This window comes from Falco rusticolus, chromosome 8 (assembly GCF_015220075.1).
Source record: "Falco rusticolus isolate bFalRus1 chromosome 8, bFalRus1.pri, whole genome shotgun sequence".
NCBI classification, from domain to species: Eukaryota; Metazoa; Chordata; class Aves; order Falconiformes; family Falconidae; genus Falco; species Falco rusticolus.
In genome coordinates, this window is record NC_051194.1 from 62,911,578 (window position 1) to 62,983,666 (window position 72,089).

A 72,089-nucleotide genomic window follows, 5' to 3' on the forward strand; every position below is an offset into this window, starting at 1 on the left:
ACCTAATTGTGGTAGCCTGTCAACAAGAAACAAAGAGGAATAATAAATGTCTGTATTCTCTTATATAAAACATACCTCTTGCCGTTTTAAGGGGCAATTTCTCAATTGCAGCTGAAATCTAAAATTATCAAGTTTGATCAATGGTCTAGGTAGATGAAAAATCTGGCCGACCCATTAAATAGGAAAGTTAATAAGAAGAGAGAACCGTCTCACAGTTCATGAAATAGTACAGCAAAGTACAATTTTTCAAGTCCGAGTAATTATGTTGGCTATCACACCATTACTGATGTAATGTGAAGCTAATAAGCCAAGTAATTAGAATGCACTAGGTCAGAGTTTTCACCTTAATATGTGAAGGGTAAATGACAATGAGGCATTATAATATTTAGCATATGGCTAAAACAGTACAAAAGCAATAGAACCAAAAGGTTACTTTTTAGAGGGAAAATGTTCATCGAGTTGAAAGTTGTTTGTATTGACTTACATGCTGGGCCTAATGAAGGTCATTATGGGGATTTAATTGTGTTACAGATGTGCCGGAGAGGTCTGGCAGGCCGAGTTTCTCCTCCGTGAATGACTTGCTGCATTCTGCTGCTACCATCCAAGTTCTTCACAGGCTGGATTGCCTTTCTCGCTTACAAGCCACTTACAAATTGAATGCAGCACTACAAAAGATTGTCTAACACAAAAGACCCAAATTAGTCAATACCTCAGAAAAAGAAGTGGGATATTTCTGAAAAGCAGGGGGGAAATACTTCCTTTGCTGGTGTTTCTGTTCGCAACATTGCCAGACCAAATTCTGTTGGTTTATGTTCATGCTGTCAGACTGTTGAGCTGTTTTTGAAAGAAAGCTGAGTACAGGTTTCCAAGTTCATCAGTTTAGCTGAAAATAGTTAGATGCACCCCCCAGCACCAAGGTTACTCAGTCTCAGCTGTTTGCAGACACAAACTACCAGAGCACCATTCTCCTGTGAACATACAGTTTAAAAGATGCTTTGCTTTCAATCCTTGAGGAGGCAGAACGACAAATTCCAAACAAATATGTAAAATGGAGAGAGAGGAAAAAAAAAGAAGGTTATTAAAAGAACAAGCTGGGAAGTAGTCTCAATTTTGCAATGATAACTCATGCAAGATATAACCTATCCGACACTGCCACGTGGTACAGTGAGGGGGCTCACAGAGCCAATGAAGCCCTTTACTGAGTTTGTTATGGGGCATGACGACATCTCACGTTTGAGCGTGACACACGGGACTGCCAAGTGTGATGAAATAGAAAGTGCCATGTGAAAGAGAGCTGAAATCTTTGCCTGACTCTGCCTTGCAGTGAAGCATCTCTATTTGATCCACTTCGGGCATAATAATATTAAAAAAAAAAAAAAAAAAAAAAAAAGGCAGATTATGGAATCAGTCTGCAGCATATGTGTGGAGGAATGCACAGAGTGAATGAAAGAAGGAAAGAAGTCAGTGGGAGAAGTAATTTGAATTCTTCTAGCAAAGCCACACACAAAAAAGACTGCCTCCCAGAAGGTCTTGAATTAAAAAGGTGCCTTTGAGGTTTCAGGCTTTCTTCAGCCTGCATGTTCAGCCAATATGAAACGCTAAAAACATTAAGAGCTTTGAGGAATGCACTTTCCTATGCTTTGCTGTGCAGTTGTTCTTTGAAGGGTGGGCATGTAAAGTCCTGAAAAAATCACTTCAGAAACTGAAAGGGAAAATTACTCTGATGGGACAGAGCTTACAGCACACCTGATCAACTCTGAAAACGCATGCATCGACACACGTGCATGGTAAGGGTCTCTCTCTGAAGACCTGATCCTGATGAGAATGGGAGTGAAAGTCAGCCTTCATCCCACGCCCACGTTACAGAGGGTGGTGTATAAAAGGTCCGTTTAGCGAATGGGCTTATCCTTTGCGAGGAAATAATTTTAACAAAAGTCCAGTCATAAAAGCAATAACGTTTTAGATGGAAATTGGAGCATGCCCAGCAAACAAATAGTAATTATTTTATTAGTAATTTATTTTATAAGTAACTATAGTCATATTAACAACTCCAACTTCTCTAAGGACCTGAAGCAAATGTAACCGTGAAGTGGACATTTACATTGTGCATCAAACATAACGTCAATATGAACTATTCTAACCTTAACAAGTTTCATAGACTGAAATTCTCCTATTCAAATTTTAGCTAGATCAGTCACATCAGGTAGAAAACCATGGATGGAAATGGAGACTAGGTCTTGACATCAACCTCAGCCATACTGCTCCTACATAGCTATTCTGTAGAGAGCATCTAGGGAATGGGGCCTGGCCTGGCTCCCACAGCCTCTATTACATGGAATTTCTAGAAGCAGGAGTGGGTGCTGGAGGGTGTGAGAACTCACAGCTTTCCAAACCTGAAAGGAAAAGTGTTTAAGGAAAAGGACCAGTCTTCTCATGGCAGCAGCACTACCATCCTCGACACCTTTTTGCTCACAGCCTGCCCGAGAGGAGTGGTTTGCTGAGCAGCACAAGCACACATAAGGAATGAGGATGGTGAAGGGCAGCCCCCAGCCCACCCAGAGATCTGGAAGTCGGGCAGCAGTGGTGGAGCAGTGGGGCTTGCAGAAAGTCTGTGCCTCACTGGTAATCTGCAAAGGGAACACACCACAGTCCCAAACAAACTCCTCAGCGATCTTCTTTGGGAGCCACTCACTCCTTTACTTCCAGCCACGGACAGGCATGTGGGAAGCTGCCCACCAAAGCAGGTCTTCTTGGCACCTGCAGCTTTTGCTTCTACTTGTTTAGATCCTGCTAAGTAAAATGTCAATGAAGTGAATATAAACGAGCATAAAAGTAACTTACCATTGCCAGACTCTACTCTCAAATCATACTTCCTCGATAATTGCTTGACTGATGTATCTAAGCATATATCTTTCATATCCATACTAATTAATGAGTTGGCACCTCCAGAGATTCAGAAATATGCCTTTTCCTTCCCTGGAAATGATGTGTAAGACTCCAGAGTATTTCCACGTAAAATTCCATCTAATATTTATATTTCATTAAAACATACTTTTTTACTTTGGTAGCTATTCTTTAACTCCCACAGGTCTTAACTACGTTCACAAAAGGGCATGAATAATTCATAACATCGTTTATGCAGTTAATGTCACTATTGTTTTTTCTGTTGCGCACACTGTCCACCGGCAGAGCGTGGTTTTGTGGCGTGTCTGCTCTGGCGCCCGCCTCGCGTCCCCGAGGAGCAGCGCATGGCCTGCCAGAAAGAGAGTGGGAGATCCAGGGAGGAGTTGTTGCGCTGCTTTTGCTCATCATTTCAGGACATAACAGCGACTTGGGCTTTTGAATGATGATCATTCAGCTTCTCTCTTCCTGTTGCATCTCTAAAGAACTCCCTGATAAGATGCTCACACATCAATTTTCTATTTTCTTTCACTCGACGAGCTGCTTCAAGACAACAAAGGACTGAGCAGTGCTCAGATTTAATCTGTTCATCTGCTCCTTGCCCCCCCACCACCCCATGCCCCATGTATATCAGGCGGGAAAGTGACACACAAGGTGATACCAAAGCTGTTTTAAACCTTGCCCTTCTAGTCCAGAGTTAAGTTAATTTTCATCAAATTACAAGTCTGTCACAGATGCAGGTGTGAATGTCACCAGAAGACATGCATTGTCAGTTTTTATTTCATCATGCACTGAAATCAGGAGGCAATTATTCATGTTTAATATCTGAACTTTAAATAGTTCTAAAGATGTTGAAGTAGGTGTCCACTTAAATAAAAAAAGTGGAAATAAAGTTTAAAATTCCAGTAAGTTTCAGAGGATAAGAAGGGGGGAAATATCACTTTAATAAAGACCTGCCATAAAATGGAAAAGTAATTTTTTGTTTTAAATCTCTTTAGGTTTTCAGCAGAGCTCACCTCTGCTTGGTTCTTTCATAGAATTATGATCAGTGAGTGCCTAAACCACAGAGAAGATTGCTGCGTAAATCATGGAGCTATATGTTGTCTTAAAACAATAAATGATCATCAGTGCCCAATTTTATTTTAATTTTCAAGAAGGAGGTGGGCAACGTATTACTGCAAAAGGAATAGGTAGATCTTCTTTGTTTATTTCACAGTGTGCAAAGAGACAGAGAAATAGTTTTAAAAAACGTGAATATTGCAAATCTCCCATGGAAAAAAATCAGATCTACTAATATTGCTTTGGGGCAGGGGGTTGTTTGGGTTTTTTTGAAGCGAGTCTAACAGGTTTCTTTTCCGACTGAATGTAGCAGGGATGGAGCTCTAGAGGAGCAGGAGGCTCAGTGCCCTGCACTTGAAGGCACGCTTTGCTGATGCTTCTCTGAACCCCTGGAGGCTGCCACAGCAGAGCCGAAATCTCCCAGGACAAGCCTTCCAGCAGGCATTTCAAAGTTTCTTTTTCAAGTCCTAATGAAAACCCAGAAGAACAGAAGCTGCAGCAAAATGAAGAGCTGTCTAAAGCATTACCAGTATTGATTCTGCGATGTTGTGGTCTGGTTCCAGCCAGTCCTTGCTGTCGGGAGCAGGGACTCCGCCAGCCTTTAAGGTGCTGCCGCTTTAGCTCTGGGACCTGGATAAATGGCGAGGGCACAAAGCAGGTCAGCGTGGAGCTGGCTCCCTCCCTGTTCTGCAAATCACTAAAGTAAATGTTCCTGCGCTAAGAAAAAAGTGTCAAAACCCAGAGTCAATGGAGAAAAGTCTTATTACCGCCACTAATTTTTATTTAAAATTTTATTAGCGCAGCTCAGATGAAAGCTAGAAGCTTGACATATGCAGGCCATAAACCCCTGATGGCTGATCATCAGCCAAGCCTTAACCATGACTTTCAAACTGACAGGTGGGGAGAGGCTTACAAAACTTGACCTGTCTTAAGCACATCAGCATGTGACACCAGACCCAGATTAATAAATACTCTTTGCTGCGAACACATGCAAAGGGGCTGTTCAAGTATGAGAAGTTGCCATATGGCACAGCCACTACAGCTGTGGTGTTGCAAGGAATGATGGATTGTGTGCTCTAGCAGTTAAATGGTGTCATCTGTTATTTAGATGAGAGTGGGAGAGACCAACGCAGAAGCTGGGTAACACAGCCTCTCGAAGGTTTGAAATAATACACCAGGATCTGGAAATAAGCGGCTGACGAACTCATCCTTTGCTGTGACACTGCAGGGCTGCGCGGTCTGTTCGAGGCACGGTGTGGTGTGGGACGGCAGTCCCCAGAACCCGGGGGGAGGAATGCTGCATGGCACGGAGCACCTGCCTCGGCGGGAGTGGTGGGACACGGCAGCCGTGCCCCTCCTGACACAAGGACGGGGACAGGCTGGCAGGAATAGATGCTGCTAACCTGTCTGGTGCGGGTGAAGGAGCGCCATCTCCATCCCAGTGAAATGATGCCTGGAGATAGCTTGGAGTATTTCAGGGCTGGAGTCAGTTTTGGCAATGCCATATTACCATAGGGGATTCCAAATTCCTCACCTCAGCGAGCTGGAGGACAGAGAGGACCATAACGTCATTGTAGATTGACCAAGGAAATAGGTCACCAAACGCTCCTTGCTGCACAGAGCACTTTACAGCCAGAGCTCCGGCGCTGCTGACGAGCACCTTGTGGCCGGAGGGGGGGACCTGTCACTGCTCACACACGGGGGAGGATTGATTCCCACCACGTTCCTGAGGCAGCTGAGAAAGGAGATCTCGGAGAAGAGATGCAGCACCCAGCTCGGCACGGGGTAACGGACGTGCTGGGGCGGTTCCCTGGCCACGGTCACAAGCTGGCTGCTGACCACAGGCGGGCGAGCGAGCAGCTTAAGGGGTGGCCAAGAGACAGCTTTTGTGGCCCCTTGCCTGCAGCAGCCTGGCACCCGCGTGCAGCAGCTGAAGGCAAGCAGAGGGCACGGCGCGCCCCTTGCTGCCATGTGGCCTTCGCCAGCCCGGCCATCCACGCTGGGCTCATCTTCTGCCCTGTGTGTCGGGTTAGTACTTCAGCTGGAAGATGTGTCTTGCGGCGTGTGTGCCAAATAATCCTGCCGCTGAGACTACTGAGGTGCTCTGGACTGTTTCTGCTGGAGAGCAGGGCTTTGGTGGAGTTCCTCGGAGCAGTCTTCACTCTGCCTGCCCGAGAAACTGCTCGCCAAAGCAAAATTGCTGGGTTTAGCTGTGAGGTGCCAAGACAAGTTAGTGAATTGCTGTGCATCGGCAGATAAATGGGCTTTAAGAAGAAAGGAGGAACCTGCACTACTGACTGCATTTTAATAGTTCACTACTGTCTTTTTGGTTTAGGCCACACAAACTCCATGAAATGCCCCAGCACCATGTGTTCAAATATCACTCCCTGATCAAAGCACAGATTTTTGGCATTTTTATCCTCGCAGAACGCTCTTCCCTGAATAAGCTGTTTTGTAGCATGAGTAAGAGCGAGCAGCAGAATCTGACTCTCTGCTTGATTTCCCTTGACCAGAATACACAAGAGAAACAAATGGAAAACAACATAGAGCAAAAGACCTGTAAAAATAGATCCTACTTAGTATGGGGAGCATTCATGTGAAATTACAGAGAGCGAGAAACTGAACTAGCAGTATTGTCAGGTAGAATGGTTCTGTAATTGAAGAAAAATGTTAGTGAAATAAGTACAAAATAAAGGGTCAGCAAATAGAAAAAACAGGCAACAATATCATAGGTAATGTGAGAAGAAGAGAGGGTGTCTCCTGCATGTCAGGAGATATTTCCTGCTGCGGGATCTGTTCAGCTGAGGATGTTTATCGATAGCTGCCAAAGTACGGGACAAAATAAACCGGTTTGAGGGAAGGGTTTCCGGGTGACATCCTATCTCTGCAAAGAGGCAGGCGAAGTCCCAGGACATCAACCAAAGCCACGTTCAGGCAGGGCAGCAAGCCCAGGTTTGTGGGGCAGCAAGGATCTGCCGATGCACAAATGCACTAAGCAGCAGCAGCAGCAAACCTTCATGAGGCAGGAAAAAGGTACAGCAGACCCAGTCGCTGGAAGCAGCAGTTTCTTTGGAAATAGCTACAGCCATGCAAACACAAAAACCCCGGAGACATGGCCAAACCCATCGGGATGTGTTAATCAGCAGTGTAGGAAGCTGGAAAGGCTTTGAGGGGGCAGCTGGATTTCCCAGCCTCTATTTGATACATTGCCAGAGGAATAACTCGACAGTGATGAGGCTTTTTGACAGGTTATCCCCATCACCTATGTGCCACTGCCTCTGCGCAGGGACACGCTGCCTGGCAGAGGCTGGACAGCTGTGACGTTTGTCGGGGTGGACGGGGTGACCTCTAACTGCAGCGATGGCAGAGGCAACGCGAGTGTGCACAGCATGTTTGCGTGGGTAATCCCATTGCCATTCCCAGGCATCAGAGCTACCTCCAGAGTTTATGCCTTCAGCAGGAATATATGGGTGCTAGCAGAATGTGAGCAATTAAAGACTTCACCCCCTTTCCCCAGCTTTGCTGCTCTGATTTTCATTTATCTCCTTCTGACATGCTCTGAAGGCTCCTGCTTGGTGGAGAGTGCAGATTTGGGACTATTAGTCACAGCCATTAGAGGTTAGATTTGTCCTCCAGTCAGTAATAAGAGCAAACACTTCCTTTTAGCTGTAAAAAACAGTGTCAACTGATCCATTTGCAGGCAAACAGCGAGGAAAGGGCTGGCACAAGTCAGTCTGAGGGCTGTAATTGCCCGAGACGTTTTGTTTGTGTTCCCCCCCTGCCCACCCCCCAGCTTTCTCCAGATTTTCCTATTTCCGTTTGTGTTGTGGAAGGCCCAAAACACAGCAGGGGCAACCGAGCAACCACTGGCTTTCATGGCAAAGCTGCTCAACAGAAGTGCTGTCAAATTGCAAAGGGAAAAGTAGGGCATATTCCCCTTCATCTTTTATAGTTATAAGCTGAATTATGAATAAGAACGATGAGTAAAACAACTGTGATTTTTAAATCATTCCTAACAGCAATAGGATTTATTTTCCTCCTTTCATGTGGATGAATTTTGATTCTGATAACCTGATAAGAGCAGAACTTGACGCTTGCTCTTGGTTCTCGCTGGCTTTGCAGAGGGAGGAGGGGGAAGGAGAGGAGTGGGCTGGAGCAGGGTCCTGCACCAGTCTTTGAAAACAGCCTTTCACGTCACAGCAGCTCTTTCAAGCATCCAGAAGATGTCCTGTGCAAAGTCATGATGCAATTAAAACCCTATGAAGCTCTTTTGTGAAATTTCACCCATCTCAGATAGACAACAGCTAAAATGTTCACCTGGGAGATTCACATTTAAGTTTCCTTTTAGAAGAAAAATGGAGACTTGAGTAGAGTGGGGCAGATTCCTTCGTGCCCCGCCAACATCTGAACCACCAATTATCCTCTTCTTTTTCTGATCAGAAATTTTGTCTCAGATCCAAGAAAAAACATCCTTCAAAACTAATGTGTGTGTTCCCACAAGAATTTCTGGTGGTGATGAATTAACATTTTCCAAAAACACCCAGCCACTTCTGCATATTCTGAATTAAGTGGTTGTGTTCTGATCAGGGCAAGCGGTTTACAGTGTTTGTGATGTACAGATCAACATTTTCTTCTTATCTATTTTCTTACTGATTTCACCCATTCATTTCTTATTTTGTGTCAGAAGGAAAGAAAAAAAAAAAAAAAGGGAGGTGTACTCAGTTTCTGCATTTTCAGATTATTCCAAGCAATGCCTGATCTAAGCAGCACAAGTGTTCAGTGCCGGGGGGCTAGGGGGAGACCCCACGGTGGGTGTGCTGGGGCTGGCCGCTGCTTGGGCTCTGTGCCTGCCTTTGCATGGGGGGCTGGGGGGCTCACTTCCATTGTCCTGGGGGGGGTTCAACTAAGCAGTGATGGTGCAAAAGATGTGCTAAGAGTTATTTCTAGATAGCAGTGACATGATTTTAAAAAAGGTGGAATTGTGGCAGAATTGAAATGTAGTCTTTAAACCTCTCAATGGTCCTCAAAGTAAATACGTGAAATAGGATGTTATGGTCTACATTTTTCTCTAGACTAAATGCTACAAAGTCCGTCATAAATGTACTTTGTGAAATTTATTTCTTTTGTTAATGAAGAGGCACATACTTGGATTCACTGTGTGTTTTATCAGAAGATCAGAATAGCTCTGAACAGCTGTTGGTGTGGAATACATTGGGGTTTGCCAAACCTTCTCTTAGCTAGTGGGGGATGCTGGAACAAATGAATCAGTCTTCACTGAAGATCTCAAAAATATTTGTAACTTCATCGGGATAAGAACCTGTCTCTATAATGCTCTCTTCTTTATAAGCATTAGTATAAATATACTACATTTTTGTATACTAATTTAGTTCCTGTAATACTCGGAGATAATAAGCAAGGACATATTTGGCCAATAAAGGTCAATCCCTTCACCAAAGAACTCGCATCTTAGAAAGATAAAGGACGGCTGAAAGATAAGGAAGAAAATTTTATTAATCTTCCTGCAAATACAATCATTCATTAGTATTACTATTTTCAGCAGTTATTATGCATGCCAGGCAAAACTTCTTAAAGTATGGAGACATCTTTTTTCCTGGAATTTTTTATTCAGAATATTCTGTTCAATTTTACAGGAAAATCACGATGTCTTGAATAGTTATTTGTTTGGCAAGTATTAGTTATTTTCTTTAGTACAGAGATTTAGCCGGTATCCATCCAGAGCATTCTCATTCGTAAGAGTAAGAAACCACTACTCATTATTTTGTTGTTGCATAAAATGTACTGCTATCTGCAGTCATGAGTTAAATACAAATTATTTATTGTTAAATAATAGAAGATGTGTTAAATTAGAAATGGAGCTTTAGAGATGCATGTTAAATGTCAAAGGATTTGTCTAAATAATATAAATTTTGAAATTATGCAACTTAAAATTGTTGGCTTTCTAACAAAAGGTGTCAGCTTTGGCTACAGGGATTGTAATCGCCTAATACTGAAATGAAATAACTTCGTGTGAAAAGCTTGTAGGAAGATTTTCAGGCAGTGTCATATAGTAGGAAAAACTTTTTGCTTTCACTCTAAAAGTTCCTTCTCAGGTCCCAGAGAGACCATGCCTCACTAATATTTCCTTTAATTTCCACCTCAACCTTCCAAACCTCACATTAGCAACGACTGAAAACTAGTGAGAAACCAAAGCTTTTTGACACTGTAGTTCATGGACCTGCAGGGGACTGCTGCAGCCCCCGAGCCATCATGGGCGGGTTAATATCTTCACTAGTGGCATCAAGGTCTTGCAAACGGAAGGAGGAGCAGATGCAGCCGATGGGGGAATCGTTTGTAATAGGCAGCGCAGAAGACGTGGTGAGGACTTGAGTTTGGAAGAAAATGAGCCTAGCACCCCACAGCACCAGGCTTGGTTGCCCATCACCTCCTGTTGTACGCAACTTCATCCACACACCGCTCCCTGGGTCCCCTTTCAGCCTGAGTTGTCCACGCCTGGGGTAATTCACATGCTTGCCCATTTTTGCCAGAAGGAGAATAACCAAATGGAATATTTGCTCTTTCTGTGCCTTTCAGACTTCAGGGTTTAAAACTTTTAGACATCTGCTTGGTGTAGGTGCTAAAACAAAGGCCTAGAAACAGCACCAGGACCATAGTAAGTAGAAGAAGCTACAAGTTCGCCTGTTTGGGCAGGCTCTGTTGACAAATCTCTAGTTTTACACCTAAGAAGAGCAACTGCCATTCCCCACACCTAAGACTGTTAAGCACAAGCTACTCAAGCTGGTGGCAGCGTGTCTATCGTATGTCCTCATGGTCCTGCCTCTGATGGAGGTGGGCCCTGTACTCCTGCCCTTGACGAGTCCGGTTTCGGATCAAGCTTAAGCTATGGGGAATTGTGGTAATCAGGTATATAAAATAAGGGGCGTTGAACAAAGAAAAGGCAGAAGCCTGTGCACACAGGGATGTACCCAGGAACTGTTTTCAGTGTGACTCAGAATAGGTCATCGCTGGAGTCAATAAATAAATAGGAAATGAGAAAACCGTACGCCACGTAATGGCTTCAGCGTTCAAGGCTGGGTTGTTCAAGTCGCTGTTCTCAGGATCATTAAAGATCAAAAGTAAACTTATTCATGTCATTCTATCTTCTTTAGTCTATCACTTTCATATTTAAACAGTGACTCCCATATATGTGTTTGTGTTTACTAGAAACGGAGGTGACTAGCAGAAATCTGATAGTCTTTTTTATTATTATGGCTTCTTGAAGTTTAAACTTCTAAATCACATGCAAAAAATATTAAAATAATACTATCAAAGGCTCTGTCTTTCGGAGATTCAGTTCATAAATATGCACTTTGATGGAGGAAATGCAGACCCTTTTATGCGGCATGAATGTCATCAAGGAGATATTCTCATGCTAATTATTACAGACAATTCATGGCTGAACAGCTCTCAGATAATGTAAGGAATGGTGGGGGCTTATTTCCACTTTCTTCTATTCTTCTGCTAAAGCTCCTGTTAACCACTTTTTCACTAGCTACGCTATTTCATTTGCGACCTGCCATCTCCGGAGAGAGGGTCTGTAGTTTGGAAACAGCTGCTGGGGGTGGTGGGAGGCCCTGAGGGCCCTGGGCAGCCCCAGGTGGGACCTGCAGGGCCCCCCCCCCCACCGGGCTAGGAGCCCCATTTCAGCCCAGGCCAGGGCTCCCAGCCCTTCCCCAGTTGCCCTGAGGGTGCAGGGCTTCCTGCAACAGCCCCCCATGTGCTGCTCCCTGGGCAGTGGTGGGGGTACCTACGGTGTCTGTCTTTGTATTTAGACCAGGTAGTGATGTTAGAGTAATCCATCTCGCTCTGTGGTGATACCCACCAGAAGCAACAGCTACTGTCGGTAAGACCACGAAATACCAGTTTTTGGCAGGAAGTGGACATGAGAAATGCATATGCATGATGAAACTGGAGAATTAGATTGTGATGACCCAACTTATTTTTGTGACCTTTCCTATTGGCATCTTTACATCATTAGGGAGAGGAACTCCCAGCAGCCTGCAAACAAACTGAGAAAAGCATCAGGCCCCCGCTGAACCATGGCTTTGTGCTTGTAGCAGTGGTTGTGAGCGTCTCAAGCTGGAAGAGATGTAGAAAATAAACAAGTGAGGAAAAACAGCTTAAGGCAGAGCAAGTTTAATATGTTTTTCCTTTTACATAGGGGCAGGCAGGGGAAGTGTGTGCCAAATTTAAAGTTGACTGCCGATGGCTGTTACTTATGTAAGTAACGCTGGCGTGCCAGCCCAGTGCACACGGCTGGCTGACCTTGGCAGCCGCATGGCGCTGTTATTCTCCCACAAATCCAGGATTCTTTGGCATTTTCTGCAGCGCTCTGAACAGAGGCAGGCTTGTCAGTTGGTAGAGTAGGTTCTTCCTATTTTTTGGCCTTTTCTTTAAAGAAGCAAGAGGGAAACTCATGCCGGTTTCTGTGTCTGTTTCAAGGGATGTTAAAGCAGGGGGGAATCTTTCAGTTTGGTGGACTGAGAGCGTGGTTGTGGAGCTGGATATAGAAAATGCTGTGTAGAAAAGCAATTGCTTGAAATGGATGCTGGAATAAATAAATTTAGGTAGTGAAGGGGAGATGACTGAGTCTGAGCATCCTGTGCTGTGCTGTTCCCATTTCCTCTCGGTGGTCACAGACTCCGCTGTCTGTGCCATTTTGCTGTCAGTACAGATCCTAAACAGGACTCAAGGAAGAGCTGAAATGTGCATAAGTGTGAACCAGAAAATGCCAGGTTTCCAGGTCAGAAAACCTGGAGAAAAATAAATGGAGGAGGAAAAAATATCTGTCCCCTTTTGTCGACAGAAGGGCATCTGCAATAACTGGCAGCTGCACCAGGGATTAATTATAGCAGCACAACAGTGAATGGCAGTGAGTCTGTCAGGGTTTTACCACCCTGGGTCTGAAGCACTACAAAGCCGGTAGGCTCCCAGTTTTTGGATCGGATCACAGTTGGGTTTCAGGGCGTGTCCCAGTCTAGGAAACCTGCACCCCAGAACACAGGTGTCCCCCTGCAGCCCTTACAGAGGACCTGGGCTCTCTGAAGCTGTCCAGAGGCAAGAGGTGCCCAGCTGTGCTCCAGATTTGTTCTCCATTTCATAGAAATATAGAACTATAGAGTGGTTTGGGTTGGAAGGGACCTTAAAGACCACCTAGTCCCACCCCCCTGCCCTGGGCAGGGAGACCTTCCGCTAGAGCAGGGTGCTCCCAGCCCCGTCCAGCCTGGCCTTGAACCCTCCCAGGGACGGGGCACCCACAGCTGCTCTGGGCAGCCTGTGCCAGCGCCTCGCCGCCCTCACTGTGAAGAACTTCTTCCTGGTATCTAATCTAAATCTGCCTTCTTGGATGAATCCCAAATCAGAAAATAAGTAAGGTAACCTGAAAAGTTCAGGTGGAGGTTTGGCAGATGGATTTCATGAGCTTCTTGCAAGCCAACTTGGAAAAATACAGGCGGCAGTGCTGGGGTGGCTGGGTCCCAGCGGGGGGTCTAGCAGGGCAAGGTGATACGATGATTTTTTTCTTGACACCCAGAGCAGCTGGGTGACACCTTCCCCCCTGCACTGGCAGGCTGTCAGTCGGGCTTTCAGCTATTGCTACTAGAAGACCATTTAAGCACTCATTCCCTTTAGCCTGAATACAAATGACTTTCAGCTAAATCGTTAGTTAAGTCTGAGTCTAAGCCTCTAATACCGAGTATTTGTTCATTACTATTTTATCTGGTTTCTGCTTTATACATCCAAATGGAGAATGAACTACAAGTTTTCCCACTCTTGCTCTTTCCTTTTGCTGCCAGGGTCCTTGAGCGTGGTGTGGCCGAGTCGCAGGCATACAGGGTACAAGAGGGGGTGGGGGTGGATATATGTACATGTATATGTATATATAAATTCTAACAGCCTCCCTGGGACAGGGGAGGAATGCTACTTGATGTTCCAATTTATGTCACTGCAGGTACACTTCAGGCACGAACAAGATTTTTTTTTTATTTAAAGCAAGTCGATTTCATTTAAATGCAGATAAAAATCGCTCTATGCTATACCTTTCATCTTTGTTCAAGAAATATGCATTTTTAACCACCCCTCTTTCTGTGTCAAATAGTGACTCAAGTGTCTAAATCTGCATGGATGAATTTTTAATTTGCAGTGTGATCCTGCTATTGTTGCAGGTTCATCCATCCCTTAGGCACCTTGGATGTACCCACGTGAAGGATCAGACTTGCCTTTTGTAAGTCGGTCTGGCAGGCTCTTAGTCTGTCGTACTGTTGTAGTGGATATAGGTGGGGCTTTCCAAACACAAATGCTCTATAACCCAAGTTGGTCCCCTCAGTTTTCTCATCACATTCGAACCTTTCAGCTGTCAGCCCTTCCTTGTCATAAGAAAATCTCTAACAGAGAGCACACGTGAGACATGAATCAGGCTTATTTGATTTTGTTACTCATATGAATACTTAGGGGGTTGGGTTTGGTTTTACGTTTTCCCAGTTTTCTGCTGGTGGAATGGGCTCCGATTTTACTTTTTCACCCAGCTGTAAAGCAAGTGCTAGGAGAATGTGGCAACCTGGGATAGTAAAGCAGAATTGTATGTCCAGGTCCTTCCTTACTGCGATCCTGCCAGCAGGTCCCCGGGGAGAGATCTTCCAGCAGCACTCTGGAGCAGCAGGAGCTTGCTGAGACCACCGGCAGCACTAGGGCTGCGGGGCTTGATCTTGCCATCTGAATGAAAGCGGCTAAGGGAGAGCACGCAAACGGACTTGCTCAAAATGAGAAGTAATTCTCTGCCTTGGTACAACAATCATAAAGGGGTGCCACATGAGAAAACAGCATAATCTTCCTTCCTTTTAAACTAAAACTTTTTAATTTTACTTTTTTTTTTTTTTAAAAGAATTATATATTATGCTTTTCTTTCAGCACTCTATAAGCCTCTACTTCTTTTGTATCTTAATAAGGAAAGCAAAGCTGAACTGAAGTTTTTAATATATTAAATCAGAAACCTAGACTGGAATGAAAGATAAGAATCCAATAACACCAAAAAGACACATAGAATAGTGTCGGTTATAAATGATTTATGCACCAGGATTAGGAGGTTAAAAGGCAAAAACTTTAATGTTCGCTCATGCAAGAATGTCAAATCACTGGCCTAAATAAGGAATTTGATGGTAATAAGATTTTAGAAGTGGACATTTTCAGGTAGTGCTATCTGCCATAATAAATAGAGGTCATAAAACTTTGATCTAAGTATATTCCTGGGATGTTTATGGCTAAGGTGGTCACTCATCTGAACTCTGAAAATTTATTTCATAACCTGTTTTAATAAACACCTATTAATACATGGCATATTTATACACCTCAGTAAGACTATGCTTCCTGGAGTTGCTTTCCTTATCTGTATCTCTGCAGTCCTTGTCTCATGGCAAACGGTGCCAGTCTTCTGAAGGATTTGCTGCAGGGATAAACCTCATTTACTTTCCACCTTGGCTAGGGTGAAAAGCGTGCAGTTGTCTTGAAAGTTTGATGAGAGAGGAATTTCTAAGTGCTAACGAAGGACACCCCTCCCTGAGTTATTTGAGGTGGAACTTTTCATTCAGGATAGCACATGGGATATAGCAGGAAAGCAACGTTATTTAACTCACCAGAAAATTAAGTTTTCCCACTGCTAGCATGTGTTTACATTTATTTTGAACGCTGAAGAGCTGAACAACATCAAGCTCTAAGATAGATCAAAAATAATACTGAGGATCCTGCCCTTCCCACAAAATCTTCTTTCTGAATCAGAAGATTTGAGACAAGAATAAAACTGTTATAGCAAGCAGGGCATGGCAGGTACTTCAGACCACTGCTTGAAGTCCCTTGCTACCATTTCTAAAAATCGGGTCAGACCATCTATCTAAAGGGAGCCACTGTGTAATTTTCACTTGAGCCTCTCAGAAAAATGGCTGGAGCTCGGTGCTCTCGTTTTGGGGAAAGGTGGCATGACGCAGCCGCAGCGTAGGAGCTGTCGCAGCGGTGCCAGCCTCGCATCTCTGCATCGTCTCTTCGCAGACCAAAATGCGCGCGGTGCTGCGCGGTGCTGCGCGGCAGGACTCGGGTGCTGCCGGAGGGGCCTTCGGGCTCGGGCTGCGCTGACGTTGCTGGGGCCGAGCCGGGGGGGCGGGGAAGGAGCCAGGGCTCGGGCAAGGCGGGTTTTGGGGGAAAGGAGCAAAGGCACGGAGCGGCCGCGTCTCAGTCATTCTGGTGTGTCTGACAAATTAGCTGGTACCGGGTTTTGCGTGGGGCACCAGTGACATCTCCCGGCGCCTGGCCAGAGTTGCAGCCGCCCCACGGCCTCCCGGGGCTCGCTCCCGCCGCTGCCCCACGCCCCCGCCGCGCTCCTTAGTCCCGGCAATTACACACTCGACGGGATTTCTTTCAGTCCCAAGAGCTCACAGTACCTGCCGCCCCCGGGAGCGCCGCCGCAGGTGCCGGCCGCTGCGCAGCATCCCCGCCCGCAGAATCCCCGCCCGCGGCATCCCGGTGCGCGGCATCCCTGTGCGCAGCATCCCGCCCGCAGCATCCCGCCCACAGCACCCCGTCCGCATCCCCGCGTGCAGCATCCCACCCGCAGCATCCCCGTGCACAGCATCCCGCCCGCAGCATCCCTGACCCGCCGCCGGGTACCAAGCGCACCCCGGCAGCCACACCACACCGTGCCCAGCACCCGGGTCTTTAACACTCCTCCTGTTTCCTAGGCTGTTTGCTGCCTACATGAGCAGCCGCTCTAGCATCTTTCCCCACTACCAGCAGCAAAGGTTCAGGTGGGCTGTAGTGTCATGCAGACAGTGCTCTAATTAAAATGCTTCTCACTGGCATGTACAGAAAGTTAAGAGAAAGAGAGACAGACATACTGATGTCTGTTTGAAAAATGTTCAAAGCTCAACGTTTTTACAAAAAGCTCAGGAAACTCTTCCACAAGTACAGTCTAGTTAGTCATTAGATTGGTAGTTTATTTATTTTCAGAGAGAGAGAGAGGAGGAAGGGGGGAGAGCGTGGGAGACACGTAGGAGTTGAAAAAGCACTTGTGTTATTCACCATGCAGCCAGGAGCCGAAAATAAAGAGGCAATTAGAAGGTCAGAACCAATAATAATACGCTGGCAACTCGCAGAAGCTGTAGAGCAGGTGTTTGTTCTCCTGGTACTTTTACTGTGAACCATCATTAAAGCTGTGTGACACCACCAGTTCTCATGCCACAATTATTTGCATGCAAATTTGACATCTTCGATGTGAAGACAGATTATATGTTCACTAATTTGGTCCAAGGCAAATTGTCACTATTTCCTTAAGAAAACACTGCTTTCCATGAGGAAATTATTGAGTGCCAACTGAGGGTTTTTTTTCATGAATTTAGCCTAGGCAACCAGACAGAATCATGCTTTTATTATTTACTTCCACTATATAATCAGCTTTTCATTGAAGATGACAGCTTTCAGCCAAGCAAGTCCGATGTTTTTTCTCAGGGAAACAAGACAAACAGGAGGCAAAAAAATGTTGAGCTTTTGTAGGGCTGAAGCAAGCTGTTGGTTTTGCTATTCTCCTTGTACTTATACAGAAATGTACACACATATATGCACTCGAAGCATGCATGCAGGGACCTGTGGCCTCACTGAGGACTGGCGTGAAACCCTGTGCACCGTTACAAAGCAGGTCCAAAGCACTGATCAGAAAAGGCCCCTCAGGACCTGAAATGGAGAAATCAGGGCTGAAAATCCCCACAAAAACACAGAATGGATAGAAGCATAATAGCTGCTGGGTTTATGTTTTTATTACACAAGTGCTCTGATCCTCACAGTCTTCATTCTCAGGCTTAAAATGAAAGTGGCATGTGGGGAGGGAGCCACATGGTATTATTCAAGCATTTTCCCTGCTTGAGGCTACCTGCAGCGACCTCGGGCAGCCCTAGCAGGCGCGTTGTGCCCCAGCCGTGCAGGGGGGTGCAGGGCGCAGCCCACGCTGGGTGGGCGGCAGGGCTGTGTGCCTGGCGTGGGTCAGCCCCACCAGCAACTGAAGGCCACGCAGCTGCCCCCTCCCTGCCCCAGTGGGATGGGGGGGAGAATTGGGAAGGGATGTAGAACTTGAGGGTTGAGATAAGAACAATTTAACAATGAAAATAAAATTATAATAATAATAAAAGTAATAGCAATAATAAAAATAATAATAACGTTTGTAATGAAAAGGAAGGAGAAGGGAAGAGGAACAAAATCCAAAGGGAAGGGAGAAAAAATAAGGGATGCACAACACAATTGCTCACCACCAACTGGGCTGATGCCCAGCCAGCCCCCAAGCAGTGGTGGGCGGCCCCTGGCCAACCCCCCTGTTTATATACTGAACATGATGTCCCATGGTACAGAATGGCCCTCTGGCCAGTTCGTGTCAGCTGTCCTGGCTCTGCTCCCTTCCAGTGTCTTGTGCCTCACCAGCCCTCTTGCTGGCAGGGCCTGACAAACTGAAAAGTCCTTGACTTTTGTATAAACGCTACTTAGCAACAACGGAAACCATCCGTGTGTTATCAACAGTATTGTCACACCAAATCCGGAACATAGCACTGCACCAGTGACTAAGAAGAAAGCTAGCTCACTCCCAGCTGAGACCAGGACAGTACAGCACGTGAGCCCTTGCCCTGGCATGCTCTAAAAGCAGCAGGACATCTCCTGATTTGTGCCTTCAGGGTGGCCATCACACGGCAGCTTTTATTACAAAAGAGTCAAGTCTGTAATTTGTGCGTAGTATGTCCAAGAATAATGCTTTATGCTTTGTGTCCAGGAATAACAATGCTTTGCCCAGCTTTGGAGCTGAGGCTTATGGCTCAGGATCACGGTGAAATACATCGTTGTGATGAATGGCTCAAGGACAAGTTCCTAAAACAACCTTCCCTTACAAATATTGCCCTGCAACAAAAAGTGCCCCTTTCCAAAAGCTGAAATGAGGAGGGAGGAAAAAAAAAAAAAGAAAAAAAAGTGGGGGGGGAGGGGGGGAGGAAGAAAAAAAGAACAGAAAAAAAAGAAAGTAAAAAAAAAAGATGGGAAAAATTGTTGCTGCCAGAACTGCCCTTGCGTTCCCTCTTTTTCTGGTCTTTCAGGGTTCCTCCCATGAGCTCGTTATGAAGTGACTCTTCAAGCCATACCTGGGAAGTGAGTGCCACTTTCTCACAGCTGGTGCCCTACAGCTCTGCTTTAACCCCCCCCAGGGGGAAGGGGCCTCTGTTCATCACCCTGGTCCTTCCACAGGGCACTGGTCGCCGAGCCTGCCGGGGCTGGGCTCCAAGCCGAAAGCCCTGGCCCTTTGCTGAGGCCACGGAAGGTGTTGGGGCTTGGGAGCACCAGCCGCCGGCAGCCCCTGCCCCGCCGCTCCTCCAGAGCCTTCGCGCTCGTCTGGCAAACCAGCCACAAGGCGCTGATCTCGCATGTACACTTGAAGCAGAAGATGGAAAAAATATGAATGTTTCGTTGTCATCATGTTTAAAAGTGAAACCTTTTAAAGAAATGGGTCTTCACCAAGGATAAGAGAAATGTTTTTCTTAACTGCATAGCAACAAGCTATAGCTGCAATTATTTATATCGAGTATGAAATTCCCTCAGTGCTTCATTTATTCAAAGCTATATTTTCACCCAGTTTTTGTTTTCACAGATGGCTAAGCTAAGATGCCGTCTTGGGCTTAAATATCTACACAGACTTTGGCAGTCCGCACCAACAAACAAAAATAGATTAAAAAAAAAAAAAACCACAGAAAAATTGCTGTTAAACTTGCAAAGCCCTCTAAAGAGCACAGCAGTATTTTTAACTAATTTAAAACTATGATTATCTACTGAGGAATTTAATGTAATTCTGTCATTGCGACATAGTATTAAAACAGCCTTTATGGGAACCACTGGTTGTCAAATGACAATTATAAGTGGGATTTTATTTTTTTTTTAATTCTTTTTCAAAAAGCACAGGTTTATAATTTGATTCCGGCACTTGTTCTGAGTGCTTTGCTCAAGGAAAGTTTATTATTATTGTGTAGGAAAATAAAATTGAGTACTTGCAAGCAAAATGTACATACTCAGCCAACACTGAGATTCACTTTCAATGCTTGCTCTCGTGCTCTTTCGGGATGAAAAGCTGTGGTTGGTTTTGTTGTTGGTTTTGTTTCGTCTTTTGCGCAGTTCAGAGGAGCATGTCGGGGGGGGTGGGGGTGGGGTGCTGCCTTCGCGCAGGCACGCCAGCCATGGGCACGTCACCCCCTCTGTCTGCACCGGAAAACGGCCGCTTTCATATCCAGCCCAAATCAGAGCCCCTTCACTTGTCACCACATCTGCTCTTTAAGATGTGAACTTAAAAAGTAACTGAAATTCCCAGGTATTTCCAAAGAATGTTTTTTAGTTTGATATTTTGCATTTGGGAACCATAATTTAATGAACTTTCCCTTCAAAATAAGTATCCCCATCCTTCATTTGGGGACCGTAATTTAATCAACCTTCTCTCCAAATGAAGTGCCATGCTCCCACTCAACTGTCTTTGTTTGCTTCAACAGTAACGTGTTTTCCTACTGGTTTTTACCCTGTAAGTGGTATTTTGATGGTGGGCACTGCTTCAGCTGGCTGTCAGTGCCCTTCTTCTCGGGCAAACTCAGTTTTCTGTCAGTGTAGAGTGTTACTGAAGAGTAATACAGAAACAGGGTGGCTTTGCCCAGACCCAGGAGACCAAAAAGATTATAGACCAGTAGTACAGGGGCATGGTCATTACTATCTCTATAAAGCACATGGATATTGAGGAGGTGTCTTTCATCAGATGAGAGGTTCCTTCCTCATCTGGTCCCATCATCAACCTTCATTTCTGATGCAATGTATTTGAGCTCTGGGAAAAAATAATTTCTAGCATTGAGATCAACAAGGAGACCTCAGTTTGAATATGAATATGAGTACCAAGCATGACGGACAGGGTCTCCGGCAGCGTGAAGGTTACTCTGGCTTGCTTGCTAAAGGTGGGGAGAAGCCTGCCTGGCCCCTCCCTGGCTCAGGTCCATGGGAGTTGGGCTCCTGGGAAATCTGCCCAAGGGGTGAATATGACTCCTATGGACCAGGTAATAGAAAAATACCGATTCAAAGCCACGTTTGCCATTCAAAATAAAACATGTTGGGGATGCTTCAGCTTCCGTGAAGGCCTCATGAAGGAGTTCCCCTCCCACCTAACACCACCTCTGAGCCAGTGCTGTAGCACTCATCAGTCAGCACGAGAGTGGCTGCCACAATCAGAAACAATTACTCACTTCTACTGCAGCTCCAAACAGAGAGAATAATGAATACTTTTCACCAGCTCCTGCCACTTTATGTTTTCATATCAACCAGTCAATCAGACTCTGTATAAAACAGCATGTGTCTGTTCATTAAGAGGAGAAAAAGTTGATTGGTACCAGAAGATGAGTGCAGAGTGATTTAATTGTAGCCCTTTGGCACATCTGTGTTAGATATATTAGGCACTTAGACACTCCACAGTGACAGCAACAATGGGAATTATATTGGAATAATATGATTTTTAAAGCTATACTTACACACAAAAAATCCCCAAACCCTTTTGATCTTTATGATTAAGTATTCCAGGTAATTTCACATCATCAGTTAGTCTTTCTCCTAAACCAGACTGAAAGCTGTTAACTCCCCTCTTCTGCACAAGCTAGATGATCTATAAATAAGGAATATGTTCTTACAAAGAGAGCATTCTTATTGATTGGCGAGATGTATTGTTACCATTTCATTACACTTGATCATTACACGCTCCTCTCCTGCCAGAATTTTTTATTCATCACCAAGCTAGAGACTTGACACCTTTGGAAAGGCATTCACCCCCCAGTTCCGTAGCCGGGAGGGATGCTGGTGCTGTCTCCTGGCCAGAAGCAAGGCTCACCTGGGTGAAACCACTGGCAACAAGCCATCATTTCACTGTTACAGTCTGTCGTCTGAAACCCACCCTGGGTCTTAACTGGGTTTCTCAGAGTACTAGTACTATTCCAGTCTTCTGGAAAGTGTGAAAGGATAGCCACCAGAGGACACGTTTCTGGAAAGATAAATTGTGGACTGCAGTTTCTTCAGGAACTGTAGGCACCAGTCACCTATTACCTTCAAACAGAGAAAAGAAAGGCAAATCAGACTTGTTCCCTATTGCTGAGTGAGCATGATTTATGATCTTTTTAATGGCATTTTAGCTATTTACATCCCAGAGACAGCCCACCTGGGAAGCAGCTGCAGAGTGGCCAGTCTGTAAAGGACAGAAGCTCCGGGATCTGCTCCGGAGGGGCCCCGGCACTGAGCAGCGCAGTTCTGCTGGCCCCAGCTCAGTGCCTCTGCCAGCACCGCTTTTTGCCAGGCTGCTTCGGCACGGCTGTTAAGTTTGGCCATTTATGTGCTGCTCATTTTGCCAACTTCTCCACCTTGCTGCAGGTCTCTGGATCTGTAGAGCCCCTGCTGAAATCCAGCACTCCTGAAAAACAGGGGCATCCCAGAGTTGGCCTCAAGAAGAAAAAACATGTTCCTCTAATTCTAAGAGTCAAACAAAGTCAATCTAACAGTTATTTTACTTTAAAAACATAACTTTATAAACCATTTTTGAGGTTATTGCAATTTCTGGGGGAGTGTCCACATTTTATTAGCAATGTTTAAAGCAGGACGCGATTAACATGCTGGGAACAAATGCACACAGCAAAGCACAGGAGCTTTCTCTAGCCACTGTCTTCCTACGGCCCAGGGGCAGGCATGGTCCCAGAGGGGAGGGCAGCTCCTCCCGTGCACCCACCAGGGTCCTGCATCAAGGACCCTGCCCCATCCTTGCTCTGGGTCAGGTGCTCACACTCTGCAGTGCTGCTGATGCTTTTCTCTATGGGCAGAGGTCTTGGGGAGCCTAAACCCTGGGGGAGCAAGAAGAGCCACAGCTGTAAGAAGAACAAGAGCACAAGTCGGAATGCAGGTGCAATGTGACCAAGACCGCCCTGCGAAGCCCAGCAGCCGCCTGCCCCCCCAGCGTGGGCGGCACACCTTGCTGGCTGTGAGCACGCAGCCATCCTCGTTAAGGAGCCAGCAAGCTTTCACATCCCAGCTTAACAATCCCGAATGTATCGTTACGAGAAGAGCATGGCTGAGTCTCTTTTATTGTTTCCGTTTGAAATGTATTCTGCACTAAAACATTTTTGTGAGGCTGGAAATTCTTTCCAGAATCTGCTAATTATTTTCACAATCTACAGTCTGCTCTTACATTTCTAATTGTAACTATTAATCCTCACTCATCTACATGTCCTAGATCTGTGCAAGGCAATAATGCATATTATGCTCAGCAGCACCCTGCCTCTTGACTCATTTGTCAAAAGGATTATTGTACAGTCAGTACTGAATGTGAGGAATTAGCTGCATAAACTTGGCCATTACAAAGCGTGCCTGTGTATTACCTGCGCCGGGCACTGGCATGTGTGCAGCAGTCCCCTCCTCAAATACGCAGATCCATCTCACTAGCTTGGGTCAGATTCCTACACGCTACAAACAAATCTGGAAGTGACTTGAATGCAGTTTCACCTTTGTGTCAAGTTGAATGGTGTTACAATTGTAATTAATAAAGATTGAATTTGACTTCAGTCCCCTGATTCACATTTGGTTTCCTAAAGAAATTTTTTAATCCATTTTATAGCATGGCAAGTGCAGAACATGCTCTGTTGTTTTCAAAACGTGATCAGGTAGCTACCTACAAATATTGACACCCAAGATCTGACAGATATTCATAATTACCACTCATCAACTCTGCCAAGACAAGACAGCATCCCTGCTGCCGCATTCGGAGGCAGGGAAGAGCAGTCAGACCAGAGCAGTATCTGTTTCCCTTCAGCTGCGTAGGAATGATGTGCTTTCCAAGCCTCTCTCACAGCAAAGAAATTCCTCTCTTCTGTCTGATGAATATTGTCTATCCAGGCATCTCTGGACAGCCTTCAGTGAGGGTTGTTTGATGGTGAAATCCATTAGTAGCTGCCTCATCAGAACGGCAGCTGGCATTGCCCCTACCCTCGCTGCCAGGGGCAGCAGCCAAATACTTTCTCTTGGCACAGTATGAAGAGGGCTACTGAAGCGTTCATCTATACCAAAATTTGGCCCATTATTTTCATGGACGGCCCTCAAGCTGCACAAAGGTCTGTTCACTTCTTGGCTTATGGTTATTCACATTCATCAAACATGCTCTACAAGAAGACCACTGAGGGAAAAATGGCAGAGAAGGCACTTTCCTAGTTACGTCCCGTTAGTCCCAGCTGTACTGCGGCCAGACGCAGCCAGCGCCTCTGTGCCTCATCCTCACTGTGCTGCCAGGGTTCAGAGGTTCCTCTTCTCAAGCCTCTTCTCCCGGCTCTTGCACAAATGCCACGTCACGCCTCAGTTCTGGGGCTCAGCCTCACGCTCCCCCCACCACCCCCAGTGTTCTGGTTTTTCCGGGGGTTCCCTCGGGCAGTGGGACCCTTCGCTCCTCCGGCCAAGTTACAGCCACCTCTGGCCAAGCTGGTGAGAATTCACTCCCCGCAAGGCCGGAGCAACCAGCCCGCTGTAAGCTCGCCTTCGGAGCCAGCTCAGCCCTTGCTTCACTGGGCATGCTCCAGGGCTCACCACGGTCCTTCCAGGCTCTGCAGGGACAGGGATAGTCCTTACCACCAGGTAAGGAGTCCTTCAGGAGGAGGTACAGAGCCATGTGTGCCCCTTCTCTTAAAATGCCGTCGCATTTGTACCTTGATGTGATGTGAGCTGCTGTGGGGCTCTCATGGTTCAACTGGCTTGCCATCGGCACAAGAACTCTCCCAAGACTTTCTAGCCGGTTTAAATGTGGAAAGGAAAACCCCTTTCCTTCCCCTTTATCTGGCACAAGCTTTCATAGATGATTACGCTTATCCCGCTAAAGCCTGAAAATACATCAGGCTGAAGATTAGGATATATGTCCAGGTAATTGGGGTGGCATGTTCTAATGCGAAATGCTTAATTAGAAGAAGCTTTGCTCAGGAGACCAGAAAGGAACCATTTGCTGAAATAAATCAGATCTTGCAAGAGAAGCCTGTGGTTTTTTTCCCCATCACACCTGCTGATAGGCAGGAGGCCACCCAGGCAGGCTGTCGGTGTACTGGCCGACAAAATGACTCAACTGTAATCTGAAATCCAGACTGGCTTTGCAGCACTGCTTTTCTGCCGTACATCTGCTTTCCTGCCTCACCCAAGCCATTTAGCCACTTGCTTTCTATTTCAAAAGGTGGCATTTATTCTAATTCTTTGTTCGCATTCACCCCATTAAGCTTCCGCTTTCAATCACCAGCGCTGAGGCACTCGGCTGCACCGCTGAGCAAGGCTCGGCGGTTGGCTCACACCGCAGCACCGTACCCTTTATCGCTTTGCTGACGCTGGACTGATAAAACATATCGTCTCTGGAGGCTGGAGCAGGGAAGGGGCCTTTAAAGCAAAATGAAATTTCCAGTGTGTAAAGATACGGTTGTTCCAAGAAATAAGAATGGAGGTGGCTTTCGCCTGGCGCGGCGTGTGGCCTCAGCCTGGGGATGGCGCATGAGGGCTTCTGGGGGAACCGCCGAAAGGCGTCAGAAACACTGTGTTATGCTGTGTCATATTCATTCATTTTTCGTTCTGAAGTTTTCAGCAAGCTTGCCAAGAAAGCTAGAACAGAAGGGCACTTGTTTGTATTTGAGATAGTGAATGCATTTCTGGAGTGAAGAAAAAGGCAGGTGCCTTCTGCAAGAAATTATAACAAGGTAAATTCTAAACAGACAGAATTAAGTAAAAATTAGGCATGACACAGTTTAATGTTCATCCTGTCCACAAAAAAAAAAAAAAAAAAAAGAAAAGAAAATAACTTTTAAAAGGGGAAAACTTCTTAAGATGGGCAAGCTAGCTGTAGATTCATTTGCGGAGTGCCTCCTGAGTGCCGCCGAGGTGCGCGGTGTTGCAGAGGAGGCTGTAACAGCTGGATGTGCCCCCCTTGCGCTTCCCCATCCCCAGCGACGGGAAACCCCTGGCATAAACGCAGAGCCCCTGGAGATGTGCTCATTTTCGGCACCCACACCAGTCCCTCAGCCCTGTTGCACCAGCCAGGTAGGGCAGAGGAGTGGGAGTCCAGCACCATGCCCAGCCCTCTCCAGGGCTCTCCTGGGCAAATTCCCTATGGCAGGAGCTCTAGCCAGGCCGTCAGCTCAGGCAGGAGTTACCGTGCGTTGGGATACACCCAGCCAAAAGGGACCACCGCTGATGCCAATATGGGTCAATGTTGGCAAAACTTCTCGGACTGGCTCCTCAGCTGCAGGTGATCTGAGCTCCCAGCAATTGGGTTTGAGCTGTCTTTGGTTTTTCTCCACAGCTTGGACATCTGCTCTGACCACCACTGGAGTGTCACCAGGTCTCTTCTCTGGCAAGTGTCCCCACAGGGCGAGACCCGCTGGGAACCTTCTGTGCACAGCGCTGTACCGGGGTGCCCAAGGAGGGCTAAAGGGGCCATCGGGAGAGTCTGATCTGGAAAATTCCCCAGTGCAGCCTGATACGACGTGTTAATTCATCCTCCGCTTTCACAACAAGCTAATAAAGGTGAGATGATTGTCAAAGTATGAAAGTATTCCATCTAAAATCTCAGGGGTTGTTTAAAATATAGGGTAGTTGTTTGGTTGGTTGGTTTTTAAAAAAAAAATACTTTGTACGAGCAGTCTTTTCTATTTTTCCCTAGTCTTCACCGAACACTTTCATTTCTCTTTTTCTTATGATTCAAAAGACCCTCCAGGAGAGCACATGTAATTTTTTAGTGTGATGACAGGGTAGAGTGTTCCTATAAGATGTTCTTGGAATGTGGGGATTTTTACTTTTTTTTTTTTTTTACAGGTGAGGATCACATCATCATTTTGGCTTTCCAGTTTCTCTGTGCTATGAGCATGTGGGAGTCACAATTTCTCTCTGGCAGCTTTGGCTTCCCTTTCGATTTGTCTTTATCCTGTTGATGCTTCCTTAGCAAACAGGCAAAGCCCAAACAAGAAAACACATGCACCTGGGTGAGCCTCTGCCGGTTAGCAAGGAGGAGGAAACCAAGTGCAAGAGGTGACTGTGTGAATGATGAGAGCTGAGGCTGTTGAGGAGGGTCCCCCAGCCCAGGGGAGGGCTGCCTGGCCAGGGCCGAAACGGGAGAGATGGAGACTTTGTGCTGGAAGTGCGGGCTGCGATAATTTTCCTTTCTTCTCTCCGACTGAAGGTCTGTTCTGTTTCCTTTGAGTTTTATATTTGTAATCTATAGCTTAGTAGTAGCTCAAGGGTTTAGAAGAATAACTTTGCCTGTTCTTTCTCGGTTTTGGATGTTGTTCTTCTTGTGCTCATGAACTAAGTTACTAGGTTAATCTTTCTGGCTTAGGAAAGGGTTAAAAATCCACACAACTCTTCTAAGTGTCATTTATCAAGGGCAGTACTGTTTCCTATCTTTGTTTAAGACTTTCTGTGCTCAAGACCTAAGGCATTTTCTGCACTCAAAGAACAGAATCTCTAATGGGGGAAGCTGCAAGTGTTTTCTTTTCGTTTATGAGGTACCTAAAGTAAATTGAGCTCCTACAAAGTTACCACACCTGGGAAGTTGTCAAATATAAGTTTAATCTCAATTCTCTTTCCTTTAAGGAAAGATTTTTTGATGTAGACATAAATTCAGAAATTCTTCTGGAAACAAAGCCCCTGTAAGGGTCCTGAGCTAGAACTGGAGTGCAGAGACATTTCCCTAAATGTTAGCAACCAAATTTGGTGAAATTTGGAAGTTGAAGCTGTTACAGCCAGATCTTTAGGATACAGCAAAGGAAACATTTTCGTTTGAGTTAGTCAAGGGATTCATGGCTTTTTGTTTAATATACAGCTGTGTGGGCTATTAGAAATGGAAATGCAAGGAACCATAATTGAAGAAAAATACTTTTTCCAGTGATAGGATCAAAGACTTTTGGTCTCTGCTTAACATGTAACAGCCTAAGAGGTACATCTGTTCATAAAGCGAAACGAAAGACTGCAGACAGAACTGGTGTTCTCATTGATGGCCATCTTATTATTTTGATAAATGTCCTATTTAAATCAAAACAAGAGCAGCATCATAACTGTATTTTTTTCCTGTTTCCATTGTAATTGTTCGTACTATCACTGTGAAGGCAGGTGGGTGCTTAGGAAGCAGTGTATTCATTTTTCATATTGCCTTCAGGAGAGCTAGGAATTTTTTCCCGCGCTTGTCAAGGAGGAAGAAATGTTGTAATTTTACAACTGATAAAAGGGATCATCTGAAACACTAAGCATGAGTAAAAGGAACTTCTCAAACCTGGTGGCCAGTGGTTGTGTCAGGCTCTTGGCAACCCTGGAATGGCTTTTTCCCTGCAGCTGACGACATGCACAGACTTCACCTAGCTTTGCCACCTGGTGCAGTTGCTGTCCTGTGACAGCGTTTTTCCAAAGGACTGTTTCTGCCTTCTTACACAGTCACACTTTAATAATAAGCTTTAATAATACCGATGTGTTCAAGAAACTATACATTTATATCTTTCTCAAATATTACAAAGTAATGCCCATCTTTTAGGAGAGAAAGGATTTTGTTTCCCCAAGTCAGCACTTTCCATTATTTAGCAATGCAATCACTTTGTTTTATTTTTAATTTAGGATACATCTCACTTGCATTTTGAAATGTTCCATACCAAAATCTTTCTCACCACCTTTTCCCCCTTTTCTGGCTTCTGTTGCGAAAGTATAAAAATAAATCTAAAGCCCAGGGCTGTGGCACTTAAGTTGTAACAAGCCTCACCCCTTTCCTCTTCCTCTGTCTCATGCTCCATGAAAGTGTTGCTGAAATGACCTAAGTGGTAGGATGCCTTCGGTGAGATGAGAGGAAGGGAAGAATTGGGATTGTGAGATAAGAGCTAGATGTATTGCCAAGTATGTTTTCTTTTGGAAGGGGGGAAGTTAGCAAATGAGGACCTCTGGGATGGCTGCCCAGAGTTCAGAAAAGCAACACTGTGTCCCCGCCTGGCATTCTGACAATGTAAATGGGATTCGTGGTAACTCTGTCAGCAGGAAAACGCCTTTGCTCTTCATGAGCATTGGTCCCAATACGCGCAGCCGGGGGAGACACCCCTAACGGACCATGCTGTGTGTCACGGTTCACGTGAGAATGGCTCACGTGTCCCAGCCAAGGGATGTTTTTAGCTTAAATCAACCTACTGAGTGCTTTTAAAGCATCCTACCACTTGTCCTGAAGAAGCAATTGTTAGTGGCAATAGATCCTTGTACTCGTGTATGGCTTGCCAGAAGCGTGGGCTTATTTCTTTTCTGCCTTGCTTTAGTGAGTTATTCCTGCAGTGACTCGGGGTCCGCACCCAGCTTGGTGTGCTGCCTGGATCAGTGAGCAGGACGCGGGAGATGTGCGGCGGGGCACGCTGTGCTCCGCGGGGGGGTTCAGGAAGGCAGACCCAGGCAAGGAGGTTTCTCTCCAACCTGCCATGTGGGGTGTTGAGGATTTTTGATCTCAGTTAACGTCTGGATAGCTAACAAAGCACTAGCAGCTTTGCCGACACTTTAATCGGAGCAGATATTTGGCAAAAAACCACTTTTTGTGGAGCGTCAAGGTGCTAGGCTGTGGCACGAGAGAAGGAGCTCTACCAGGCGGGTACGAGACAGGGCTGAGATGCAGTGCGTCTGTCAGGTGGCTGTGACGGCTTTTGTCTGTTGTCAATGATTTTTCTGAATTGAGTCTCGGCAAATTATTCCACTAAATATATTTCATTCCTCTCTGAAAAGTAATGTGACACTTGTGCAATATCTTTTGGTGTCTCTTAAAAGCTACCATGGATAGCTTGAGAAATCTGTGTTTAAATATGATAAATTTCGGGGTCTCTATGGTAGCTCAAGATGAAGCAAATAGGAAGCTATTTAATTTACAATTTCAATTCATGCTGTGGACAAACTAGATGTTTATTCCAGCTGATCTGGAAGTGAGGAGCAGCATTGAATCTAACAGTAAAAAAAATATTTTCCTCTCTGTGAAGCCTGTTGCCACACACCAAGTTTGAATATCCATCTTGTAATGGTATTTCATGCTTTGAAATATGACAAAGTCCATGATCACTAGTTGTGATTTCTGACAGCGAAAAGCAAAAAGATTGACATTTGGCAGGTTGTGGGTCTTTGTAAGCCAAACAAATTCAAGCCAAAATCACTGCTCAGCTGAAGTATCCTTGGAAAAGCTAGTGATGTTTTCAGCAACAGTGCTGAAAAAGTGGATTTGACAACTCTTTTACAATTACTAAAAAAACCCCTAAAAATACTGCAAGAGAAAAGTCCCCTGTGCTTTTTGGAACATTTATGGTAGGCTTGTGTGTAGTTTTGCCATATGGTTTCTTCTGCTTTCCCAAAAAGAAGGGGGGTGAGGGGGGAATTAACACCGTTCCCAGCACAGATCATCGTCACAAAGATTTTAAGTGACTGATCTGTAAAACTGAAGAGTGTACAATTTACAGCTTGATAAATCAGCGGTGTGGTAGGCAGGTCTGAGCTCCGTTATACTGAAGTGGTGTTGGGAACAAAAGTGACTCATAGTAGCACCTTTGAGTCAGAAAAATATAAATTACTGTTGTAGGATTAACTTTTTTTTTTTTTAAGTAAATTAAGTTAACAATAGTTTATTCTCTTCTCTTAATGCTGTTAAGCCTCTTAGGAGCTTTCTCTTCTGCAGAAACCAAATGCTTGGTTTTATTAAAGGGACTTCAGATTCTGTATTCTATCAGTAGGGATATTATTTTTTGTAATGTTTGCCAATTGTTTCATTATGTATTTATACAAGTCACATATTTTAATTTCTGAATACCTTTTATCTCTTGCCACACCAGAGAGTTTAACTGAAGCTGGGAGGATACAAAGATTTAGCCTTTTGTAATGAAGAAAAATATGTGTAATTCCTTTCAAAGAAAATAAAGAAGTACTAGGAGGTAATTTTCTCGGGGAATCAGTATGGGGAAGTAAAGCTTTCTGCATTCCTCCTTTGTCCTACGAATAAAGCACTTGTGCGACTTGGTGCAAGTCCTGTAGTGCCGTGGTTATGTGCAGCTAAAGGGCTTTTGCCTGACACCAGGTTGCTGTTTTGGTCTCTCAGACCCAGCTGGATTAAAATTTCCTGTCTTCCTTCAGCCTGGGTCAAAGGAATTGGTGAAGTCATCTTCATTAGGTGATCTAATGGGTGTCACTGCAAGTGGCAGGGGCTGTTAGGGTTGCAGGTCTAAAGTGTCTGGAGAAGGCAGGTGCTCCTGGAGGGGAGCAGGGGCTTGAGCACATGCCATCATCCATCGCCCCCCGTGCCAGCAGGATAGCCACAGGTACACAGATATTCTGATTCGCTTTCCTCTGGTTTTTTAGTCCTTTCCATGCTGAACCTCCCCTACTACTTTGCCACTCTCCAAGAGAAAAGGGCTACCGGTATTCCAGTGCTACTGAACCAGAAGTACCGGACAAGGAATTACCGCCACCTTTTTCTGCTGTTTATGATGTTTCTCTGGGGCTCTGTTCAAACCTGAATTCCTCCAAGCACTCAGCAGCACCTGGGCAAGGGCTGCCCTGAAGGCTGGCAAGCTTGTGTGTCTAGCAGATTAGAAAGTAGTGCATTGGTTGACCATGATGTATTGACCTGCATTAAAGAAATCGGCAATCTCACAGAAGGAGCTTTCGCCTCAAGTGTATAATCAGCGTGGCATCAGATCAGATGCCAAGTAGAAGATGTGATGCCATTAAGTCACAAATGCTCGACGGTGCAGAGATAAGTAGCTGCGCTCTCCGTTGCTTGCGGTGCAAAGCTGCAGCAGCGCGTTGGACTCGCGGCGGCGCCGAGCAGCTGGGCAGGCACCCGGGCCCGCAGCACCCGGGCCCGCAGCACCCGGACCCGCAGCACCCAGCTCTGCCTCCACTGGCCTGGCTCCAGGCCTTGCCCACCCTACGCTGCATTCGCCGTGCTGCTTTGCCTCTGTGGAGCTTACATCCCATCTCAACCTGCCTTAGCAGGGATTGGTGATTGACCTTTCTGGGGTCGGGAAATGTAAGGAGCTTCCCAGCTCCCACCAGCCCTTTCTGTGCAGCGGCTTTTCCCTAGAAATACAGCCAGTATGGGAAAATCCCCAGCGCAGTTCGGTTTCACTAAAGTTTTGTCTTCCGTGTTGGGGTGCTTAAGGGAAATTACACTGTACAGAAACAACAAGGATGATATTTCACAGAGCAGAGACAGAAAACTCCTACGGAAAAAAAATGCAGGCATTTAAAATCACATAAAATCACATTAGAAAGGCACCATCAATTGTGGCTTAGTATCAGCTCTGTCAATGTGTCTATCACCAAACCACACACAAAACAGGCATCCTTGGTCTTTATATCTTCCAGTGGTGTCATTAGCATTTTAATGATTTGCCATGTTCTCTGCTCAGTCTTAATTTGGTCACTAATGTGCTGTTGTAAATTAAGCTTTGGAACAATCCTTTTTCTCTTTTTTTTTTTATTTTATATGTATTCAGCAGAGTGATTTTATTGTATATGTATTCAGCAGAGAGCTGGCAACAAAAGGCAGCCCTGTGTTTCTCTTACTTGTAGCAAGCACCGCTCAGGTACCCGCTGCCGCCCTTCATGTGCCAAACTGGCTCATGCTCTGACTTAAAGATGGGATGTCGGTGTGTTCAGAGGGACATGTGAGGACAAGGACATTTGCTCCCCTGACACAGGGATGAGTGCTCTCCTTGCCACAGAGTTTTAGCATGCGGGAGGGCAGATGCAGGCAGGCACATCTGAGGAGGGAGGGCAGGGAGGAGAGACCCCGCTGCACACCAGCTGCTGGGATGCCTTGAGATGCAGCATGGAACCAGCACTGCCTTCTGCCTCGACCTTCAAACCCAAACTCCCCAACGGTACAGGGATCACTTAACTTGGAAAAAGAATGAACCGTTCTTGTAAAAGCACCAATGCAGATGGCTACCCCTGGTAAATCCTCAGGTTGGCTGTGAAATCAAGACTTCTGCTTGGCCAACTAGGATCAGGTCTGCTAGTTTAGGCTGTTACATGGAAAACATACCTGGAAGGGGCTGGGGAGCCGCCAGCTTAACAACAGCCGTTGCAGAGGGAAAATCACTGAGGCTTGGTCTCCACTAACACATAAGGTGGGAGCTCTTTGCAGTTACTGTAAAAACATAATCGACTGCTGCCTCGTTTGCACAGTGGATGGGTTATAATTCAAGGAAATGAGAAGCGATTTCCAGCTGGCTGAAACTCCCTGGCAGCTCTGAAGGGTTTGGGTGTCCCAGAGCGAAGTAGAGACTGGGGGACTGCGAGGATGAGCCTTCCTGTTTTCCAGGCTGAACAGAGGTACCCAAAAAACTCCTGCTATCCTGAAACGTTTGGTCAGGATGGCAGGTGAAAGCCCTAAAACTACTTTGCAAGCAAGTAAAAGTAGGTCACTGCTGCCTGCAGCTGGCACTCAGGAGAACAGGACGGTTGTCCATGAAATGACTTTGTCTTGTATGGTGCACATCATGGGAGAGGTAAGGTCATCGTTGGGGGGAGCACAAAGCTAGCATACAGAAATTAAAGTGATTACTTTTTCTCTTAAGTAGCAGCCAATGCATGCATATTTTTTTTTAATTAGGGTAGATGAAAAGATAATTTGTAGAAAATTATCTGCATTGAGAAGGTGAACAAGGGAAACAGTATCTTCATGAATCTGAAAGAAATGGGGAAACCCATTAGCCTGTCTCTATGACATTGTTAAGCCTTTTTCTATTACATTTCTTTGTGTAATAGCTGCTCTTTTTAAACACAGTGGCATTTTTCATCTAATCTGACGATGATTCAAAGCATTTATGCATTCTACTTATAATATGAACCACTGGTCTTTCACCACAGGATTCACATTTAAGATTAGACTGCTGTGATTTTCACTGCTGCTCTGGTTGAAGGTCATTTAGTTTAGGAAATGGAGAGGGCAGTTGCCAAAAGATAATCTCTCATTTTACCTGGCAGTTGGCTTTCATGTTCAAATCATGGCATTAAACCCACTGCTATAGCCTGCCTGTAGTCTAGCTTAAAAAATAAAATAGCTGAGACATGCTGCAACTGTTTCTCAATACATTTAAATCCCTGCTTTTCCAGAATGTTTGCTTTGCTAATATGGCACTTGCAGAGCAGGTCTGATTGATCGCTCGTGTCAAACACAGTGCCCAGCTCATAACTCCATTTCATGAGTATGTAATTTATGATGTGTTGGGTCACATTATGTCATAATAGTACCCATAACAATTATACTTTCTTTTGCTTTTCCTTCCTCAAAACCACAAATTCTCGATATCATTTTAGAATGAAATTATTTTCTTCAAAGTTCATTTTGCTCAGAGTGGTGGAATTGTGATTAAAAAACCCTCAAACCACCAGCCCATCAAGCCTGGCATTATGTATGTTCACCAGGGCTTAGTTTCTCTAGTTAGGAGAAGAAAGACAGCACTCTCGATAGTTCCCGTACAATAACGATACATTCAGAGACACGTGAGTGTTCTGGGTCGCTTTAAGCAAAATGGAGAAGTCAGGCTCGTCACCAGTGGCTACAAGCTATAGCTGAAAATGTTAAAAGTGACACTTTATTGAAAGGTCAGGTTGCTTTTTGAAAGGCAGAATACCTACATAATTCCATGTTCATTGCCTCTACCTGTTTTCTTCTGTTTAACTGCATCCAGATCATAGGGAATGCTGCTATATTTCAGAGCCTATCTATGTCACGTACAGTTTTAGAAGAGCACCACAGCAAAGGGAAGGGAAATGTGACCTCCCCCCTCCACCAAACTGTCCTTAAAGACAAAAATCTGTAACATCGAGTGACATCGGTATCGCACGCGCACCCGGTGCAAACAGAATGGGATGGAACACTCCCACTTTGCCATCAGGCATTTCCAAATGTCCTCTGCGCTATCTTTGCTCAGCGTATTTTAAGAAAAGGCTGGGAGCATTAAACTGAGTTTAGTAAAAAAGGCCAACATATGGCCTGCTCTGCGTGATGGCTGCTCGGAGAGCAACATGAAAGCAGCAGAGAGGAGCGGTGGCTTTAGCAGATTTCCTTGCGTGTATGCGGGGAGCACAGCAGGTAACTTAATTGGAAGGGACAAAAGGCATCTAGGGGCCTCTCTGTCTTGAGGGCGATAAATGCTGGAGATGCTGAACCTCCCTCTGGAGGGCTGAACAGCAAGTTCAAAAGTGGGTAGAAATTTCCATCCGCTGCCTAGCATTTGAGCTTAAACAAAAGATAACTGGAAGCTGGTTTCTGTGGTGTTTATTTTAAGTATTTCTAGCAGCAGAAGGACACAGTGCTCCATCCCGAGGCTTTATAGGGTGTGAAGTCCATGGTTTCCTAGATTGCAGGTCTAAGCAGGATGCTTGGCTTGTGGCTTGCAAGCAAACTACCCTCCCACTGCTTAGCAGTTAAAATCTGCATTAGACTAGCAGTTTTTACTTGTACTTTACCTGTAGCCTACATCTTCTTCAGGTTTTCTTGTTGCTTTCCAAAGAATCTGTCTGGTTGGCTTTTAGCTTTTTATTCTCTGAAGGTTTAAAAATCATCACTGTGATGTGCCCATGTGAGTCATAGACCGGCATATCCATGGAGAAGTATGTAACGGTGTCTTTACTGAACATGAAGAGCTACTGGATTGCTACTGCATGCGCGAGCCCCGGAGGCTGTGGTACCCCGTGCCCAGGGTGCCTGCTTATGAAGTGAAAAGCTTTGCCTAATTAAGGAAACTTGTAGGAAAACTGATTTGTCACCAAGAAGCGGGACATGGAAGACCCTTTTACTTTGCCGAACGTGCACTTACTTTTCCAGGTGATTGTGGAGCCTCTAGAAAACACGGCTCTTGCCCTCTCCTTTTGCACGGCGCGTAATGCCCCCTTCTCCTGGAGAAGCAGAGCCCAGGCGTGCTCCAGGTCTGAAAGCTGCGGTACCCCCTGGCCTCCTGTCGCCCTTCTCTCACGTGTTTCAGCTTTCGGAGAGTGCAGGGTGGCTACGGATGAATTGTTTTCCTCAAGAACATTTCCTAAAGCCTTTGTGTTCACCTGATTTAAGGAAAACAAGTATAGTTGAGAAACGTGGCTTCTAACCCCACGTTTTCACTTAGGGAATAAACAAAGGAGAAACCCTAGAGGGCTTAAGATGCTTTATGGGGGTTTTGTTTTTCCCCTCTGCTGGAAAGACGCCTGTATTGCCTTGCCAGTGCTCCTCCCGTGTGACTAGTAACAAATGTTTTATGAACAAATACAGAATAAAATGACCTTGATATACCTGGGTAGAAATAAAAGAAGCTATCTGAATATAAAATATTTATATTCATCGGGAAACTATCTGGCACTGTTTATACAACTTATTTACCGAACTTGGATAGTTAGGATCAGCCTCTGGAGGTTTGAGGAAGAAAAGAGGCTATTCCTGACAACCACTTGAAGTAAAATTTTGATAAGCATTATTCTAATTTAATTTAAAAAATAGAAACACAAAGACTCCTCTGAAACAGGACTTCAACTTTGATTTTTAGCCCTGATAAAATCAAAGGAATTTCTTAATAAAAGGAATTCAAGCTCCAGCTGATTTTATTAATCATTTTCCTCAATCTTTCAAAGCAAAGATTTATTTGATACAAAGAGTTTTCGATAAAGTCACCAAAAAAGCGATTACCAGATTTTGTTTAACTGAGTTGCTCTTTGCTGGAAATTCATGCAAGTGTTGCACAGTTTTAGCAATTGGCACAGCATTCCTCCTCATTGGCTTTTGTCATCACACAAAATAAATAACTTAAAACTCCAAAGAAACTATGGGGTTTCTTTTTTGTTTGTTTTATTGCACTTGAACAGTTAACTGGAGTGAATTGGAACTGAATACTGCAAAGGTTGGGAAACGCTGCTGCCTGTGGTTAAGCTGAGCTGAATGGCAGCATAAAGCTGGAAGAATTCAAAAGCGGGTAAAATGGCAGCTGTAACGGCAAAATAGTGTGAGGCCTTGAGTAGATGCGCTTTAGAAGAGCATTTTTCAGTAAGTGTTGAATGTCATCCAGGGGTACTTGCTACGTGGTGTCAGCCTCAGAGGAAGCAGCTGGTTCCCGGAGCTTTCCATGGCCTTCCCTTCTCCCCTTCCTCGCTGTATGCTCTGTACTATATTTGACTTTTCCTGTGGGGTAAAATTTTAAAGAACTTGCCATCAGTCAATGAAATATTTTCTATTTATCAATATCCATTTTTGAACCAAAATTTATATCTCAAGAAAAGGCAATATATCTGGTGGTTTGCGTTCTGTATTTCTTCTGGATCTGGAATGGAAGTCGATACGTTATTTTTATTGCAGTTTTGTCGAGATACAACAACAGAAATCAAGGCCAGGAAAACCACTCGAAGCTGCATGATTACCTCCAGTAGGTGGGGTCTTTAGAGTCTTCCTTTTAATTGTGTTTGGCCCGAGGAGAGATGCTTCGGGTTTGGCTCTGACAGTGGGGGCGATAGGAGCTCAGTGCCAGCCTGGTTGGCTCCTCCATCCTCAGTCCAAAAACTGGTCCCCAAAACTGCTCAGCCTACTGTGGGTGGCACGTGGGGCCTGTGGGAGACCAAGCATGGGGGGCTCGCCGGAGGTGCCTGAGACCCTCTGTCCCTGTGCCCGGCTGGAAGGAGCGAGCAAGGTGCCTGCTGCCCTGGGCCGCTTGGGTCCTGCGGGCTGCGCTCCCAGCAGGAGCGGCCGGGAGGAATGCGGAGCTGGGTGCTGCTGGCCTCCGTGGAGGTGGCTTGCCCATCGCAGCAGGGCATGGTGGTGGTGGGCAGGACCAGCTTCCTCAGTAGGAGTGCTTTCCCCCGTGTCTGGTTTTGGGTCAAGGCAGTGCGTTTGAAGCAAATTGTGGAATCGTCCCTTCATGCCCCAGTCTAACCTGAGAGGCAACCTCCAGGAGGGCTCCCAACGCTGCATGGTCTCTGAAGAGCATCCATCTGTATCCAAGGTCCAGATCAACCCAGGCAGAAATGCACAACTCAAACGTAAATCCAGTAGATGCTGAGTCCACGGCATTAGCTATTTACGACCACAGACCCTTTGCTCTTGCGCTACAGCATTTGCAACTGTGGATGCGCCTGTATCTCTTAAAGGACAGAACAAATGGTCATTGCCAACATATTCTTTGTTGCCTGGCAATTATCTGTGTAGTTCTGTGATGAAAGACTAAATTTCCAGCATTGATTCCTTTTATGACCTTGCCAGAAAGTATTTATCCCACTTTAAATTCTGGCTATCAGCTGTACGTTGTAATAGCCTTGTAGAGCATTGTACTATTTTTTGTAAACCGTTGGTAAACAGACCTGAGTTCATTACTGTCTGCATCCGAGCAGGTATTTTACCCTGTTTAAATGGCTATTGAAATTGTCTCTTTACATCCGAATATTCACATACATGTTGCTGGCAACTGTTGCAAATTCAAAGACATATTTTTTTTCTAAAAGGAAATCGGCAAACAAAATTAGAAAAACTTGACACCATAATAAATCAGAGCAGCAACAAAATTGTAAAAATCATTTGTAATGACATATTTTGTTGCTGTTCTTGTTTGCTAGATTAGATTTCTGCTAAAGGTAATTGAAGAAAAAATTGTTCTGGTTAGAGGGATAAAATACATTAAAATTAAATGAGCTTCTTGAACTCTGCTCAGGCTTTAAGATATCATATCAAGGAATGAAAACACGTTAAACAACTACAATAGTTACTTTGTGTGGGTGACCATAAAATGCATATGGTCCAGCCTTTCCGTCACATCACAGGCGAGGCTCCTTGAGTTTGGGCAACATGAAAGCACGGGGTCCCTTCGCTGTTCTCCACCTCTATTTCAGATGGTCCCTTGTGTCTTGCCCAAACATGACATTTGCAGGCCGAGAATCGGGTGGGAGCTGTGGGTGTCACTCGGAGCATCCCACAGGCCCCTAGTGACTTGGTGCTGTGAGGGGAGGTCTGGGCTGCCGGCACCTCTGTGGGATTGTGCTGGGACGTAAGTTCAGGCTCCGATTTTATGCCTTTTCTGTAAAGGAACATAAAACTGAACTGCTTTTCTTCAGGGCAGCCTTTTCGTACCTCTTTCAAACACTAGATAAATGCAAACAGGAGGAAAAATAATTCCTCAGAAAATAAATATCGAACAACTGAGTAATTTTAAAAGTACTGGATCTTTGAGAAACTCTAAGCCTACAGAACTCACGTTTTCCAGTTGTTTCAAAACACAATACCTTTTAAAATATGCTTAATAGTTCCCCCTGGCTCAATTTGGAAGTAGCATATGCTTTGTATTATTAATTTATTAATTTCCTTTGATGCACAGTCTCCCGTTAAGTATACCCCACTGCCCCTCTTTTTTTTTAACCTTCCTTTCTCTTCTGGCCTTCTTTCCTCGCTTTCTCCCCAGAAAGACTCAGGCAGGCAGGCTAAGAGTTGGGGTTTGAGGGTTTTGTGTTTGGTTTGCTGTTTGTTTGGGGTTTTTTTTTAAGAAAAAAAGAGCAAACGAAAATGTAAGCAGTTATGGATGGCAGTTCCCTCTGCAAGTGGTATGGAGGAAGAAGCAATAATTTCTTTTAAAAGCATCTTTACACATCTGTAGAAAACACTTGAATTTTTTCTTTTTTTATTGTTTACTAAATCAAAGAGAATGCATCTGAGGCTCATAGTGATGATAGCAAAAATTGCAAAGACTTTTCATATGCAAAAAGACATTTTTGTATGACTGAAGATTGGAAATGTATTATGCCAATCTTGTATTCAAAGACCCACTTTGCAGGGTTTGAGTTCTGTATTATGTGACTTTCTGGAGGCTTTTTGTTTCTTGGGTATTTTCTTTCTCCTTCGTTTTCATGAGGTTTGTATTATCAGTGCTTCGTAACGTTTTCACAGGGTCTTTCCTTTGAACCCTGCACACGAGATGAATGAAGGAGCTGGTTTTGCTTTATGTATCAGCCTCTCTAACAGGTCTTCTGGCTCTGGAAATATCCCCAGAATTCAGAAAACTATCAGGCCAATCTTCATCAGCACTTTAGCTCTGGCTGCACGCTGCAGCACACAGCTTTGAAATGTGAAAGATCTTTCTATTCCGCTATTATGCATCTTGAAGGGATGTGTTATCTCGGTGTCAGGGGATTTGGAAGGGGAGGGTGAAGCGCTCACTAGAACCGCAAAATATTTTTATGACTGAATGCCATGTTTTAATGAAAATTGTCAGCTCCACGCAGCTCAGGGTTGCTCTGTATTGCTGTTGCTGCTATTTGGATGCTCTCTGTCTGTAGCGATCCATCAGCTGTTCAAGATTCCTGTGCCGGTTCTGCTGTCAGGTTGCCCGCTTCCTTGGGCTTGTGCCCATCACCTGGCTCACCCCGAAAGCTGGGTTTTTCTTTGACCCACCTCGCCGCTGCGCTGGGGGTGGGTACGTGCCTGTCACACCGGGCAGTTCCTACAGCTCTGGGTGCAATCTCGGGCCCCGTGGCATTGGGGTCTCTAGTCTTATTACCTGTTGTTCTGCCTTGGTGCCCCGTTTTATTTGTTATTGAACTAAAGAGCATTTATTACTTTCTTGCAACTATGAAACTCCCCTCTCCAACCAGCATGGCAATAACAGCTACTGTTAGGAGGGAACTGAGAAGCATGAACTTGAACTTTGATTATTTTTATTTTGATTAATACACAATCGGGTAGGGGTCAAGACACAGGGAAATTCTTGTGGCGCAATAAACAGAATATTTAGACACGGTCATGCCATAAATGTCAAACGAAGTGGTGCCCGTTCCGACCCCTGCTGTCCCCTCGTGCCTTCTGGTGCAGCAGCAGACGAGCTGGGCAGGGCTCCGAGGGCTCGTCCCTCACAGGTCAATGGGTTCCACTTCCCGCTGCGGAACACGGGCAGGGATGGACTCGGGGATAGGAAAGCAGATCTTGAAGTGGGGGTACCACTCCTGTAGCAGGACTGTCAGAAAAGATTTCCAGCATGTTCCCTCTCCGCTCCCGTGCAAAGCCTGGCAGCTTCAGCTTGCCGCCTCTGCAGGCAGCTTCGCCCCAGGTCAGCCCATGCACCGATGGAGACACAGCTCGGGCACGTGTCCCATTCTCTGGACGGCTACCGGGGCCATCAGGAGGCGTGAACTGCAAGAAGTTAATGATCTGTTCTTACAGTCACTTGCAGTCTCTCTTTGGCCTAAGGCAGCCAAGTGCTAGTTAGCTCTTGCCTACTGCAAATTACCTCGAGCAGAACAAGTTGGCTTGCTCAGAAATAAGAATCTGTTAGTTATAAGCAACCAGGTGAAGAAATGTTGACTGCAGCTACTAACCCATGCACGTGTTAGTAAGCATGTGAGCATCAAATAGCCAGCACAAGGTAAAAGTAATTGATTTTGAAATAAAACCTATTCAGAAGGTTAAGGCCAGATAACCTCTTGCCACTGCCAAAACCAGCAGCTACCAAAATGTAAATCAAGAAAGATCTGTCTCAGGAGCTCCTGCGTTTACAAGTTACAGCTATATTTTAAATTGAGGGCAACAGGGATCAGTTACCTATTTAGAAGTTTGTGCCTTTTAACTATCAGCAGTTTCTGTGGTAAATGAGAAAGATACAATTACAAGAGCTCAGAAGCAGCTTTTTCTCTTGATCGCACATTTGGATACATACATGAGGTAGCCTTCAGCGTTCCAGCATCTCAGAATCCTTTTCATAAACAATCCAAAAATTGTCCTGCAAAGCAAAATATATCTACCTTAGTGACAGATTCAGAACAAATTGTGCTATATGAGGTTGATTTTTTTTTAATAATTAAAAAAATTTGCACAGCTATGCAGATGTTTCAGCCATTTGGCTCACTGTAATCAAATATGGTGAAGAAGCTCAAAGTGCATTTCAGGTTTATAGCACGTCAGTTCAGCTGGCTTGACTGCTTTTTTCATAGCAAGTCTGGTGGAAAAAGCATTCAGTAGAGCAAAATGGTGCTGCTGCTAATATTAATAATAATACTTAGCACTTCAATAGCATTTCATATTTTCAAAGTGCTGTACAAATGCTAATTAATTAGGCAGTGAAGCTGAATGCCAAATAGAGAAAAAGCCTTGTGTCACTGCTTGTAGAACAAGTTAACTTGATTATTGCACTTTTAATATTTTTTTTTTTTTTACTTGGGAAAGCACTAGTAATTCAAGGAACAATTCAACTGCACAGGGCACAGCAGGGGCTGGGGAGCACAACTGCCATGAAAAAACAAGGATCTGCTGATCCCAGAGCTGTGACAAGCTCTTGTGATTTTAGTGTTTGCAATGAAAGCAGGTGTCTTTATTCCAGGAGTGAGGTCTTAGTTCAGTGACAGAAGCGGAACAATAGTTTTCCCATTCTGAGCAAAACAGTTTGTTGTTTTTTCTGCTTCCACTGTGTGGTACCCCCTTTACCAGTTTTTCATCCTTCCTCTAACAAAACACTCACACATCGCCTCAAACACATCTTCAACACCTTTGCTACTAAAAACCCCCAAGTTTACATTGCTTTCAGAGATCGCGATGCACCCACCTCGTCGTTTGTTTGGCCGGCAGGTGAAGCCCGCTGAACGGGTGGCTGGTGGCATCCTGGGGCACCGGGTCCCCAGGGTGGCTCTGCTCGCGGCAGGGAGGTAACGGGACCTGCCAACCCCCCCCTCTCTGCTCCTCTGCAGATCTCATGTTAGCTGAAAGAGGAAGGCTGTGCCCAGGGAGCACCTGTACCAGGGCCATAAGCTAAAAGAAGTGATAAAGAAACTTCAGCCCTTTCACCGGGGTTGGTAGTGCTGTTTGCCAGTTCCTATAAAATTATTTTCCAAGGTTCCGTGCAGCCGATACGTGCTAAATGCAGTGTCGGTTCTGTGTTTTGTGTTTCATCACCACTGCAACACTCGGAAAAGCCAAAAGCACCCACCTTGTCCTTCCCCAGCAGGTGTCCCTCATGCTGGCAGCTTCAAGTCTGGGAGGTGTCTTGTAGGAAGGTCGCTTCCCCAAGGGCTGAGTTTGCTTTTTCCTGGAAATGATCTTTCGGTTTCAGAGAAAATAAGACTTGAATTACAGTTAAGTAAGACCCTGGGCTGTGCACTGGCAGCATTAATTTTGCACCAAGTGGCATAGAGACATGAGTCATCCCCCAGCAGACGGTGCACTGACCCAGCGCGGGGTCCTCCCCTGAGAGCGCTGTCACCCAGGGGTGCCGCACAGCTCCGCGGCCGGTCCTCGCCTGCGGCCGGCACGGGTCCTTCCTCCGAGCCAGCCGCGATGGGGGATGCAGCTCCCGGGAGGAGGCAGCACGGTGGTACTCCTGCTCGGGAGCAAGGACATGGGGAGTCAGTCTCTCTTGCTGTCGGTTTTATTTGTTATTTATATTTTTTTTAGCCTTTCATATTGACCAGCTTTGCTGGTTTGGTCATATTTTTCAGTATTCTCAGAAAATATTTTCTTCTGAAGAACGTGAGAGAATCTGTACAAGTGAGCTGTGAGTTAGCAGGGCGAAATGCAGATCGGGTCCAGCATCTCCAGGGCACCAGCACGTGCTGAAGCATTCCCTGGAGCCCAGCTCTCTGCGCGTTTCACTCCGGAGAGTTGCCTTCCAATGCAAACAAGCTTCTAGACTATCAGTAAATGACATCAGAAGCAAAATTAACCTGACTTAAAATAAATTGAGCAGCTGCTTTCAAAGATGCTGTACTGATAATCTGTCTGTATAAAAGAGCATCCTGAGATGGTTTGGTAGGCAATATTTTCCCAGTCTCACATCCTTTCTTATCCTTAGGCACATCCACACCGTAGGGAGGACAGGGGAAGGAATCATGATATTTAGACAAACTTATTCACATTTGAAAGGGACTTTACAAACTCTTGTAACTAAAACAGAGATAGAAATAAAAGTAAAATATAGTAGTCCTCCTTTTTAGTTCTTTCCCAGAGTTAATGAAAGATTTGTTACTGTTTTTGAAAGAAACAAGTATTTATGCTAAAAATGCTGTTATACCAAGTTGCTGTTGCAAACAGACAGAAACAGGCTACTGTTTTGGAATTAGCAGTTAAGGAATTTTCTTTGCTGGTACAGATTTTTTTTTTTTTCAATTGCTTGCTATAATTATTATGATGAAACAGCAGATAATTGTTGGTCTGACCACCAGGCCTTTGTTAAACAATTAATCTTTGGTTTGATGGAAGCAGTGTGCCTAGCATCCTATTTTCAAATTGCCTCTTGTACTTTTCTTGGCTTTCTCTACAATACTAAGAAATCACCATCATTATATTTTTATGTAATTTCCATATGAGCAGCTCCTTTCCTCTATTGAAATAAAAATGCAAGGTGCTCCCATAACTTTGTTGACAGCATGTTGCGATGATCATTTCTCCTACAATACTACTCAAAAAATACATACATTGACAACTGATTTTTTCCAGGCTTCCATTTAGAGAGGGAGGAGAATAAGTGGTAAAATTGGTGGAATTACCTTTCTGTGAATAAATAATCCAGCCAATTTATTTCATTTTGTGGTTGGCAGATCATTCTAAAACTGCCTGTGGTTTCCGTATTGGTACGATTTGCTCTCATGTAACCACAGAAGGTAACTGGCCCCACAGCTCAGTGCCAGGGATTTGGTCACCTCCTGATTGATCCTGAGTGGCAGAGTAATGCACAGGGTGGGATTGTCCACTGCAGTCTCAGGAATTGCTCTTATTTAGCAGATCACCCAACCGAAGGCATGCACGGCAATGCTTGTAATCAGTGATCTATCTCTGCAGGAGTGACGGTGCCTTCTCCAAGCGCCAGAATGTTGAGGAACCCACATGCCAAGTGTTTAAAAACCCAAGGGGCATATGCAATGGCATGTATTTAGCAGCACTGTTTAATTTCCATATTATTTTGAAAAACACAGTGTTAGTAGTTTTAGTTAGTAGTTAGCAGTGGCTTCGGGGGGGGAGGGGGGGGGGCACGGTTCCTTGCGCTGCTCGCTGCCCTCTGCCAGCCAATTCCCTCCGTGGCAGGAGGCAAAAATGCTCCCAAATCAAAAGCTAATTGAAAAGTTATGAAAGGTATTACAGGACTCCCCAGTTCTATGGAGGGATCGGTGGTTGAGTGCTAATCAATTCCGAATATATTTCTTCTGGGACCAACACTTACTGGCAAGTAATTATTCTTTAAAAGATATACATCATAATGGATTCTGCTTCCCAAGAACAGTCTCCAATGATATCTCCAGGAACAATACAGACCAAAATGGGCATCACATTGTCCCAGTGAAAATGGGTATACTTTGATTATATTAATATTGCTGGACCAGTTAGGTGGAGCTGCTCATTTGGAATTAGGCTTGCTAGGTGCTAACTCTATTAACGCTCCCAGGTAGTAGCTCTGTATCAGCACTCAGATGCAGAGCCATTTATCTGCACGCCCGTAACAGAAAGCCATAAGGAACCTCTGCTCTCCCCGGAACCTCATCCCTGTTTGTGCTCAGACCTTATAACACACTTATCAAGCACTAAAACTACTCAAAATTTTTACTGCTCGGTGCAGAGTGCAGGTGTGTCCATGTAAATAAGAGTCAGTGTCAGCTGTGTTTGTTTACTTGCTCAAAAAGAGCTGGTCTGTCTATATCTTTGCGCTGAATTTGCTACAGGCTTCACTTTTCTGTGGCATTGAGGAAAAAGGAAATTAGTGCGTGTTGTAGCATTATATATCCTGTTGCTAAAAGTTTATCCCTTGATTTATATTTTTCTTTTATGAATGTGTACGTAAATCTAGATCTTGTCTATCCTGCAGACACATGCACACACATGCAGACTTGGCATTTTGTACACTCTGTTGTAGCTCAATAGGTAAAGGATTGCCTCTGGGTCCTCTCCGGTCATTCGCCCTCCTCCCGTGCCTCCCTGCTTCTCTCCACCCAGTCACAATCTGAGTTAACTCTTATTTTAGCTGAATTAAACGTGTGCTCCCTATTCACCGTTCTAAACTCTAAGCTACCTAAAAAATATTTGCAAATCTTTTTTTGCACTGAAGCTACGTGCAAGAATCTTTCTTTTCTGGAGTCATTTCTACTCTCACTTATCTCAGAATACAGCCAACACATCTGCACTGAAGATGTACAGTGGGATAAGCAAAACCAGAATCTCACTCATACAATATAAATTACTTTTATGTCTGAAGAAGTCATTATCTAGTGTCATAAGAAAAGCAATAATAATTTCCTAATGCTTCTTCCAAGTGACATGGGAAGCATCAGACAGTCTGAATCTGTTCTGTAAAGTACAGGAGATGTTAATGAAGATTAAAACTGAATTAGTGGACATAGCAATGCAATCACGGCAAACGAAAGCAGCCGGATTATAATTGCAAACACTGTTCTGTGGCACGTTCTGTCACGTGGAAGCAAAAATAACCATATTCTCCAGTCCCTTTTCAGTCATTTTTATGAATGTTGCATTTTGTTCCTCTTCCCCACTGTACAAGCCAGGTGTTCCTTTCTGCTGAAAAACAACAATACATCATTTAAGTGAAGTTCATTTTTTGAAGCTCAGCGAGTTGAGGCTTTCTCCATTTCCCTGGCCGTATCCAATCAACCAGCGGAGGCACTGGCATGTGTCATAAATTTTGCTGCAAATATGGGCCAGCTGAAACGTATACCAATTCAGAGATCACATCTCCTCAGCATCCCACTAGGCAGGAAAGGAAATGAAATGTGTGTGCTGTGTTCTGCTGGAGCAAGAGGACGGAGCAGGAGCTGAAAGAAATTTGAATTCTTCACAGGAAAGAAAAACCTCTCTCCAAAGAAAACTTGGAGAAAAATTAACCCCCAGAACACTGCCTACACTCTTCTCCAAGAGTCTTTCCTCCAGCAGTGTCCGAGTCCAGCTCGCCTCTTGTGTGCAGTGATTCACCCAGCTGCCCCCGTGTTGCCCCAGCGGCGAACGCCTTTGCTGCCTCACACGTGAGGCTGCTCTGAACTGGCTTTACGAGCAGTGTCTGGGAAGCAGGTTGAGACTGAAAGCCATTAATAATTGAGGGATTCTGTGATGAGTAAGAAAGTTTGCTCTTCTGCCCACATAGCAGTGGCTTTTGTGGCTCTTCCATTTACAGTCCAGGCTTCCAAACACTGAAGAGCAGGTCAGCACATCTGCAAGGCTGGCTGGCACTGCCATCCCGGTGCCATGTCCGAGAGGAACAGCGTGGAAAAAGAGACAGTTACTTCTGCAAGTAATAGGTGTTACCGCAGGATGCGGCCCAGTCATCCAGCGGCATGGGAGCAAATGTTCTAGCAAATGACTAGACTCCTGTTGTCTAGTCCCCAAAACAACCACCCCTGGCTCTCGAGCAAGATGCTGTCAGGAAAAGTTGTACTTACCAGCCTGCTGACTCCATGGCCAAATGTGTGTCCCAGGCACACTCCTCCTCTTCTCTGCAGGGGTTTTGTGGGGCTTCTAGACTTGCCTTGCTCATGGAATGATCATCTCCCTCAAGTCTGCCACATTAACCATTTTCTCAGCAGAGCCATGCAGTCTGTCGAGGTCACAAGACTTTATCCATTTACTTGATGCTACAGTAAGCTGAAGGTCACATTCCTAAATAAAATAAAAATAAAAATAAAAATAAAAATAAAAATAAAAATAAAAATAAAAATAAAAATAAAAATAAAAATAATCCCCAGAGGATAAAGAAGTGCTTTGTCTCACAAGGAGGGTCTGGTTTGTCGATTCAGCCCTTTGCCTGCCCTGGGATGGCTACGTGGCATGCCCACCCTCAGAGTCAGAATTTGTCACGTGTGGAGTAGGACGTGTATCAAATCTGGAGCTTTTGTCATCCCGACAAAGTCAGTCCTCACTTGTCTGACCTCGGCCTGTGGGCTATGGGGTCATTCTGCAGTGATTTCTAGTTTCTGTATTACCCATTTTTTCCTCTCCATTTTGGGAAGCAGAGGTCAGGGCAAAGTCACACATCTAAATGACAGTTTCTTCTTGCTGTTGGGGATTAAATGTTCTCCCATGGCCGCTCTGTGGTCTCTACCACGGGGCAATGAGCAGTTCGAACACTGAATGGTCTGAGCAAACACAGACACTACAAAATCCCTTGAAATCTGAGGTGCAGAGGGGTCGGTTCCCAGTGTATTTATTTCAAGGAGTTTCCATGACTGTAATGAACTCTATGCAAACAACTACATGTCCTCATGTAGGATGTAGCCAAAGCAGGGCAGGGGGGAGACAAGGGGGAGAAAGAGAAAAAAGGATTTAACTATGCTTGGTCACTCTCTGGATTACTTACTTTTGTCTGTTTGCTTCAGGGTTTTTCTCTTAACTCTGCATCAAGGATATGTATTGACTTTGCTGAATTATTGAAGGTAGTTGCAAATGATGCATGAAATGAAAAATCCTTCTTCACCCTTCGCACAGGCTGCCAGCAGACAATCCTGTGCAATCTCTGCTGAGCTGCACTGTGATACCAGGTACAGATACCCACACAAATCATCGCATTTAATGGTCATGGGAGTTTCTTTTCTTGATATTTCTCTTACTCATTTCACCTGTCGCTTTCAGAAGAACTGTGCCCTCCTGCCAGGGCAGTTGGCATCACCAAAAGCAGCTGCACCCACTATAATCTTATGTTGGTGGAACTGGGGGTAGCATTTGGGACTAAGCCAAAAAATACAGGCAGCCTTCTGGTGTGCTTCTAGAAATCAGCTTCTCTCAGGTTTCTGAGCGTACATGTGTGTGTCTTTTAATATTTATTAAGGAAAGCTTGGCAGACAATACATTAAAATTACCTGGAAGCTGCTACAGCATCACATAAATCTGCACAATGAGAAAAGGACTAATAAAGTAGAAGGATATGAACACCAAAGAATAAACAGAATTAGAGAGAAACAGTTACTAAGTTGTAGGAGGAGGGAGAGGTATGTGCGGGGGAAGAAAGCCCAGCTTATGCAGGTGGGGGGACGGGGCGGTGAAGGACGAGAGGAGGAAGCAGAGAAGATGGTGGAAGGTCGCACCGTGACTTTCTTGGGATAAGCCCCGAAGAAAATGTGGGGTGTGTGAAGGTTGTGCCACATCGACAAGAGGTCTAGGAACAGCACGTGTCAGGCCTGAGGCTGTGTAACGTATGGGTTCACTTCTTTTCCTCTTTGTAATGGTGCTCTACCTGCTAAAGGGATCTCAGTGTTGAAAAGCTACATTTCCACGTAGCTACAAACCCAAAGCGGCGCCGGCCTTTGAATTGCGCAGCACACATGGGTGACAACCTGCTCTGGAACCACAGGAGCTTTTTAGCAACTTGCATGCTTCTTTTCTGCGTGGTGTTTATTTTAGCAAAGCATCCCTTGCCCAGAGGCCCCACACCCAAAACATTATATTTGCTTGATATAATTTGAAAACCTTCTGAAAAGATGTATTATAAAAGCAAGCAATAACATTAGGGTTTGGAGTTTAATTGTGGCTGCGCTGCACAGCTGCTAACGCCGTCCTTTTCAGAATTTATGTCCTCATCTAGGTTTTTCAGGAAAACTTAATTTGAGGAAGTTCTGTTTATCAACTTCCTGGCTTGTTGTCAACAGCACACTGCTTGCTTTTTAATATGAGGTGCTAATTATGTTTTTCTCAGACTTCAATATAAATGAAATGCATTTGGCAGTTGCCAACAGCTTCGCAGAGCATGATAATGCCATCGTGCAAACTTTGAGGCTCTCTGAGCATGAGTTTATGCTTCTGCGCTGTGCAGCTTACAAGTACATTTCACACCGCAGACAAGAAGTGACCTGCAGAGGTCACTGCCAGAGGAGCCTCTTCTGCAGGTGTTTTGGAGAACACAGAAACCGCCAGAAAGTGTGATTGATAGCACCCAACATCAGAAACGCCACTTCTTTGTGACGGTGGAGCACAACAAAGCTGGTCTTTAGGGAATAATCTTGCAGCATTTTCAAAGAGCTTGAATCAGCCTCAGCAGGAGCGCACCGGTGAAATTCCTTCTTGATTCCCAAACTGAAAAGACCAGGCAAGGGTGAGCCATTCAGGAGGGGTGCCTGCCTTTTGTTTCTAGCTACACACAACAATCTGCATGCTACTGAGCCCCACACCACAAAAATTAACGCTTAGGTTCGGTGAAGGTTGATCACCAAAAACTTTCTGAAACGAGTCTGAGCACAAAGCAGGAGGCACGCAGCCCCGAAATCCTTTTGCCACAGCCCTGGCAGTGATCTGCTGAGGAGATCCCACCAGGAGATCCTCTCAGACATGAGCTGCTCCTAGAAATCTTCGGTGAGAGATTATTAAAGGAGTATTGAGCCTCTTTGGTTCCCACAACAAAAGAAAACAATTGCAGGACAGAAAGGAAGGAATTGATAAAGGCTTGAATGCAATTTGAATGTGGCACAAGAGATGGAGGTAACCTGTTTTCCCAGCCACCACATTAGGGAGAGAATGGCATCAGTGCAGGACAATCCTGCAGCTTCCTTTGCCAGTGGCTGTCTCAATAGCAGTGTTTTGAAGCTAAATAACCTGTGGGCTGCTGCGCAGAAGAAAGGATGATGAGGTATCGATTGCGTTTTAGTTAGCGAGAGGGAGAGTGAAAGGGCACAGTCTATTTTTAATGTCTGGTTACCGCCACGGATGGAGCGAGACCCAGAAAGCCTGGGAAGCCTTTGTTTTGATCAGAGGTAATTTCACTGAGGTCTCCATAGCCTTTGCAAATATGTCACTGATATCAAAACTGGAGGACGGGGCAGAAAGGTGATGTAGAAAGCCGTAATTTGAAATTATTAGGTCTATTTGGGGTTAAGAGATTGTTGGGGTTTTTTTTTAATTGCTTTATTATCCTTTATATTTTTAGAAATCAAGCTCATTTCAGTGATATTGCACTTAAATATGATGCTCTTAAACAAGACTTGCTCTCAGTTTGTTTACAGAGAATCTTGAAATGGGAGAGGCTTTTTAACATTTCTGTACTTGAAATCAAATTTTTAATAATCCCTTTTGCAAAATAGGTTTTACATCTTCCATGCTGATATACCTATAATCTTTCCCCCTATCATAATTAAACGATGCTTCCTTGACATTTCCGCCTCCTCCTTTTCCTTTAGATTAAATATTTCTTTAGAAGAAGTAATGCGACTTGCACTTTCCCTCCTGCTCCTGCTGCGCCGTCACCCCGGCTGCAGGACTGGGGCCGTGTTTGTATTCACTGTGCCTGCTTTGTGGCTCTATTTCCTTCCAAAAGCTGTAATGTTTGCATCTTCCCGGCAAAATCTGCTCTAGGACTTGTGTGCGATGATGACACGATCATTTGCAATGTTCACCTCCCTTTGAACAGTGTCTTTGACTGATTCGCCTGTGCTCGCATGGTGGTTGCCCTCCTGAGGATGCACAGAAGTGGAGCACCTCTGGGGACGCCTAAAATGCTCGCCAGGCAACAAGGATAGCGTCTTTTTCCTTCCCCCAGGAGCCACTAACCATGCACAGGCATAGGGGATGAACACATATTTCTTACGACTGCAAGGAAACAAAGATAATTCAGATCCCTGAAGAGATTCGTGATGCAAAAATGTGTCCCTTCTCCCTACCCAAACTAAAGCAAACTGACTTCTCTAGTCAGTTTGATTTAGGTCAGCATGGCAAGCGCTACAAGTGTTGCCGAGCCCTGAGGAGGGACAGATTCCTCAGAAATGAAGGTATGGCCAATGTAAACGTGCCCGCTGGCACCCCGCTGTCTGGTCCCTCATGATTTTAGGCCATTACATCACCTACTGCTATTTCCGTTGCTTCTCTTCTCCCTACCTATGCTTTTCCTCAGGCTTTTTCTAAGAGTACATTTAGGATTTATCTGGATGAATAATATTTTCTATAGTTTAAACAGGGGGGGAATCTCTCTCAATCTGTCCTCCATCACGCTGGCTGCAGAGTTGCTCCTGGTGCTGGCCAGCGTGCCACGAGGCCAGCCCGGAGCCCTGGCATGGATCCCACACCCCGGCTTCGGCTGCCGCCTCCCTCTCTCTGCAGGCAGGAGAAGGCAGGTCCTCGGCCGGGACAGCAGGTAACCTTCCTGCTGGTGCCTGGGAGGGTCCTCGCTGGCACCTTGCCACGGCAGAAACGCTTTGATAGCTGCTCTCAGGGGTAATACAAGACAAAGTCAAAAGTCAGGAGGGACCGTGGGAAAGCGCTTGCTCAGTGCGTATGTGAATTCACAGGATACCTGGAACACCTTTCTTCTGGTCACAAAACCCACATTGTTTGTAAAGCCTTGAAAATAGCGTGTTGGGGGTAATTTGCTGCTCGTGGTAGACTTTAGAAAAACTTCCCCAGCCCTGTGAGGCAGGAAGGTTGTCCCTGCAATGGCACAGGGAAGGAAATTTGTGTTCCACCAGTGGAAGTCTGGGGCGACCCTCCACAGAGGTGCCAGAAGGCACTGAGGAGTCTGCTCCAGATGCTTGCTGCCTGCTTAACGGTAAGCACATAAGTAGCAAAGAAAGGAAAGGAGAGGCCCGACCAGCAAATCAAAACTGAGGGAGAACCCAAACTGGGGCTGAACCTTGCAGACGTGGGAAGGGGCATGGCGGGAGCGCCGGCAGCATCGAGCCCAGCGTTCAAGTCGCTCTGCCCTGCGCTGGGCTGGCCAGTGCTTGCGCCATGCGCCCAGGGAGCTCGCTTTGACTTTTTCCCTCCATTTAAAATTTGCTTGTATGATCTTTATGTGCAGAAATTCTGGCACAGCTACATTCCACCCCTGCCAAAATGCGTGCCTTGTTCATGCTTTTATTCTTCTCAACATAATCATTGTAATTTAATTTTGCATAATTAAAAAAAAATCCAAACCCCTCAGGCTTTAAATAGCCTGATCTTTTTTTTCTGAATGAACACCGATATTCCACTTTTATCATTGTATTCATACACTTGAAATCACTTGCCATTTCTTTCTGTGAAAATTAATCTAATCTCAGGAAAAACAGTTAATTCATTTTAGTTAATTCAGTTCTCTTCTGAGTTTAATTTCCTATGTGAGATTTTTCCCCTTTACTCATGTGTTTCTTACAGTCACTGCATCAAATTTATAACTCACCATTGCTTCAAAGTTATGACTCACAGTTATGTCATTAAAAACAATAATGGAGAGAAACTTGTGAGCTTCATTTATTTTGACTCATTATATGTTTTCAATTCTAAATGTCAAAAGTGCAGCAGAACTTCTGTCACTTCTGTTCATATGAAAAATATTAATAAACCAAGTAAAATAGCCCACACTGGTAAATGTGAATTCTGAAAAAATCAAAACGAAAAGCTGAAACTCAGCCCATGAAAACAAAGGGAAATAATCCTGAATTTTTTATCAGAACTGTATTTGGTCTACATTTTTGAATGTATTTGTCATGCCTCACACACACAAAGAACAATCATAATTCAGATGATTTTTTTTTTTCAGATTAAGGCAAGAAGCAAACAAAAACGAAGACATAAACAGCTTTTTTTTATTATTATTACTGTGTGCTTGTTGACTTTGATGGAGTTACTTCAAAGACTTTTCATTTCTTCCAGCATCAAGAGAAACATCAGACTCTAATTCTTCTATACAAAAGAGCTGTGTTTGACTCAAACATTTTCCATCTTGAACTTCCTTTACCAGGTAAGAGAAAACCTCAAGTCTCTTCTCCTAAAACTGGTAAGGAAATTGAATAAATTTCAATGAAAAAGCAATCTGTGTGCAGACAAAATCTAATAGAGGGCAAAGGATGGAAACTCAGTAGGAAGTTTAAAGTGAGACAAACAACCAGAAAATCATAGAAAATCCTCTTATAAATGAAAAAATTAAGATTATTATCTCAGAGTTGAGGTTTTTTTTTTAAAAGAATCTGTAAGTGAAAACAACTGGCCCAGGCCCAGTAGCTGGGCTCTGGACTAAGCACAACACAGCTGTGCGGGACGGCCTCTCCGGGTACACTTTGCTTCAGAGCCGTACCCGCTCCATCACGCCATTTGCAGTTTTGTAGATGAAAGTGGTTGTGCTGAGATGCCTGTCTTTGCTGACAAGTCATTTTGTTTCCTTTCAAAGCCAGAACACCGGGGCTTTGCAGTGGTGATTTTCATAGGATTTTTTTTCTGATTAGGAAAGACAAACCACATCAGTCATGACTTCTAGTTCAGTCTGATCGCTGCTTAAAATAACCTGGTACTTAAACCTTAATTTATGTCAGAAGCACAGAGAACAGTGGTATGACACCGTAACCTTACCCACAGTTTCTAAGACCCACGTGTTTAAAGAGTGACAAATGTCCTTAAACGCAACTGTTTATTTTGCAGAGAGCAATTTCTAGGAATCTGTCTTTATTCAGTCAGTAAAAAAACAAAAGAGATTGTTTCAGCATTAGGATAGATTAACTTCCTATTAATTCTGTGTTTTGAAGACTAGCATGGTACCTGCATAAACTGTATCTCTAAGTTATGTGCATTGTGGGGCGAGCAGGGGGCAGCAAAAAAGCCCCAGCTAACTATCGCTGTGTAAAAAAGCTACTAAATGGAAATATTTTGACCAAGAATGGGGCATTTTAGTACTCAGGCTTTGAATTAATATTTGGTGCTCTTTGAAATCAATAACACAAAGTTCCTTTTGGGCTAAGTACATCAGTGCTTTTTCTGGTTTAACAAAAAGAAAAAACAGTGCCAGGAAGATGCTGCCTAATTCCGATCCCATCCATCCAATTTTGACTTCAAAATTTTCCTGTACTAGCCTGGGTCTGTCAGATCTAGTGCAGAATCTGAGGTTTCAGGAAGACATATAGCACCAACAAACGGTATTTGCTCACCAAGGAAGATTGGCGTTTGAATGTGGTGACAGGTCTTTATAAATCGCAGTGGTGGGTGGCAGAGCAATCCGTAGGAAAATTAAGACTTTTTATTTTTAGGAAGGTGGAAGGGCAATGTGCTAAGAGACCAGTCACAAGGGAAACAGAAGTGGGGTGGAAGAATATAGGAGATAAATTATGCAGGACAAGTGGAAAACATAAAAATCCACGTGGATAAAATTAGAGAACTAGAGGAAAATTTCTGACTCAGGTGAATCCTGAAGTCTGTGATTCAAACTGAGGTTTATCAATCTGTAACAACCAAGAAAAAAAGAAAAGGACTAAAGAGGTTTCCTGAAGGAAAGAAAAAGCAAACTTCTGTCATGGGAAGCTGGCTAAATGTCAGTAGTTGGGGTTTCTGCAGCTTTCTGGCAGGCAGAGCTGGCTGGGACCCGGCAGCTCCACGGCTGAGCCCTGCCGGTGCTCCCTTACCAGTGCCCGGCCTGGGGATGCCAGGAGTCGGGAGGCGAGGGCAGAGGCTGAGTTACAAGGCACCGAGGCATCTTTCCATGGGAAACGCCACCATGCAAGAGGGTTTTTTGCCTAGATGTAGCCAGTCAGGCCCCAGGGCAGTTATTTTCCTGGCTCTTCTTTCCACTTTGTAATGGGGGATGGCAAAGTACAAAGGTGCCAAAATAACGTCCAGGTGAGTCAGAAAATAAAGACCTTAAAAGGACTAAAATATCTTACGGAAATGAAAAGATGTCTCAGTTTAACTTAAACACGGCACCAAGCGGACCTTGCCTTTAGCCCAGGATGGTGGCTGTCCTGCGTCTCCCGCTGGTAGAGCTTCGTGGTGGCGCCCTGCCTTGTGGCAGCACCCAGTCCCCAGAGAGGCGAGAGGTTTCCCACGGGTGCTCGGGGTAGGAGCTGCTGTTCTCAGTCTTCTGTAAAGCTTGCAATGATTGTGGTGTCTTTGGACTGTAAAAGGATCATTAGCTTCCCACTGCTCTTAAATGTTTATCAGTCTCCTTTTCACTCCAATTGATTTTCTAAACACAGGTTGCCCTGGAACTGAAGCATTGATGTCTCTGAGGAGCTGGATACACACGTTTTCCTTCTGTCACCAGGTGAGGGCAAGAGGAAACATTTGCTCAGCCAGAACTGCTGGAGAAGAGGTAACTATGATGCTTGAAAACAGCGGTACTGTTTTTTTCCTGCATTTCTCTCAGATGCAGTGTCCACTGCACTGCTGATCCCTTGCACCTCTAACTTCCTCGTTATTCCTTACCAGAGCTCTTGCTTTACATCAAAGGTGCACCAGGCAGCTTAAAAATACTCTAGGATTTTCTGCATTTTTCTTTGTATTTTTCTTGTCCCCTTTATTCCGTTCCACTTTTCCCAGTGCAGCTTACTGGTATGTACCCATCCACAGCTTCTGTCCTGCTATGGGAAACTAACTGATTCGATGAAAAAAAATAAATATTGATGGGCTTATAACTTTTCAGACAGGGAGTAACACAAGAAACAAAGCATAAAAGTTAGCAGCTTGAGGGTGCAGGTGGAGTAGGAAGTTCTAGTCTGAGGTCTTACTGATTTGGGCAGAAAGTCATTTGGGAAAAATAATTCCTCAGTATAAAAATCGGAACCAGCACAGCTGAGATGTGTGAGTTTTCAGATGTACCCATCTATATGAGATTTGACCCAAGAATCCTGAGGTATGTCTGCTCTCTTCTTCACCCTTACACTTTTCGATCTTCTACCCATGGAAACTGCTGGACCTCATTTGACACACAAAGAGGAAACTTTGTCTTTCCTAATAATTAACATCCTTTTTTGATGAAACTATTTTGTAATTTTTGTTTGATCACACAGTGTTCAACCTCAATGGGAAACATTGGCCAGCCAACCTTCTAATTTCCCCAGACCCATATTGCCCTTGCCTGTAAAGTCAAGAAGACATCTTCAGAAAACACCTTCTTGCCTAATATGTTCAGCAAGGTGGGTATCTGGGTAAACCTTCCCCGCTCAACACAGGTAACAGCCAAGAGTAATATCAGAAAAGACAAGCTGACATCGATAAATTGGGCAGGAGCGGGTTTTACATTCGAAGTACAGTAAAAAAACATATAGAAAGGTTAGGAAATAAACCCTTATATAACAACACTACAATTTCTTCCCTGAAATGTTTTGTACTGTATTCATTCTGGGGTATTTACTACTTTAAAAATATTCTGAAAGGGAAAATACCTTTGAAACCAGTATTTTAATTTTCTATTATTTTTTCTTTATTATTTCTTTTTATTTTAATAATCTATATTTTTAACAGCATTAGTGATTTTAACTTGTAAGCCTAAATGCTTACTTTTGTCAGACAAATAAACTAAACCCAAACCTAAAATAGCCTATTATGTCTGAGAGGATTTTCTCCTGTTAATTGAAAATGAACTGGAACTAAGCTAAATTACTTGAATGTTTAATCTTTCTTTGCTACACTGAGGTTACTAGCGGGTGCAAGCATAGACACATTTCTAAATAGAAATAACAAGCTATTTAGTGTTTCAGCTTTGGTAAATGCTGAGAAGGGCAGTGACCTGTAATACCAGTAAAAGCATGAGCGTTTCAAACTCCCAGGCATTCGTGCTAAAATACAACTTCTCAAAGCTTAGATTTGTTTGTAGCTGAGGGAAATGTTAAAGAAACTTCTTGTAAGAAAGCTGATTGCCTCCATCATTAATGTAGAGAGAATTTAATCTTCAGAAAATTGAACTAGTTTGCAAACAGAAAAATAAAGAAGCTATTTTAAGGATCAAGCAGCAGGATAGACTGGATCTCCTGTCCTGTGGGAAAATTATAGTAGTTACAACTCCCCGTGGCGTGAAACGCGTGCTAATCCTTCAGGCTTGTTCTCCCTGTATCATCAGGCGTTTCTTACGTGCAGCACGCTGAGGCTGGTCTTGGAGATGAAGTACATGGGAGCAATTCACGTAGGAGAGTGGATGGAGGAAATTGCCCTGCACCCCTAGGGAAGCTCTCACCACAGAGAAGGCGGGAGAGAAGGTCGCTCAGAGGAGAAAAGGTGCATCTGGCAGATAGAAGGTAGTTGAATTCTGCTCCTGAGAGCAGGGGTTGGGACTGTTGTCCAGCAGAAGCTGGTTTTGCTGGCCAGGGATGAGGAGAGCTGGGGAGGAGCGCAGTTCTCCACTGCATCTCAGTAAGGGAGGACACATGTCCAGTGAGCCATGCATTAACAAAAGTCAATACTGCACTGACACAGAGAAGCAGAGGCACTTTACATTTTCTTTTCAAAAAACCCCAAACTTACACATCTCCTAGACTCCTTATTTCCACTGGCAGGCAGTTCCCCTGTCTCACAGCACTTCACAGCCCCTTGTTAGCTTTCCCTTTCCCATCCTGCCACTGCCGGTGCTGTTTTACTCCACTGCCACAATTAAAATCACCTAGCTATGTCTGGTACAAAGTGCTTTTTGCTCAGCCCCTCAAAGCACGGATATGAAGAGCCTGATCCCCAGCCCGCTGACATCAGTGGGAGTCCTTCCATTCATCCCGATGGGGTCTGTGCCAGGCCAGGCAGGGATATAGATGAGGGAAGGCAATTTGGCCATTACGTTTGCCTTTCATCAAGTGCTTTACACAGCCAAACAGTTTTTAATGTTACTTCTGCTCCTGTGTTGGAGATTTAGTCCGTGTGAAGTGAATTTCCTTTAATAACTACAGAGAGCTGCATGCAATTCCAGGACAGGGCTGAGAAGCACAGTGAAGACCTTGGATCACGTTGGGTATGGCTAAGGCAAGGAATGTTTTTTATTGTTTGTTTGTTTGTTTTTCTTTGTTTGGCAGCTAAACTGGAAGGAGAGGTGAAGACCTTGGATCACATTGGGTATGGCTAAGGCAAGGAATGTTTTTTATTGTTTGTTTGTTTGTTTGTTTGTTTGTTTTTCTTTGTTTGGCAGCTAAACTGGAAGGAGAGAAGCAAAACCAGTTTGGAGCAGAGCAAGCGGAACATGAAGGCAAATGAAACTTTAGCGTGGTGGTTCAGCTCCAAGCAGCATCCCTGTGCCCTGGCACACAGCAACGGGGGCCGCAGCGGTGGCAGGAGAGAGGAGGGCTGAGGGATGGCATCCAGGTGACAGCCAAAGCATCAGTGTCACTACGGAGACAAAGGCAGAAGCAGCATGAGGAAATTAGCATCACTTTTGGTGGTCCAGGAGGGAGGACAGTCTAGCCCCAAGTCTAGGATGGGATGTGTAGAAACAGCTGCAGTCACCAGAACCGCTTTCCTGGGGTGTCAAAAAAAAATAAATATAAAAAAGGGATCATTGTTGCAGAAAGAGGAGTCTGCAGGACTGGAGGCTTTAGGGAAAGGTATAGATATGATCTTCTCAAGTGACTGTAGAGTTTTCACTTGGAAAATGGGTAATATTGTAAAAAACCTACATTTCTTGTTAAATATTGAACTATCTTTCATAGTAATGGATTGCTACCTTATCCTTTGGGACAGGTGCCAAAAAATGGTACCTGGGGTGTGTCTCTTGGGTACCAGCTTTCTTAGGAGGAAATACACTGAGTGACAGGTAAGATCAAAAATAATGATTTGCCTCTTATTCTTCCTTTAACCCGATGTGAGCATGGCAAAGGCTGGAAATCCAGGTGAAAAGCTCACATTAAGTCAACTTTCTGCTTTCTCCCAGTAGCATCTCAGATGTCTTAATATTTGGAGTGTCATTTAGAGGTCAACTTTATTTTGACAAGGCCATGTCCCCGGGATGCTTGGGATCACAGTCAACCTCTAACAGCTCGATGCATTGTCAGAGAAGTGTGCAGGTGAGGTTTGAGTGACAGCCAGAGAGCCATCTGCTCCTAAGTTCGAGCTTCGGCGTGAGTGGAATGGAGAAAGGAGGCAATGCCCCTTCCCTGCACACAGCCTGGCCAAAAGCTGGGGAGAGCTTCTCTCCAGAGAGAAAAATGGAGATTCTTTTTTTTTTTTTTTCCCCCCTTTCTATACGTCTTAATTTCCCTTAGTACATGTTCTTTTCTAGAGTCGTAGGTGCCCACTCTCTGCAAGTAAACTGTCATCTTCGTTGGAGTAAACGAGGAGGGTCTGGGGCATCGGACGTGGCTACAGTATTGGCGCTTCCATTCCTGCAACCGTCGCTGATTATAATCATCTGCAGCCACTTCGGGGGTATCAGAGTGGAACTTTTTAATAAATGTAAGTGCATAATGGTATAGAAAATTTGCTACCATATGAAGCAGCTCTAAAACTGATGATGATATCAAGCAAGGCCTGGCTGAGGGAGGTGTGGTGCTGAAAATGGAAATGGAAGTTAACTTTGGGTTATCTGTGGTTTGCAGATTTTTGTCAGGGAAGCAACGTGTGTCAGGGGAGGGGGAACTCCTTGAGTTCTGTCCCGAAATTATGGACATGGAGTCTCCAGGGACAAGCTCAGGGTGAGGACAGATGGCTCTGAAACAAACAATAGAAAGAGGCTTCTAATTATTGAGCTTTTAAACACTCGGACTGAAGAGATTTAGTGGCTTGGTGCTGAAACCGGATCAGATACATCTTGGCTTTTTAATTTACGGCTGGTCAAAGGAAAACGTATGAAACATATCCCGGTTTGGGTCATGGCATGGACTTTTACTGTGGAGATTCTTTTTTAAATCATTATTTATCTATGCCAACAATTTATAATAATTATATAGAAATCTCATATTATCAGTTCATAAAAATCACCCTATTTATCACGATGTAAAGCTATATTAGGTATGGTGCATGAGAAGCAGATTTTAAGTATGGACCTATGTACTGTTCTTTCTGATTTGCTCAAAGAAAGTTTTGATTGCCTCCCTTGGAAAGTAACTGAAATCAGGAAAAATAATTATTTTTCCTCACTCATACAAGTCTAGGTCTCCCTTTTCCAGAGCCAACTTAGTGTGATTGTCCACAGAATCAAAATCTCCATGAATTACAACCGCCGCTCATATAAGATATTACAAGATAAAAAATGTGTCTCAGATGTACAGTCAGGATACCAATCACGACTGTGCTTTTTTACTAAGTATGCATGACAACAGAAATGTGTACATTTAATTCCTTCAGATTATTGCCTCGGTGTAGTTAAGAGCTAATTTACACCACTGAGACTCCCACTGATTCTGTCACAATTCAGAAACTTTCTTTAAAAAAGACTAGAGTATAAGACAAAAAAAGAAGAAAATATAAAGACAGAAATGAATAAACTGCTTTTAACCTTTTTTTCCCACACCTTAACTTTCAAAAATAACCTTGCTGTAGGTCTGCCAAATTTGCATGTTCTGCCATCAAAAAACACTTGGAAATGGGGTGTCCAGATCTCTGGTACTTAACCCTGCTGAGTTTCATATTGAACATTAGAGGGTGCTCCCCAGCCTAGAGACTGCTAAATAGGGCACAGGCCGGGGGGTGCGGGGGGGTGGAGCAATAGGCTTTTCTATGCTCTTTTGCCCCTGAATCCCGTGAAATTCTGACTGTGTCCACAAGGCTTATCAAGTACACCAGAAGCTAACAAAAAGATACTATGCTCTCTCTTACATTTTCCATCCCAATAGCAGTAGCTTCTGGGTCGAGCTACTGTTGGCAGAGCACCGTTTTTCCACTGTTGAGTGGAAAGCAATAACAGTACTTGATGGCTCTTCAAATTTTAAAAGTGATCTTTTTTCCAGAAGTCAGCACAATGTTAAATCCAATATTTGTAAACTTTTTTTGGTTTTTTCCTGTTGTAATAACTAAGCCATTTTACCTCATAGACTTAACTTGTAATTACACCAGCTTCCACTGTTGATAGTCTGAAGCTAACGAACCTTCAGTTTGGCATATACGTTGTCACTAAACAAAATATCTGTTTAGCAAACCATCAGAATTTGTGTATGATGGGAAGCAGATGTATCATTAAGCACTAAATGGGAATATCATTTACAGTAGATGTCATGTTTCATTTTGATAAACTGCAGAAAAAAACATGTGAAGGATGTAGCCCTGTGTATCCAATGCTGAATTTAAATTTATTAGATTTAAGATTTATTAGAAAATATTTATTAAGATTTACACAAATTTAAGATTTATTAGAAAATACGATACACGACTTGAGCATTACTATGAAAGATAATGAAATGCTATCTAATATATGAGATGCTATCCCATGTAAACACTTAGAGAAGAGAAGCTAGAAAACAACACCCTTCCTTACCATAATGCTTTACGATGATGGGGTTCCTGTTTGGAAGTCTTTGGTGCATGAGCCATCTCCTTCCTCCATAACAGTACGTATCCCTGGCAGGGCACTTCTGTTATTTAAGCTCTTTGAAGTTATGAGCTAATTCCTCATCACAACTGTAACAAATACAATCTTCATTTTGTAGAAAAGGCACATGGAGTGCAGGGACTTGACTGGGACCAGCCAATTGGCATCAGCTGTCTGCAGCCTTTGGGTTGCTGTAGACCAATCTTCCTTCACAAGCACTGACTGTCCTCCAAGCTGAAGAAAAATTGTCACTGTCATTGTCTTAGTCTGTAATGATCAAAAAAAAATAATTAAATAAGAGACATAGTGAAATGTGCTTGAAATTATTCTGTTGTTGGGGAAAAAATATTCCTTCAATTTATCTGTCATACCCCTGTCACTGCTACTTGAGTGCCAATTTACTGGTTTTAATCCATGCAACATTTTCACCTTTCCCTTATTCTGAAATTCTTCTTCCTTTCCCCTTTCCCTTCTTCTATTTAATCTCATTTTTAATGTCAGTCTGCATAGGATGTTCATCTTCTAAATCGCAAGTTAGTTCAGAGGAAATATACAGAAACAGTGCTCTTCTTGGGGCTGTTCTAATTCCTGTTTCTACAGTCAGTTTTGTTCAGGCTCTGTTTGCTTCAGACTTCCCCAAAATATTTCTCAACAAATATGTTTTTCTTTCTCTTTCTGGGATCCCATTAATCCCATAGGTATTATAACCCATTAAGCCATTTCTTTGGGTATTTACGCTGTTCCCCTTGTTATCCATGTGAAATATGTAATATGTATGAAGCAAATGCAAATCATACTACATTATCATCATAATTAATAGTGAAGCTCCCTCTGCACTGACTAGGGACCCACTGCTGGATAGGTACAGAAAGACACTAGTGGCTTGGAAAGTATAAAGTATGATGCGGGGATGGGTGATGGTTTCCTAATGCAATTTTTTGTGTGACTTGTCTATCCCCTGTTTACTACTCCATTTAAATAGGGTGAATACAGACAAAAGCACAAATGTGGCACTCCTGAAGATTTGGACTGATGTTCATTACTAAGACCAGAGCGAATATTAATGATTTACCATTGTAAGTGGAAAACATAAGGATTTCTATCAGAAGGACGAAGTACTGACACAGCTTTACCTTGTGGAACATGCCATGCCCCGTCTGTTGCAACACAAAGCCGCAGTGGCAGGAAGCAAAGCGACAGGCATGGAGCCCTGGCCTTCTGCCTTTGGCCTGCGATGGGGGTCTGCTGAGATGCTGTGGATCAGTCGTTCCCGCTGGGAATTGGGTGAGAGGGGATCGCTGCCCCGCCGGGGCTTGGCCAGACCACCACAGGTAAATTGCAGCTCTCACTGGAGGGGTATCCTGTCCTTTAGATCCTGAAAAACGGGGTTCCTTTACCCAAACCTTTGATCCAAAGCGAAGTCCTGGTGGCGTCCCCCGGATAAGCAGCAGCTGAATGCAGCAGGCAGCTCGCCATGGAGCGCGTGGGTTTGGGGACGGGGACGGGGGGGGGGGAGCACAGAGCACCTGCACGTGCAGGCTGCACTAACAGAGGGGACTCAGGAGGAAACCAGGGGTATGGAAACGCACCTGCCCCAGCCCCTGCCTGGCAGCACCTCTGTATGAAACCTGAAAACACTGATTTTATTTTAAGTGCCTAATAGCCCTAACTGATCTAAAGTGCTGCCAGGGTGACACAGAAGACAGCGGTGAGGACAGGGATGAGATGATGGTTACGGACGGCTCTTACGTGCAGAATGACAGATGTGGCTCACTTTTCACCATTATGCTGCAAACTGCTGGGTCCGGTCCGTGGGCTGACCTCCTCCATGCTCCCAAACCCCTACAAGGCTCACAACACAATTAATGAAAAATGAACTGCTATCAAATTAATTTCAGGAAAGCAATAGGAAATCAATAGCAGTACAGCACAACTGTTAGTTAAACCGTTAACTGCACGTGACTAATTGCACTCAGAAGTTGGGTGGTTTTATGCTGCTGACATTTATAAATTGCAAAGCCTTCACTTTCATGGTTTATGATGTCAGATGAATCCTTTGGGAAAGTATTTTCCTTCTAAACGTTTAAATGTTTATAATTCTGTGCTGAATGCCATTTACCTACAATTGTAGTGCTTTAAAGCATACAGTAAACTCCCATATTTCTCTATCAAGCAACTTGACATTTAAGATAATTTGTTAACTGCAACAAAAATATATAAACAATGTAATTTTCTTGTAAACAGTTGCCATGTAAGATGCAGTATAATTGGTAGCCTCTGTCACAAGCGTGAAAAGTGCCATTTCAGAAAGACTCGTGATCGTGGGTGTACAAAATCAAAACAATTCCACTGGGTGGCACCTGCACTGGGTCTGCTCAGCTGGGAAAGTAAAAGGGGCTACAAGAGCGGTTGCTGCTGGAAATGGGCTTTTTCAGAAGGAAAAAAAAGGCACCTTCGTCTTCCTTCTGTTGCTCTGCAGCGGGGCTGAGCTGCTGAGACGTGGCAGGAGCTGGTAAGGCTGCTGGGGACGTGTCCCCGGTGGGGGGGTGGCAGCAGCAGGCACTGCAGGACCAGGGTCCTACTGTGCAGCTGTTGGGGACTTGGGCCCTGGCTTCCCTGGGGAGCAAGGGTGCAGAACGGCCATTGCCGAGCATCAAAATGACTCACTGTGCCAGCCACTGCCCGACCCGGCAAGCTTCGTGGCAAGGGGGTGCCCAAGAGCCTGTGAGCACCGCAGACTTTGGGTCCCATCCCTCTTCCCAGGATACCAGCTGAGTTTTTGTAGCATGAGTGACCCACAGTTCTCAGCAGTCCAGTCTGGTTTTTGCATCCATTTGTGCTATTGGAACAGAAAAGAACACCTTTGTTTCTGGTGGCCAAACGTATAAGGCTATAAACTGTACGCATCTTATTGAAGCTGTTTGTATAAGCAAGGTGACAGACGTGCACTGCAGCATCCAGCCATTCGCAAACACTTAAGGCAATAAAGAGAAAGTATACAATCACTAACAGCAACGTATTCAAAGAATTTGCTTAGAGATTCCTGGTGACACGATTCTTCCTTAGCAACAGTTTGGAGGATACAGCAGAATTTTTCAAAAATGCTGCCTGCTTCTTGCTAGTCAATTGTTAACCGCACCAACACAACACATATTCATTAACTCGCTGCAATCATTAATACTCTGTAAGCTCTGGTTCCTAAGTAAGCTGCTGAGAAAAGAGAAAGAGGATTTATTTCTAGAGGCACATTTTTCTGAGTGCATCCTTCATCTGCCCACTGAAAAGATTCATTTTCCTCTCCTATTCACTTTGCTTTCTTGCAGGACTGTCTTTTGTGAACCATCTCCCTTTGCAGGGTCTAGGCCTCTTCTGGGCGATAACTAGCTGCCACAAGCCTTCCCCATTCAAATGCCCTCTCCTATTATTATAGCAGCTACCCTTTGTGGATGCTATTGTCCTCCTCACTTCTATTTCTCTGGCATCAAACTCAAATGCTCTGTTTCTCCCCACGCATAATGGTGGAAACACGCTTTTCACAGAAAAGATCTGTATCTGTGGTTCCGCTAGTTATTTGCTTTGGTACTGCAGTCTTTATTCTGAGTTTATATTATGAATCCTGCCTCTATTCAAATTGTGCTTAGGGTATATTTAGAGGTACGTGAAACATTTACAAGCACCTTATCTTTATTTAAAAATAAAATAAAATTTTATTTCCTTCTCAAACACAGTCTTTTAGGGGAATGAGGTTTTATATACTCCTTGTGCATAGTAACAGCGTTGCTAGGGGGACAGTATTTCTGCAGAGTCTCCTTCAGCTGAGATTTCATCTTAACATTTGTCAACTCATTCTGTGAGAATAAAGCAGAGCATTAACAACAACAACAAAAAAAAACAACCCACACCTTTCATGTCACCTTAAACTTTCTACAGGTTCAAGGGTTACGGTAACAAGGACATTTTTTCTCCTCTCAGTTAGACATGGTGCACACCAGCTTTGTATTGAATTAAATTAAATCAGACTGCTATTCTGTCTTCAAAATATGTGCAAATGATGTTCTTGTCTTCGTGAGCAAGCTTAATGACCAAGTGGAAAATGTGCCTTCAGCACACAGAGCTATAATGAAACTCTTTTGTGTTTACCCAAACAGGACAGGTGGGGAAGGTGTTCAGGTTCATTTCTGTGAGAGCTGGGGCTTTGTAGAAATCAGGGAGCTTTCCTCACGGGTGGCCAAGACACACCGTGTGAGGACCTGCCTAACCAAACACCTTTCCACACGCTTTACTATGTGCTCACCTTCAACTGCAAGGTACGTGCGTAAATATGCGCTTAAGCACACAGTCACCTGCAGCAGGAAGAAAGAAATGGTTGCACTGAGTCATTTCATTAACAAAGTTAATCAGATTTGAGTTTCTTCTTTAACCCCCTCAGAACCATCATGGCTATTCTTTAGACCATGAAGGTCTCGTCTTCAGGCAAACCACAGTTTAAAACAAGCGTGGGAATCAGGTAGTGGCTGGGGCCTTTGATTTGCAGCAAGGAAAAGGAAGGCTGAGGAACATGGACCTTCACATCGGTTCTTCAGGGCTATGCGATGCTCCTACAGCAGCAGCTCTAACCTACTTAAGCTGAAATATGTCCGTGTTATTTTCAACAAAATCCCAGTTGTATCTCACCAGAGATATGCTCTAGTTCAACAGAGGTAAATTTCAAAACACAATCACCACACAGGATTTGCTCTCTTATTTAATTGGTTTTGTAGAAGATAAGATGGTATTTCTCATAAACACATTGTTGTTTTGTTTTTTTTCTTTAAAATCCATTACCTTCTATGCAAGCCCTTAAATATTTATAAGATTTAAATAATCTTTTAAAGTATCCTCAGAGAAGACATTGACTCTTCCTTTAGTTAAATACTTCTTATTTCTCTGGTAGGAGAATTGTTTAAGTACTCAGCCAACTAATTCCCCAAATTAATCACAATATTTTTATAGTCAAATGTCTATTTTACGTAAGCAAAGATAAATACAAGAGACAAACTTCTTATATTTATGTGTAAACTGACTTACTACTTGTATGATGGGGATATTATGCAGTGATTCTGGAGCTCGCAGTGAACAGAAGATACTTTTGAATAAGCACCTCAGGAAGTTTGTGCCTCTCTAAATATTTATGCCATAAGAAAAGCTTTGCCACAAAATATTTCTCACCTTCACATTTCTTCCGCATAGCCATCTGAAGTCTTCAGACTATTTGCAAAACAGGTGCTGGAGAATAAGCAATATCACCCACAGGAGGAGCCGTGAAGTTTGTAGTGAAAGCCTGAATCAGAGACAACTGCAGAGAGGAGTGGTGTTACCGTCTGGCACTGCATCTTCGCTCACAGCTTGAGGTTAGCACGTGCTGCAGCCACAACCTACAAAAGCAAAGGCCACAGTCACTTGGTATCTATTTCCCATCATGTAAATCATGTGGAGATGACCTTACAGCTCCTGGCTACTGCTCTGATTTCTCAGGACTGCAGGAGACACTGCTCCACAGGCTGTTTGCTTTACCAGGGGCCCCTTGCACAGTCAGGATCTGGGCCAGGGGTGTCTGTCTGCTTTTGTATCTGCCCCTGCGCAGCACAAGCGGATGAACTGCATGTTTCATTTAGTCAGCTCCGGGTTAGCTTTATTTGATCTGCTCTTTTATTGAGCAGAGTTTTGGTTTCTTTGCTTGTCTCTGCTACCAGCAGAGCTTCTGCGTCTCCATGGAGTTAAATTAAGTGCCAGGCTTAGGATGTTGCTTCGGATCAATTAGTTGTTCTTAGAGATATGGCAAAGACAGTCTCCAGTATCATGCGAGTTCAACACAGTTTTCCTGTACATTCAGCTTGTACTGAACCCCTCAGCTGAAACCAATACTGCTTGGGCACATTTTCCAATTCGAAGCCTTATTTCCCCTGCCTGCCGCGCTGTCCCCGGCAGCTACCTGGCAGCCACAGCAGTCAGGGACCAGCAGAAATTGCCTCACTCGTGGGGAAATAATTAACACACTGAACCAAAACCATCCATGCACATGGTTGCACCCTACAAAAACATGTTTGCAAAGGTGATTCATATTAATGCTCTTAAAACAAAACACTCTGTAACTGTCGCCATCACCAGCGTAAGTATAGGATATTTTCTCGCGGTGGCCTAACCCTGCAGCGATAACAATAAACGATGCTCCCTTTTTTTTAATCAAGGGACAATATTCTTGTTGGTTGATGGAAGTGTTTTTATCAGAAATAGCTTCCAATAATAACCTGTCTTGTTAGTACCGTAAATTCTGCAGACTAAAAATCCTTTGTTTCTCATTAAATTACCTAATTACTGTCTCACCGGATCGATAGATTTAGGAGCAACTGCCATAATCTTGCTAGGAAAGGAAAGCTGCCAAATTCCATCACTTCACTTAGATCTATTACCCTAGGATCTGTACACTGGCAGAAATTTATCACCATGTAATTAACAATTTTAGTTGGTTGATCACCATACCAAAAAGATGCAAAGCTTTAAGTTAAACAAACAAACAAAACAAAAGGCACCAGGAGAACTGCATATACAGTTTATGTTAAAGGGTTTGTTTTGTTAAACATATGAAAAATATTTTTAGAAGAAAAAACACATAAAATTCTGCCCATCGTTGCAGGGCTGATGACGTTCAGCGTGCTCAGAAGCAGCGTTTACCTGGCCGCCAGCAGCAAGGGCTCCGGGCGCGTGCCCAGGGGCTGCGAGGGGTGCTGCTGCACCCAGGCTGGCCCCGGGGCTGCACAGCAGGCGTCTGTGTGCTTGAAACCTGCTCCGAGGTGCCCCTGCTCTGCACAGCCAGGGAACCCGAGGGCAGCCTGAGGGTCCTGTGCGCCATGGCAGGGTTTCCCTGACCCGCTGACCCTTGAGCCCCACACCAGCTGCTTGTGACTCCTTTAAAACACCACTTACTTGCTTTTTTGCCTAGCTCTGCAACAGAATATTTAGGGTCCTGTCCTATGCAAGAAATATAAAACCAGGTTTTCACAGGATTAGAGAGCCAATTAATCTCTAAAACAGTTGATCCATAGGGTAGGAGGACTAAATTTTAGAAGGTTAATGGTGCAAACAGGCAAAGCCATTTCTCAGCTGCAAGCACTGCACTATATCCTACTCGCAGCTTAGCTATCCAAGTGGTTTTATTGTGTTTGCTCAGCTTTAATTTATACATGTTTTAACATACTCTTAGTTAGTTCTAATTTTAAACTAAGAAACCCTGGCAAATCGCTTTCAATATAATTAGAATTTTTCCTTTAGTTTGCTATTTAGTCATTATTTTCTTATTTCCGCTTTATTTTCTGGGGGATAAATCCTCTTATTCATTTGTTTCAATGAAGCTTGAATAAAGGTCATTTAAATTGATTCACCTTTCTTATCTCCCTTGCGTTTATTCTATAATCCTACCTTCCATTGTGTAGAAGAGAATAGCTTTCTTTTCTCCGCTTGTTTCTGCTAGAAGAAAAATGGTAACCTTTTATTAAATAAATCTTGGAAAGCTGTGCTCCAAATCCATATTATCACTAGCTTGGGGAAACAAATTTTTTCACAAACTCAAACAAAGAAAATATACAGCACTTTTTGGAGTTTGTTGTTAGATGGCCTGAACTTACTGCCTCGAGCCCCTTCAATGAATGAGCGGAATGCTTCGGCATAATTTGCAAAAGCAAATGCACACACAAAAACTCAGGCAGCCAAATATAAGAGCAAATTTCAAACACATCCCTCCAGAAGTGCAGAGCACCAGCAGCCTCAGTGATGCTGGGTGCTGGGGCAAGCGGCTAGCCAGGATTTTCCTGCTGTTCCCAGATATTTCCATGCTTAGGAGCACTGTTTAAACTCACCAGCTTGTCTCTTAACACACAGCTCAGCTTCTGGACCTATACCAGACTTCATTCTTGAAGGGAATATTTCTGTTCTTGACTCCTAACCTGGAATACATAGTATCTACCTCTTCATGCACTTTTTAGCCTTTTTAAATGCAAATCTAGTCTTTTGAAAAGCACCAGCTAGAAGAGAGCAAGTTTATACACCCTCTAAAAGATTTAATATGAGAATAACCATGAGAGACTATTCAGTTTGCCTGGAAAAATTACCTGAGTGCATACTTTATTTTCTGTTTATAGTCAGTTGACAAGAGTGTCTATAGGCTCCTGCCCCACTTTCTGGACTTTCTGGTTTTGTTTCAGAGAGATTTAATGTTTTTTCCTGATCGGATGATGTTCTGTGATGTAGGACAGGTTTTATATGAAGAAAAAATGGTATTTTCTAATACTGGAATGTTTGAGGAAGCAAGAGGAGGAAATGTAGGCTTGAGCCATACGATTAGGAAAATATAAACAACCCAAACCAATCTGTTAACAATATGTTCACACACATAAGGGTGTATGTTCCTCATTTTCAACAACTAAACCAGTATTGCTTTTTATTTTGTTGCCAAGGTTACTGAATTTTTAATAGTCTTTAGAGGGTGGTGGGTTTGACTCATTGAATGGCATCATTGTTTAATATTAAGGATAGTCTGATAAAAGCCATCTCAGCTGTGGAAAATCACTTCCTTTAAAAAACTCTAAAACTAAGTTGCCATTTTAAAACCACTGGAAAGAGAAGGACATTTTTTTGGCTACGAAAGTGCTGCAAATAGCAGGAATGAACAGCTATGTACTACTGCGCTCTGCATCGTGCTGGCATGGGGCCAGCTTGACTGAAGGATCTCCCCTCACCTGGCAGCACTGCTGGGGCTTGGGCAGGGGTGGCCCCGAGTTTGGCAGCCCAAAGTCTGCCAAAGGCAAGCGTGGGGTTTGCAGCCCGGACACAGCCCCACAGTTCTGGGCTAAGACCTCCTGATCCCCTGTAGTTTGCCAGCCAATGCCAGAGATGGGCAGGGAGGCCAAAAGGGCACGTCTCAGACACATTCACTTGCCACAGGCTCAAAAGCAGGAAAGGTGACGTTCAGAGGAGAAGAAACAATTTTTCAGACCAATATCATGGGCAGAATACCAATAAGTGCAGGGAAGTACAGAAGCTGTTTCCAGGATCACAATGGCGATGAGGACACAACAAAATCTTACCTTGTAATCACTGATATAAAAAGGTGGGGGACCCTGACTGCATGCAGAGACAGCCAGTCCCACAGAACAGTGAGGATAAAAGCTGACACTAAAGAAAGGGAAAACACTCGGGACCCAGACTTGATCCCCCTCATCCCAAAATGCGAGATGAGTACCGACAGGAGGCACGATTCCTCCAGAAGCTACCAGGTCCCAGAAAGGTGGGTGAGCAGCAACACCAGCAGCAGTGAGCTCTCTGTTTAGACCCTATCAGCCCCAGATTGCATACAAATGGCTCACTGCCACTTTGAGGTTTTCTTTCTTCTCGCTTTCTTCTGTAGTCACCTGCAGAAAACGCAGTATGGCACCAGCCTTTCGCGTTAGCGTTGTCTGTTCCTCCTGTTGAGGCATTAATATGTAAGAATGGGTGGAAATGGCCTTCCTCTTCCATGCCGCAGGTTGCATTCATGGTCACACCTGCAGAACGTGAAAGAGACAAGGAGATAAAGTCAGTGATCAAAGACTAGAGACAAAGAAAGGTAGACTCAGCTGGGGGATAGGGATGCTATGTTATGTCTTGTTATGTTATCCTGTGCTGCTCATACATGCATGAGTACTTGAGCTAATGAGTCAAGCTAATGCTCTGGCAAAACACAGTTTACAAGAAAGTAATATCGAGCTCGTGGTATAGAAATATGTTGGTTATATGTTATATTTACTGCCACCCACTCAGCCAAACACATGCACACTTATGTACACTGAAATGTGTCAACAGTGATATAGGCAGTAATTTGAATTAAAT

At 44.3% G+C, this 72,089-nt stretch overlaps 1 long non-coding RNA gene across 1 annotated transcript; it reads left to right on the top strand.

Moving 5' to 3' along the window:
- Positions 1-26,422: 26,422 nt before the first annotated feature.
- LOC119152662 lies at positions 26,423-60,113 on the top strand. The gene is made up of 6 exons (XR_005105841.1): positions 26,423-26,622; positions 53,642-53,729; positions 55,948-56,063; positions 56,761-56,886; positions 58,860-59,730; positions 59,946-60,113. It is a non-coding gene; the product is annotated as an uncharacterized LOC119152662 (long non-coding RNA).
- Positions 60,114-72,089: the final 11,976 nt, after the last annotated feature.